Raw genomic sequence first — 66930 nt, forward strand, 5'->3', positions numbered from 1 at the left:
AGATCTCTATTATTTTAGTCACTTTTTAGGGTTTTGTAATTTTTATGGAATGTTACATTTAGTTAGAAAACAAGAATACAAACAGCAACACTCTTAACTATCCATTGGTGGACCTTATGCCTTTTGTAATAAGGTTTACGAACAGTCACTTAACAGTGTGGGCGATGGTACATCAAAGCCCTCCCGAGTGGTACAGTCGAGTTCATAAATATGTATACATTTCTTCACCATATAATCCATTGCAATAAGGTGAAAAACTGTATACGTATGAGGGTAATTTTATTTGAAGTTGTCCCCTTCACTTTTTTTGGGATTTGTGAATTTTTATTTTTTATGTTATTTCTACTCAAAATCACGCTCTTTCCATCCTAATAGGGGAAAAAAAGTGTACCAAGGTTTTTATTTCCATTCCGTTACCATTTTTCATACTTTGTATGGCGGTCATGGACTGGAAAGATCGAAAAATGTATGGAAATTTTGGGACGCTTTTATCTCGTATTAGGATCAAAAGAGCTCGCGATTCTGAGTAGAAATAACATAAAAAAAACCAAGTTTGTAAAAAAGGTGTAGGGGACAACTTTAAATAAAATGGCCCATGAACTGGAAATTATAAATTATAAATCATATGCATAATGAATTTAAGCTATGCCCCCAGATACTTAAAATTACTGTTTGATCCAATGGGGTCAGCCGGTCGAAGTATTTAGCAGATGGTGCCATCACATGCCCTGTCAATCCCTAGAATTGGGTCAATTATTTTTTTTAATGCCCTGGATGCCAGCCCTTTAAGCCAAATCTCATAGAAAAAGGTGCATGCTATGATGGCACCATCTATGCTAACCTTTGACAGTTGCATAGATGGCGCTCAACAGAAGGGTAAGCTTAGAACTAAGCCCTGCCCAGTGGCAGCACGAATGACAGCGCCTCCCCCGTAGTGCCCCACGCCACTCGCCTCGCCTGGAAGATGAGCGCCCACGAGATCAGCCCCACCGCCCACGCCAGGGCACCCAGGCCGCTCATTACCACATCTGGAAATGGAAAAAGATTTGGGCACAGTTGCACAATTAATCCCAGTCACTACACTGTTTTTTCAATAAAAATATAAGTTAGTAGAATTTTGTATTGTTCACTAAATGTAAATTTTCAACTTCTATACCAAGATGGTGGCAAATAAGCGAGCGGTCCACCTGTTAAGCAGCCACTGCAGCCTATGGGCATATTGGACAGGTGCAATTTGTTTTCAATAAATAAAATGAACACTTAAATAAATAATATTTCTTTTTTAGGGTTTAGTACCTAAAGGGTAAAAACGGGACCCTATTACTCCACTGACTCCACTGTCACGTCTGTCTGCCTGTCACCAGGCTATATCTCATGAACTGTGATAGCTAGGCAGTTGAAACTTTCACAGATGATGTATTTCTGTTGCCGCTATAACAACAAATACTAAAAACAGAATAAAATAAACATTTAAGTGGGGCACCCATACAACAAACGTGATTTTTTGCTCGATATTACGGAATGGTACGAAACTCTTCGCGCGCGAGTCCGACTCGCAAATGGCCGGTTTTTATTATTCTTTTTAACACATTCACTACCAGACAAAAAATGGCGCACTACCCCAGATACTGGTTGTCTATAGCTGCGTATAAAACAACCCGCGGCATCTGAGCAAAGTTCACGAGCGCCCACCAGGTGGGTTCCTGTCAGTGAATGTGTTAATGGGGTTTCGTGACACAGTGACAATCTCAATTTGTCAATAAGAACACTTACACCTCTTGATTTGCTTCTGCTCATCAAACGGCGGCTTCGTGAAGGCTTCCTTGAAGAACCAGACCGCGTTCACCGCCCACACGAACGGTAGGAATAAGCAACCCACTGAAAACATGGACGTTATGTTATACTGTGCGTCATATTTTTAAACAACTTATACCTATTTTTTGGACTATAAAGAGACTTAAACTGATAGAACAAGAAAAAAGGAACACGCGAAAGTAATTTAAAACACTTTTCTTGTGCAATGATGTGCTTAAATCACGTAAAAACGGCAAACGGGATTTCTGACAATGAAATGCTTGTTTCACATACCTTTGAAGTACCACCTGCATAATTGTAATTTCTTATCGTTAGGTAATCTTGTTATATCCATGTTTATTTTGGATTTAGTGAGTTTTATGAAATAAAATAGCTATTTATTGCAATAAACACTGCAGTTGCTATCAATAGTAAACTGACAGTGACATTTATGCATTTGTCATCAAGGGCTGTTTAAGCTACAGAAAAACGCGACAGATTAGAAAATGACAGAAAGTTTGAGTGGCTGATTGTTAACAAGAGGTACTCCCAAGCCAAGTCCACTTTGTTTGGGTAGAAAAAAAAACAAAGAAACAAATATGGCGTAGTGTTGTACGTCAAGTTATAAGATGTATTTTAGTATTTTTCTTAAATAAAAATGTATGAATCAAGTAAATTAGTGTTCCTTAATTTTATTTTTCTTTTAGTGACAGTGCACATATGTAAGTATCTGTTTGAGTTTTGTGCTTGACCAAAATTAGAACTTCAGGGATTCGTTACTTCAAGGTTTTTCACAGTTTTGTCGATTTTAATCAATTATTTGTAGCATTTAAGACCTTGGAGTGACACTGTACTACACCTAATTGCTGAAATTATTATCCAAACAATACCTTGTCCGATTATTCCTTATTTATCACAACCTCTACCATTAGTTTGTAGCATTAGAGCTTTACCTTAACATAATTTGGTTCTAACGGTATAATTTGTTTAATAAACAAGGTCCTTTCACTTCAAAAAGATCTTCGGCTCTCTATTCACTCAGAAGATTTATCTTATCTCAAGCAACGGCATCGATATAATTCATTACGACGTAAAATGTATGTTTTCAAAACAATTTACGTCTATTCTGGGAAAAACACATAGCCCTGTTATATATTATAGCCTCATAACAGCAAAAAAAATTAAGTATATTATAAACAATTTGCTACATAAAGTCCATACCAAAAGATTTTTCTTTTATTTTATTCGGGATGCTTACTGCCTAATATACATAGGTTCATAAACTTATCTGCTGAATGCAAATAACAAGCTTCCACATATATAATGCTAAATAACAAAAATATAAAGGTCTCGAAATAGCAAAATATTACACTGTATAGGTAAATAGTATTCAGGTTAGAAACTATGATCAATTGATCACAAACATCTTATATACCTACCTATCAAACGAAATCGAAATAACATATCTATAAATATCTATTGACCTAATTTTCTATTAGAGCAAAGGACTAGCAAGTCATATCTATTTATTTATGATATATATTGAGTATTTATTTATTTTATTTAGGTTATATTTATATATGTACGCTTTATTTTTATTTATTTAAGTATTTCTATTTATGTTTATATATATTATTTGTAGCAATGTGTATTCAAAACTTGCATTTCATTAATTTTAGTGATTGTACACTATTGTTTTTGTTTGTCATTCATCGTTACTTCTGTTTTGTTTTATTCGTTTCCTCAAAGGTTAATTGGAAGAGATCCCATACAGGGATAAGTTCGCCTTTGTTGTATTTAATTTACTCTGTAACTATGTTTCTCGTGTTTTTATTTCCATGTGCAATAAAGTATATACATACATACATACATACTAGCTGCAAAGTACATAGATTATAACCATACATCGGGGTTTTTGGTGCGGGAATGATTTCGTGTATTTATAACTTTGTTTATTGTAAAATAATTACCAAACTATGAATTAAACGTAGGTAGTAAGGTCCAAATGTGCTTAGAAATGTTAAATTAGTATCGTTTTTTACAGTTTTTACCTGTTATTTGGCTAGTTTAAAACATTCTCGCACCGAAAACCCCGATATTATAACATAGTTGTTTTATTTAACCAATTTTAAAACTATAGATACATGTATGATGTTTGTAACTCCCAAATTTGGGCAAGTGTTCAATGATATCATCACATTATTGCTTAAATATAATACATAGTCGGTCCATAAATTCTGTCACAAAGGTTTTTACTTAAAAATGTTTTAGATACATTTCCCTTCTTATTCACGTACATACATGGTTTAAAAGCTTATTCAATTTTATGATACATTATTTACTATATAATTCAACATAATTTATTGTCTCAGTAATCATATATTTAATATTTCTGTAAATAATCAATTGAGTTTTAATAATAATGTATGTATTTTTTAATTGTACAACGGGACTTAATCGTGTATCTAAGTTTTAAGATTTACCTCTGACGTTTCGAGGACGGCGTTGTCCCCGTGGTCTCAGAGAAGAGTCTTCTCCGAGACAACGGGGACAACGCTGTCCCGTTGTACAATTTAAAATGTGTAAAAATCGTGAAAGTTTAAATCAGTGTATGTATTTTGCTTTTTAAATTCTACTATAGTGTATAGCTAATTTGTAAGCGATTTGGTGCAACTGAATGTCTATTAAATAAACAATGGGCATATTATTTTATTAAAACCTTCGTATTACATTTTATCAGCCGATACCTTTGTGACAGGACTACGTGGGTATAAATTAGTTAGATCACTAATTACTGCACAAACAGGCTTATCTAGCTGTTAGTTACATGCATTAACTATTAAGCAGTAGTATAATTTTGTATTTGTAAATTATAAATAAATATTATAGGACATTCTTACACATATGGGGCATTATCTATGAAAAGGGACCTTATTGTCGATGGCGCTTACGCCGCACAGCGTCGCGCGGCATTGCATTTATATCGGAGCATCGTTAATAATAATAATGGCGTAAGCGCCATCGACAATAAGGTCCCTTTTCATAGATAACATCACATATTGAGTAAGTCCCACAGTAAGCTCAAGAAGGCTCGTGTTGTGGGACTTGTGGGTACTTAGACAACAATATATGTAATATACAAATATTACAAATACATAAGACTCAGGAACAAATATCTGTGCTCATCGCACAAATAAATGCCGTTACCGGGATTCAAAATCAGGACCGCGGCTTCACAGGCAGCGTCACTGCCCACTAGGCCAGACCAGTCGTCAAATTAATTATAATAATCAAAGGTCAAACAATCAAGTCATACGACTATTGTCTATTTTAAATTAATTTTAATTTTGTATTAACCAGAAACGTCTGCGAACGATGCTATTAAGCTTCGAAATAAATTGTTTACTTTCTTTGGATATCCTAATGGCAGTTATAAGGTTATAACAACCATTCTCCCAACACAATTTCTGAACAACATTAATTCTCCCCACAGGCCGTAGCGAACCGGCACAGCACCTATCTCTCCACAGCCCGGAGACCTTGATATCCGAGGCGGAATACCTCGAGGTCCTCATCAGGAGGGTCGGAGAAAACCTGACCCTGGTCTGTGAGATCAAGGGAGACCGGCAGCCGAGGTTGTACGTGTGGAACTATGTGGCTGCCAACGGGAGTTCTAGTCATAGGTAATCTTTAATATACAGACTCAGACAGACTTCGCATTGTACCTTGGCACAGAATAAATAATAGTACTAGGTACAGAAGATTACGCGTCTGTTACGACAGATATGACGGATCTATTCTTAAATAACCAGTCCTTTAATTTTACACTGTAGGTATTTATAAATACAGCAGAAATATTTTTGGATATGCAATTAATTTTTTATCATTACGGCTAATTTAGGATGGCCTTGAAAAGGTGTTTAGGGCCGGTTTGTTCGGGTCACACAATTTTGTTGTTTCTTTTTTTAAATTTTAATATGCATTTTTGGGTCATTCAACTTTATACCTGCTCGGGCTGGGCTCATCTGAGGTCCTACTGCGAAAAACGTAGACTGAATTTCGTTATCTGCCTCACTCTTCCGTATTCGTACGATCATAGAAAAAAAAATACATACGAGTGCTCACTCCATACATCAGTTTTAGTACCAAAAAGACTATTAGCATCTAGCATCGAGTAGCGGAACTATCAGTACTGCTACTTGACAATAGATGTAGCAGTACTGATAGTTCCGCTACTCGATGCTAGATGTAGACACTGAAATTAATAGTCTGAACTGATGTATGGAGTGAGCACTCTATGTATTTTTTTCTCTATGGTACGATAGAGAGGTAGATAACAAAATCTCGATTTTCGTTTCTCAAGGTAGGCCCTCTGCTTATTTGAGCTCCATACTTTTTAGGGTTCCGTACCCAAAGGGTAAAAACGGGAGTCTATTACTAAGACGCTGTCCGTCTGTCTGTCTGTCCGTTTGTCTGTTACCAGGCTGTAAGTCATGAACGGTGATAGCTGGACAGCAGAAATAATCACAGATGATGTATTTCATAATAACAAATAATAAATATTTAAGTGGGGCTTCATACAACAAACGTGATTTTTTTGCTGTTTATTGCGTAATGGTACGGAAAACCTTCGTGCGCGAGTCCGACTCGCACTTATCCGGGTTTTTTGTTTCATACCCGTAGTCACATCTTTTTTTTGTTTTGAAGTTTTCACTTATGTTGCTTTTTACTCTTTTTAACACGCTTTTATTAGGTCGACCTGTATGTAACTATGTAATGGAATCTTGCAAGTTAAATTTGATCCACTTCCCGGTTTCCGATTGAGCTGAAAGTTTGCATACACATGTAAGTCGGGTGACAATGCAATATTATGGTACCATCGAGCTGATCTGATGATGGAGACAGGAGGTGGCCATAGGAACTCTGTGATGAAACAACGCAACCTAATTGTGTTAGGGGTTTTTAGAATTGTCTCGATGAGTATTAGTTGTCTGTCGTAAGAAAAGTACAGTCAGCGATAAAAGCTTGTACCAAAAATGAAATTTTTGCCAAAAATTTATTAGAGATAAGACTGGCTGTTGATACCTAATTATATCTATTTGTGTACGTTCGTTCTTTATCGCTTTTCGGTAAAGGGAAACATCGTGAGGACACCATACTAATTCCAATAAGGCCTAGTTTTCCCTTTGAGTTGAAAGGTCAGATCTGATGGCAGTAGCTTTCTTAAAAACTAGTGCCTACGCCAATTCTTAGGATTCGTTTCCAAGACCCCATGCTCCCATAAGCCGGGCCAAACGTTAGGAAAAGGAGGTCAGATGTGCAAAAAATCTATCTATTAATCCCTTTTATTCTGAGTTAAAGTATGTCTCTTAACTCAGTGTGCCGCTTGGCAAAGGCCTTCTAGCTCTTTCCATTGGGGTCTGTCGTGGGCCACTCTTCTCCAGTTCGGGCCCGTTGTGAGTTTGACTTCATCCTCCCATCTTGTTCATTAAGATGGGTGCAATAAAGAATACTTATTTACTTGTGTCCATTGCAGGAATGTTACGGAGCTCCGTTTCCGTTAACTCGAAACTTCCGTTTGGTATTACACATCCGTTTCTGTTCCGGTTCCGTTACTTTTGAAACGGAAGTTATATCGGATGTCAATGATTAGCGCGGCAGCGGGACATGAGCGGTGTACATCAAAAACAAACAGGTTTATACCAGTCATTCGCTCATAGCCCCGCTTGCCACGTGCTGCAGTAATTAGATGTTCTGGTTTATCCGTGTTTTTGAATTTAAAGTACCTATTCGTATGTGTTGTGTAATGTATACCTACTGATAGTACTGGCTCAGGCTCCGGTTCTGGTTCCGGTTCCGATTCCGTTTCTGGTTCCGATAAACTAAATTTAAAACATCTGGTTCCGCTTTCGGTTCCGATAAAACCACATCCGTTACATCCCTGGTCCATTGTTGTGCAGGCGTTTCGCCATCGAACCCTCCGGGCCCACAGCCTCCAGCTCGCTCCTGCTGCCGGACCTGCAGGTGGAAGACAGCGGGCGCTACCTCTGCTCCTCGCCACCCTACAGCGTCACCAAGTTCGTGCTGGTGCAGCGGGCTGCAGGTGAGCAGTGTCAGGTGTATAGTGTTGCAGCCTCCCCCCGGCTGCTGCCGGACCTGCAGGTGGACAGCGGGCGCTACCTCTGCTCCTCGCCCCCCTACAGCGTCACCAAGTCCGTGCTGGTGCAGCGGGCTGCAGGTGAGCAGTGTCAGGTGTATAGTGTTGCAGCCTCCCCCCGGCTGCTGCCGGACCTGCAGCTGGACAGCGGGCGCTACCTCTGCTCCTCGCCCCCCTACAGCGTCACCAAGTCCGTGCTGGTGCAGCGGGCTGCAGGTGAGCAGTGTCAGGTGTATAGTGTTGCAGCCTCCCCCCGGCTGCTGCCGGACCTGCAGGTGGACAGCGGGCGCTACCTCTGCTCCTCGCCCCCCTACAGCGTCACCAAGTCCGTGCTGGTGCAGCGGGCTGCAGGTGAGCAGTGTCAGGTGTATAGTGTTGCAGCCTCCCCCCGGCTGCTGCCGGACCTGCAGGTGGACAGCGGGCGCTACCTCTGCTCCTCGCCCCCCTACAGCGTCACCAAGTCCGTGCTGGTGCAGCGGGCTGCAGGTGAGCAGTGTCAGGTGTATAGTGTTGCAGCCTCCCCCCGGCTGCTGCCGGACCTGCAGGTGGACAGCGGGCGCTACCTCTGCTCCTCGCCCCCCTACAGCGTCACCAAGTCCGTGCTGGTGCAGCGGGCTGCAGGTGAGCAGTGTCAGGTGTATAGTGTTGCAGCCTCCCCCCGGCTGCTGCCGGGCCTGCAGGTGGACAGCGGGCGCTACCTCTGCTCCTCGCCCCCCTACAGCGTCACCAAGTCCGTGCTGGTGCAGCGGGCTGCAGGTGAGCAGTGTCAGGTGTATAGTGTTGCAGCCTCCCCCCGGCTGCTGCCGGACCTGCAGGTGGACAGCGGGCGCTACCTCTGCTCCTCGCCCCCCTACAGCGTCACCAAGTCCGTGCTGGTGCAGCGGGCTGCAGGTGAGCAGTGTCAGGTGTATAGTGTTGCAGCCTCCCCCCGGCTGCTGCCGGGCCTGCAGGTGGACAGCGGGCGCTACCTCTGCTCCTCGCCCCCCTACAGCGTCACCAAGTCCGTGCTGGTGCAGCGGGCTGCAGGTGAGCAGTGTCAGGTGTATAGTGTTGCAGCCTCCCCCCGGCTGCTGCCGGACCTGCAGGTGGAAGACAGCGGGCGCTACCTCTGCTCCTCGCCCCCCTACAGCGTCACCAAGTCCGTGCTGGTGCAGCGGGCTGCAGGTGAGCAGTGTCAGGTGTATAGTGTTGCAGCCTCCCCCCGGCTGCTGCCGGACCTGCAGGTGGAAGACAGCGGGCGCTACCTCTGCTCCTCGCCCCCCTACAGCGTCACCAAGTCCGTGCTGGTGCAGCGGGCTGCAGATAAATACAGTTAGCTCTAGGTCTACCCGGGTTACCTAGAGTTAACATGGTTACCAGTACAATTTGACACTGGGTTACAGGTTTAACGGGTTAACCCCGGGTTAGTGGGATGGTGCAAGTGGCGCTTAGTGTCAAAACAAAAAACACCACTTTTTCAAATTATCCTTAGAGATGTAAAGGCTCTCCAAGAATTGAAATCCTATATCATGAAACGAAAACAAACATATGTCGAAGAGGGAGAGAATTAATTGTGTGGGGCTATTGATAGCGAGTGGTGGGCATGGTACCTCGATGTATTACTTCATAGCCAAAATAGTAGGTATGCACCAACGCATGAAATAAACATTCGGACTCATTAACCATACTAGTGCCTACTATATTTCAGTACTAAATAGTCAAAATAACTAAACGATCTTACGATGGAATCGGATTCAATTAAAATAAAAAGATCACATGAAATCGTTCAAATCTTTATTTAAGTCAAACTACACCGGCTCCAACCCTACACCGCTGACCCGAGAAGATTTAACCCGGCAACAAACTCGGCGGGACATATCTTTTCAAAACAACACATAGTTTCTTTATTTTTACAAAAGTAAGCTTCTAATGGCACATAAGAAATCAAAATAACACTTGGAATAAAACACTTAGCTACACGGTTAAAGAACGTGAGAATCTATAAGCTTTCAGAATAATCCTTCAGGTATAAGCCTTCAGGAACGTAGCGAATTAGGCACGAACTTGGCTAACGTCCGATCTCTAGCGCGGTCCGATCAAGAAGAAAGAAGCCAGTTCCAGCGGCGGAGCCAACTACTCCCGCCTCCAATTCAAGTTGGTAAACCTGCCTAACCAGTCTACCAACATAACGACAAAAATGCCCACTCGTGCCTACGTTCACTCAATATATGTACCTCTTGACGTTCCAAAGCCTTCTACCTGTCATCTTAGTTCAACAATACGCCAATAGATGGTGGCGTTATTCACTACGCAACTTTATTATTTCGTTACAAGCAAATAATACGTAGCCAAACATTGCTAATCGACTTTATACAGGCGTCTAACTATGAACTGTAACGCTGCAATATGTCCTTCTGGTGTCTCGCTCCGACACATATATCAATTAAAAAAACAAGAAGCTAGGTCGATTCGAGTGAGATTGTCCCATTATTTTCTTTTTTAATTCCAGGAAGCATAAACTGCGCGCGCGGTGCGTTTTCATGCGGCGACCGCTGCGTTTTACCGACGTATGTGTGCGACGGCCACCCCGACTGCAGACACGGGGAAGACGAAGCCCCGCCGATATGCCCGCCGTCAGTGTGTCAGCGTGAGTACATTACAGTACTGTAGTTCATGACCGGTGCGTGTTGCCGACGTCTGACTGCGGCGGCCACTCCGACTGTAGACTCGAGGATAAGTGGCCAAATACATATGTATTGGCCAAATACATATGTATTGGCCAAATACATATGTATTTGGCTACTTTGGCCTTCACTATCTATTTGATGTTGACTACCGTCACAATATTACTGTAAACAACTGATTGACAATATTTTATTTGTTTTCAGAGCCCGGAATGCTGAATTGTTCAACCGGGCGATGTATATCGGCGGCGGCGTGCTGCCCCACTCCCAACGCGGGCCCGCTCTGCCTGCAGCATAGCTGCTGCTCCGAACACGACCCGTACCGGACTGAAGGTCAGTAGTGACCTGTACAGGGCGATGTATATCGGCGGCGGCGTGCTGCCCCACTCCCAACGCGGGCCCGCTGTGCCTGCAGCATAGCTGCTGCTCCGAACACGACCCGTACCGGACTGAAGGTCAGTAGTGACCTGTACAGGGCGATGTATATCGGCGGCGGCGTGCTGTCCCACTCCCAACGCGGGCCCGCTGTGCCTGCAGCATAGCTGCTGCTCCGAACACGACCCGTACCGGACTGAAGGTCAGTAGTGACCTGTACAGGGCGATGTATATCGGCGGCGGCGTGCTGCCCCACTCCCTACGCGGGCCCGCTGTGCCTGCAGCATAGCTGCTGCTCCGAACACGACCCGTACCGGACTGAAGGTCAGTAGTGACCTGTACAGGGCGATGTATATCGGCGGCGGCGTGCTGCCCCACTCCCAACGCGGGCCCGCTGTGCCTGCAGCATAGCTGCTGCTCCGAACACGACCCGTACCGGACTGAAGGTCAGTAGTGACCTGTACAGGGCGATGTATATCGGCGGCGGCGTGCTGCCCCACTCCCAACGCGGGCCCGCTGTGCCTGCAGCATAGCTGCTGCTCCGAACACGACCCGTACCGGACTGAAGGTCAGTAGTGACCTGTACAGGGCGATGTATATCGGCGGCGGCGTGCTGTCCCACTCCCAACGCGGGCCCGCTGTGCCTGCAGCATAGCTGCTGCTCCGAACACGACCCGTACCGGACTGAAGGTCAGTAGTGACCTGTACAGGGCGATGTATATCGGCGGCGGCGTGCTGCCCCACTCCCTACGCGGGCCCGCTGTGCCTGCAGCATAGCTGCTGCTCCGAACACGACCCGTACCGGACTGAAGGTCAGTAGTGACCTGTACAGGGCGATGTATATCGGCGGCGGCGTGCTGCCCCACTCCCAACGCGGGCCCGCTGTGCCTGCAGCATAGCTGCTGCTCCGAACACGACCCGTACCGGACTGAAGGTCAGTAGTGACCTGTACAGGGCGATGTATATCGGCGGCGGCGTGCTGCCCCACTCCCAACGCGGGCCCGCTGTGCCTGCAGCATAGCTGCTGCTCCGAACACGACCCGTACCGGACTGAAGGTCAGTAGTGACCTGTACAGGGCGATGTATATCGGCGGCGGCGTGCTGCCCCACTCCCAACGCGGGCCCGCTGTGCCTGCAGCATAGCTGCTGCTCCGAACACGACCCGTACCGGACTGAAGGTATACACACACTGTATGTTTTATAGGCCATAGAGCAATATAAGTAAAGAAAGAGTGGTAACTCCATACATCAGTTTTCTTACCAAAACGCGAGTTATTTCGTAGTCGACATCTAGCGTCAAGTAGCGGACATTATCAGTTCTACTACTTGACAATAGATGTCGCGGCAAACAAAAACTGTAATGCTCGACAATTTTTAGCTAATATTATAACTGGAACTCTATTTTCAACTCCTTCTGCTTATAATATTAGTTCTAAATTGTTGATTACACACTTGAAAGCATAGAGAAAGATAGTAAGACAAGAGTGCTCACTCCATACATCAGTTCAGACTATTAATTTCAGTGTCTACATCTAGCATCGAGTAGCGGAACTATCAGTACTGCTACTTGACAATAGATGTAGCACCGACCGGAAAGTCTTATCTCAACAGCTACTCGATGCTAGATGCTAATAGTCTTTTTGGTACTAAAACTGATGTATGGAGTGAGCACTCTATGTATTTTTTTCTCTATGCTTGAAAGTGTATTACACACTTTTCGTGAGTCGCGACACACGTGACATCTAGTGTCAAGTAGCAGTACTTACAAATCCGCTACATGACTCTAGATGTCGACTACTAAAATAATAAGCGATTTGGTAAGGAAACTGATGTATGGAGTGAGCACTCTATGTTTACTTATTCTCTATGACCTCGGGAGCCCCAAGGCTCCGGTACGGGTATTCTGTGCACTTTTGACGAAGCTTTCACTATGGATTTGATTCGTGGATTGTTTAAAATTAATAAAGGTCGGTTGAACCAAACTGTTCGTATCGTTAAAAAGATTGCTAAATTTTTGTGTATGAAAAGTTTCATAGTAAAGCTTTGGATTCCTCCGAAAACGGTGCCGTCATATTACGGCCGCTATATAGCGTTGACTGACGTCACTAGAACGTTGTCTATGTAAACAAGATGGCGCGGTTTCCTAGACGGCGTTGATTGTCAACGTAACGTAAGATGACGGCCGTCATGACGGCGTCGATAGTTTCGTGAACGTTTTATTAGATAGCGGTGACGCCATTTTGAATAAATGACACGAGATTTGAATAAATGATTCCGTACTACGATTATTTTCCTCTTCTGATGATATTTCATCCTCCAAGTAAATTATAGATGGTCAAGCAAATCTTGTCAGTAGGAAAAGGCGCGAAATTCAAATTTTCTATGGGACGTTATGGTATCGCGCCTATATTTTTCAAATTTGCCGCTTTGACCTTGGTGGCTGACGGTGTGTTATGACGCCGTGGTACTTTCCACATGTCGCCACCGTAAAGACGGCCGCTATATGACGGCCGTCATATTACGGCACCGTTTTCGGAGGAATCCAAAGCTTAAGCGCCGGGGCGTTCCAGCTGACGTTGATCAGTCTATCAAATGTGGTTGATGCAACTGGCCCTTATTTATTAAATGGCACGTGTTTGTGGCAGGGTTCGTGGAGGTGGATTTCCCGGCGTCGTTCGAGGACAAGCACGCCCCCGACCAGTACGGGTTCATACAGTCCACCATATACACCGTCACAGGTATGACCATTACACTGTTACTTGCGCAACATACATATTTTTATTTGTGTATTTATTTTTATTAATTCAAAACAATATACATTGTTTTGCTGGCTATGGATGAGGTCTTGGTGGCTCAGATGGCAGAGCGCTGGAGTATCGATCCAGAGGCCGTGAGTTCAAGTCTCAACCAAGACAGTAATTTTTCCACTTTTAAATGTATTCTAAGCTTAATAGCATCGATCGCAGACGTTTCTGCTTGTTAAAAATTAAAAAATAATATACATTGTGTCGAATAGTAATACATGCATACAATTAGTACATACATTAACAACTAGGGACACATATATAGTTGGTCAAACCAATTTGTCAGTAAGAACCAGGAAAACTATACTTTTAGGTGCTAGTACTAGTGTAAGACGAAGATAGTATGATTCTCTCTGTCTATGTTTGAAATGAGACAGTCCTTCGACACACTATAGATAAGTTTTGCAATAGACAAATATGAAACATAGAGGGTGGAGGTAGCCTATCACATATATTTTTATAACTATATTTCCAAAGACAATATTATTTGGCGGGAAAACATTACCTTTACCGCTACACACTTTAAAAAGACGATTTACGAATATTTCATACAACATTTTCATTTCATACAAACTTTTAATAAATTTTTTATTAAGTAGATTTAAAAAGAAAGTACTTTGTGTTCCCGCCAAACATCGCATTGTCTATGAAAATATAGTTATTGCAAAAAAATCCGTCAGCGACATAACAATGTGCGTAATTCTTCGTGTTTTGAGTCCTTACTTTACTACCCACAACACTGTGTGAAATTGCCCTATAATATTAATTTAGATAATTTGGGGCATTATCTATGAAAAGGGACCTTATTGTCGATGGCGCTTACGCCGCACAGCGTCAGGCGGCAATGTATTTATATCGGACCATCGTTAATAATGGCGTAAGCGCCATCGACAATGAGGTCCCTTCTCATAGATAACGTCACATTTTTTTTGCAGCTTGCGCCCTGATATTTATGATAGCGGCGGTGTTGCTCGTGTCGGCTATTTGTAAAATGCATATGAAGCGCGCAGCACTGCGGAGCTATGCTCGGGCAGCGGCGCAGCGGAACTATATGACACACCCGGTATTTATTTTTTTATTTATTTTATTTACATGGAGAACCAACAGCTATAACTATGCTAATAACAACATCAATAGTGACACAGAGCCAATTGTAGGATCTCACATATAGCAACATGTTAATATTTAACATTAAGTTAAATAGCACGCACAATGTGGTATGTTACTTTAGTAGTTGGATGGATCAACTATTTCTTGTTGTTATTCTGTCCGGTCAGCCAAGAGACAATAGTAGCATAGTTTATTAGAAGACATTATACACCACCTTCGTCTGACACGCTTGGTAGACGACCCTCAATGGAAAGGGTTTATAAGTATCACAAAAAAGCGCATTTGGTGAATTTAAACGCCTAAAAATCAGGTTTTAAATAGTGACCCAGGAGAACGTAACCATGGCAACGAGCGACAAGAAAAAGTTGATTCACCCAGTTACAATGTCATTTTATGTTGTTTTTAATTTTTAGGGTTCCGTACCCAAAGGGTAAAAAACGGGACCCTATTACTAAGATTTCGCCGTCCGTCCGTCCGTCTGTCACCAGGCTGTATCTCATGAACCGCGTTAGCTGCGACAGTTGAAATTTTCACAAATGATGTATCTCTGTTGCCGCCAGGGATCGGATACCGGTATTTTTTGTATGGGAACGGAAACGGTATTTTTTCGTTCTTTGCTAATTACTTCATTTCTAATTGGGCAATCTAATAATACGAAGTCGTAACCTAAAAACACAACCGGGTCCTACATTTCGAGTATAAAATAATTCGAAAAATATGGTTACTTCTAAGTTTTTGCAAAAAACCGGTTCCGATCCCTGGTTGCCGCTATCTCGCCCATCAGTCTTACAGCAATGTTGTCATACAGTATTATGATCCTTAAATGTAACAGGACTGATTGGGCAGATAGAAAAATGTGAATTAAATTTCACGTTTTCTCCAAAGTAAATGTATGCAAAAGTTTTTATTAATTTGTGGCTTTTTAGTACATTATCGAAAGTTGACCCCTAGGAAACTATTGATACTGGATAGGAATGGAATCGATTGGCATACAAAAATAGCATGTGAAAAATAAAAGTTTTCATTTTCATACAAGTTGTATGGGAAAAATTTTCCTCGATCTGTGGCTTTTCTTGCCGGAAATTTTTTTTTGGTTCCATACAAGCTTTTGATCCTGAATACGAATGGGATCGATTGGCATCAAAAAAAAAGTTTGTCAAAAATGACGTTTTTCTCCCACCCTGTATGTTTTTCTCAAAATGTGTAAAAGCCAATCTTCATTAATTTGAAATCGAGGGAAGGTCTTCTAAGACCGTTTTCTCGTAGCAGCACGGGATCTGGTAGCTGCCCTCACTGACCCAAAAAGAAAATCCACCCTGTATAAGCTTGTGTTGTATGGTTGCGCAGCCGCCGCGCTACCCGCCGTGCTACGAGGCGTCGCGGCTGCTCGAGCAGGCCGCCGCGCCGCTGGACTCGCTCGACATGGCCACGCACGCCATCATGGTAACTATACTGTTACACTGACAGTCACTATACTGTTGTCACTATACAGTCACTACACTATACATGGTAACTATACTGTTACACTGACTATCAAATAGGTAACTACGGCCAAAGGGGCCAAATAAATATATGGTTTTGTACACATACTGGACTGGAAAGCACAATTGGAGAACGTTGCTAACCGGATAAATAAATATGTGTTTGCACTTAAACAACTCGGTAGAGTTACTGATACCAAAACGGCAATATCCTGCTATCATGCATACGTAGAGTCCGTTTTACGCTATGGCTTAATAATGTGGGGCAATAGCACCGATTTAAATAGAGCCTTTGTCGCACAAAAAAAAATGCATTCGTTAAACATGAAACCTACCACCTATCGCATGAACACCGATGTACCTGGTAATGTTTATTGCAAATAAAAGATTCTTATTCTGATTCATACTCATTTTAATAGCTATAACATAAACTTTAAACAAAAAATCATTAATTCACCCAAAATATATGTTTGCAAATTGACATCTTAGAAATAATAGCAGTGGAAGCGTGCTGGGCCCATAACCTATTAAAACAAACTAGTCGCGGCTGCTCGAGCAGGCCGCCGCTGGACTCGCTCGACATGGCCACGCACGCCATCATGTAATTATACTGTTACACTGACAGTCACTATCAAATAGGTATAGTTTGTAGCTTTCTAGTAGACCCCGAAGGCTTATCCTATTGTCTATTATTCAGTAAAACCGCACGTGCTACTTACCTACAAAAAAGGGTCCTAATTATTCTATTTAGCACCTGAGCGCGGGCTAGTCCGACGCTCAAAAAACCAGTGTAGGTGCGCTCTCCGATAACGCGCCTTTGTTACGCATCTCGATGACACATTTTAGACTGGTTCTGTAGCGTTCGACTCGCCGGCACTCAGTAACCGAAGTACCGATTTTTTATGCAGGTGGTTGTGGCACGTGGCACGAGCGGTTTTTCTTAACAATAGACAATAGGATTAGCTTTCGGGGTCCATTAGAAAGCTACAAACTATAACTACGGCCAAAGGGGCCAAACAAATATATGGTTTGGTACACATACTCATTTTAATGGCTATAACATAAACTTTAAACAAAAAATCATTAATTCACCCAAAATATATGTTTGCAAATTGACATCTTACAAATAATAGCAGTGGAAGCGTGCTGGGCCCATAACCTATTAAAACATGTTGACTATTTGCGACATACTGACATTTATTCAACGAGTAACGATACTTACAAGTTACACATATTGTGGATAGATGGCGCTACTAGTAAGTAACATACAGTGGAATCCGTTTATTATGACTCCGCCTATACTGACCAGCCGCTTACTATGACGTAATTACTGTGCGAAGTTTGGGTTTTATATAGAATGACCTAAAAATCCTATATTCATGAAATTATGTCCGGTTATACTGACACTTCACTGGTTTTCGTGGCCTTAAAACTCATTTCTTACAAAGGAATTCGAGATTAATTCGGAAAAATTAACAATAATAAGAAATTAATTCACTATGCATTATATGACATCCGCTTAGTATGACGTGTTTGTCATTTCCCTTCGATGTCATTATAAGCGGATTCTACTGTACATTTAAATTATTTTTTGATACTATGCCAATACAAATGTATGTTACGATGTATTTGGCTAATGTTGCCGTTATTATCTAGTTGACGCTGACCGTACAAGTACACATCGTAACCCGTCCTGCTATTTAAAAATCAATTTCATCGTCTTATCATATACCAGTTAAACGCGCTTTGCGGTAGCAAAAGTGTGGCAGTGCCACTCTCATATTTTCACAGGAATTCGACGTTTATGGTGCTACCATGCTATGCTATGATGCTACGAACATCCAAAAGTTGCCACTGAAATTTGAACCTAAATTGTAGAAAATAGAGTTGATTTTGCGTTGATTGAAAATTGTACGAAACAAAGCAAAAGCGACTCTGTTCCAATTGAACATGGTTTAAATTACATCGAACTGAATAGGTACTATAGTTCGTTTTTTTTAGCATTAGAACTTGAAAGAAGGTAAGCGATTTTGACATGTCTTTTAATTGAAAAACACTTTTTTAAAATTAATAACTATTACTTATGAAAGCAGAAGACTATAAAAGATCGTATTAGATTCATAATTGTTACATATTTACCGTAACTTATTTTTAAAATGTGTTTTTCAATTAAAATACACATCAAGATTGTTTACCCTAATGCTAAAAAAAAACGAAGTATATAGGTAGGACCTTAGGCCTTAGGAGGTTAAATTGGTCTGAGTCCGTTGTATTTATTCCAGCAAACCACTCCGGACCCGGTGCCGGACGATAACCCGGACCACGCCGGATTCGGGCTCTCTCGGCTCTCGTCTATATTCTCCTCACGATACAGACAGGTTAGTTAATGAAAGGGTTGAAACGGGGACGCTTCGTGCGCGCTTTCAGTATTATTTTTAGGGTTCCGTAACTCAAAAAGATAAAACGAAGTCCTTATAGGATCACTCGTGCGTCTGTCTGTCAGTCCTACCATTCCCCCCCCCCCCCCCCCTTTATCTCCGAAACTACTCGGTTTAAAATTTTGAAAGCGAGCTGCGTCCCCGTTCCGTAGCGGTGCGCGGCAACTACTTTAAATGAACCAAACTTTCATTTTATGGTAGTTATAAGACCTTTCCATAATGGGACATCTACTGAGCATGTTAGTAGAACATGGTGCAGCAGTTCTTCTAACAATCTATGCTACTATTGTCTCCTCGCTGATGGGACAGAATAACAACAAGAAATAGTTGATTGACCCACTTGTAGTGACGCGACGAAATCGCGGAGTGAGCCACGCCTGCTTATGTTTCTGGCAGATTCTATGTATGTATATATGTATATACTTTATTGCACATAGAAATAAAAACACGAGAAACATAGTTACAGAGTAAATTAAATACAACAAAGGCGAACTTATCCCTGTATGGGATCTCTTCCAGTTAACCTTTGAGGAAACGAATAAAACAAAACTGAAATTGAAAACAGAAGTAACGATGAATGACAAACAAAACAATAGTGTACAATCACTAAAGTTAATGAAATGCAAGTTTTGAATACACATTGTTACAAATAATATATATAAACAAACATAAATAGAAATTCTTAAATAAATAAAAATAAAGCGTACATATATAAATATAACCTAAATTAAATAAATAAATAAATAACATATATCATTAAACAAATAGATATGAGCTCGAACCAGAAAAGTAAAGGAAACTAAAGAAGTACTAATCGAGGAAAACCGAATTACTTATGTATCGGAAAGCCACGATTTTTCTCTAACCATTCATTCTAACCATTCTCTAACCATTTTTAAACATTCCACGGCCCAGGTGCCGACGAGCTGCGACGTGGAGATGACGACGGTCCGGCCGGCCTCGCTCAACAGCTCGCCGGCGCGGCGCCCGCGCCTGCGCGACTACCGCAGCCCCACCTACGACGACATCAACCAGGAGTACTTCCTCAACGCGGAGACGGGTTAGTAAAACATTGGCCACAGGGACGTGTAAAATGTCAGGATAGCCGGGTCGCAGATTGTAAATAATCTTTTTCTCTGAAATTTGTATAAAATGCAAATAAAATAGAAAAATACGAGTTAAATAGCTTGCTCGTCTACCGTAGCCCCACCTACGACGATATCGACCAGGAGTACTTCCTCAACGCGGAGACGGGTTAGTAAAATATTGGCCACAGGGACGTGTAAAATGTCAGGATAGCCGGGTCGCAGATTGAATATAATCTTTCTCTCTGACATTTATATAAAATGCACATAAAATAGAAAAATACGAGTTAAAATGCCTGCGTGACTACCGCAGCCCCACCTACGACGATATCGACCAGGAGTACTTCCTCAACGCGGAGACGGGTTAGTAAAATATTGGCCACAGGGACGTGTAAAATGTCAGGATAGCCGGGTCGCAGATTGAAAATAATCTTTCTCTCTGACATTTATATAAAATAATTTATTTAAAATACGAGTTAAATAGCCTGCTCGACTACCGCAGCCCCACCTACGACGATATCGACCAGGGGTACTTCCTCAACGCGGAGACGGGTTAGTAAAATATTGGCCACAGGGACGTGTAAAATGTCAGGATAGCCGGGTCGCAGATTGAAAATAATCTTTATCTCTGACATTTATATAAAATGCACATAAAATAGAAAAATACGAGTTAAAATGCCTGCGTGACTACCGCAGCCCCACCTACGACGACATCAACCAGGAGTACTTCCTCAACGCCGAGACGGGTTAGTAAAAAAAATGTCTACAGGGACGTGTAAAATGTCAGGATAGCCGGGTTGCAGAAAGAAAATAATCTTTCTCTCTGACATTTATAGTTTGTCAAACCAATTTGTCAGTAAATAAGAACCAAAAAAACGAGACATCCTTTTCTTTTGGATGCTAGTACTAGTGTAAGACAAATATAGTATGATTATCTCTGTCTATGTTTGAAATGAGACAGTCCTTTGACAAACTATATATATTCCTGTGCAAATAAAATAGAAAAATACGAGTTAAATAGCCTGCGCGACTACCGCAGCGCCACCTACGACGACATCAACCAGGAGTACTTCCTCAACGCGGAGACGGGTTAGTTAAATATTGGCCACAGGGACGTGTAAAGTATCAAGATGGCCGAACCAACTCGGCCATCCTGACATTTTACTTGCCCCTTTCAAACCTATGGACATGTAACAAAGTGTGAAAGCAAAGTATGTTTGAAATGAGAGGGGGAGAGAGACAGTAATCTTTCGTATGTTTTGTAATTTGTCCCTTATTCGTCCCAAGCGATTAAGGTTAATTCAACGACATTAATTAAATTAAGCTTCGAAATAAATTAAAAGTGGAAAAATTCACTGTCTTGGGTGGGACTTGAACCCACGACCACTGGATAAGAGATAAGAGTCCTACACTTCTTAAACGGCTACCAGAGTTCGAAATCATATTGGAACATCGCATCGCATCGTTCGCAACCGTTTCTGCTTAATACAAAATTAATTAATTAAATTATGTTCTCTAGAGCAACTATTCATATTTTATTGTACTTGAATTTTCAGGTAACTGCGGACGCGAACTCAACTACATGTCGCCAGTGGAGATGTACCGCAGCCGGCTCGACTTAGACCGCCGCCTCACACTCCAACTAGGTAATTTGATTGTTCTGTTCAGTGCATGCGTCCATAGACTACGGTGACCGCTTATCATCTGGCGGGCTATAATATGCGCGTTTACTGAACCGACGAGCTAAAAAAACCGGACAAGTGCGTGTCGGACTCGCCCATGAAGGGTTCAGTATTTAGGGGATTTATGACGTATTAAAAAAAACTACTTACTAGATCTCGTTCAAACCAATTTTCGGTGGAAGTTTGCATGGTAATGTCCATCATATTTTTTTTTTCATTTTATCATTCTCTTATTTTAGAAGTTACAGGGGTGGGGGGGGGACACATTTTACCACTTTGGAAGTGTCTCTCGCGCAAACTATTCAGTTTAGAAAAAAATTATATTAGAAACCTCAATATCATTTTTGAAGACCTATCCATAGATACCCCACACGTATCGGTTTAATGAAAAAAAAAATTTGAGTTTCAGTTCCAAGCAAACTCAAACTCAAAATATACTTTTCTCAAAAATGGACGGCAAAGTCGACGTTGCCGGTTAAAAAATAGGTCGCGAAGTGCGTAGTTTATGGTCATTCAAAAAATTAAAAAGTTAAAAACATTGCAGTCTCGATTTCGGGACTGCAATGTCGCATACAAATTCCATTATTTAACGAGTTCCAAACTTTTTAAAACTTCAAATGGCCATATCAAATGAAGGCATAGGTCCCTTAAACAGCCAAACAGATGATCAGCACTTATTATTATAAAGCCTATAACAGACTATCGCACCGCACCGCGACCTTGGAGCGTCGCACCCATAAGTGAGAGCGAGAAACAGATATCTCTTTCTCGCTCTCACTTATGGGTGCGACGCTCCAAGGTCGCGGTGCGGTGCGATAGTCTGTTACAGGCTTAATGTTGGTACCGCGACTATTTAGGTGTCTCAAATAGGTTTGCGTATTTTCAGCAGAAAAATACACTTCTTTTTTTTTAAAGGCGGCAAGCAAATTTTTTTTATGGTTGTATTTTTTCTGTGAAAATTAATGGAAAATTAGAACGATTGCTTCTGTAAGTTCTGTAAAATATTTCTATTTCTTGCACCATTTTTGAGAAAAGCACTATATATGACTCGGCTGGAAGGCTACTTGCTGGCTTCGGATTCAATTAAACGGACTCCCAAGGTCGTCCGTTTAAAACGAATCCTCAGCCTGCAAGTAGCTACTTCCGAACCTCGACAATAATGTACTATTATTCATGTAGGCCTAGCAACAAGCACTTATGAATCGTTAACATAAATATTATCTTAAGCTAATTATCACAGCAATTTATTGATGTTATTATATTATTATATGATGTAAGTATGGGGAACCACCAAAATTTATTGTTTTTTTTATTTTTGTGTGAAACTCTTAATGCGGTTCACAGAATACATCTACTTACCAAGTTTCAACATAGTTCTTATAGTTTCGGAAAAAAGTGGCTGTGACATACGGACGGACAGACAGACAGACATGACGAATCTATAAGGGTTCCGTTATTTGCCATTTGGCTACGGAACCCGAAAAAAACAATAATAAAATCACAATAAATACATTCCCGGAGTAGCATGCGTCCATAGGCAACAGCTTATTATCAGGCGGGCTATATACTTGTTTGCCACTGTTAAATCGAAGTGTTATGTTATTGTAATTTTAAGTCGTAAATGTTAACCCTTAAATGCATGATTTTTTTCTTTTTGCCCGAAATTAATATATGTATCACATAATTATTTGCCGTTTCTAAGAAAAATAGTAAAAAAATTATTTCATCGATTTTCACTGCGAAATCAGTGTTAAAAGTTGCATAGGCTAAATCATATTTTTGGAAATATATAGCTATTTAGTGTTGAGTCGCTCACTCGCGAGGCACCTCTTTTGTACCGCTCATTATGTTAAATTGTCGCAGTACTTCACACCGCAAAAATGTCTTACTTCACTCCTCCATTCATTTTACTCATTTACTCGCGCGCATCACATACACCTCTTGCCACACAAATCATTCACACACTTCAAATTTCAAAAAACTCTCATCCTTTCAAATTCACTCGCGGGCCTCGCGGGCCTAATAGCTTACACGCCCCTCACAACCAACTGAACCAACTCTCGCGCGAGGCGCGAGCCGCTAGGTGCTCGCCGGCTCACTGACACTCAAATTAAGAAACGAGTAACCGTCCACACTGTCAACTGCCGAACTACAAACCTTATTGCAATGGCAAAAGGTCCACCGAGAAATGCGTTGAGTTTGTACCATTCACCTCGTCACTGTGACATTGACATGAACACTTCAAATTCTTCTAGCCGGTTTAAACTCTCGCGCGAGCCACGAGACGAGCCGCGAGCCGCGCCACGAGACGAGAGTGTAAGCGGTGGGCTCGCGGCTCGTCTCGTGGCTCGCAAGCTCGTCGAACTAATATAATTTAAACACTAACGGCACGGCATAAGGTTTATAACCGAATGACAAGCCGAACGCGAGTGTAAACGGTGGACTCGCGTCTCGTGGCGCGGCTCGCGGCTCGTCTCGTAGCTCGCGCGAGAGTACTGGCTACTGGCTATTAAAAATCCTTTCAAAATGAAACAATGAATTAGGAATACCAAAAGAGGGAGTGAGACAGACACTTCAATATCACAGCTTCACCACCGAAAATACGTTAAAAATTAAACACGAAAGACAACAAGCGTAAGTGCTCATAAGTGCTGCACGCTTTCATACATCTTACGCCTTTTTGATCCTAACTCACTTGTCAAAATGGCCGAATGGCGCGGGGCGCGGGAAATCTAAGTCATCAGAACGAAGTTCGACATGTTGCTTCTCTGTCGCACTTGTAAATTCGTACGTAAGTGTGACAGGGCGGCAAGACGTCGAACGTGGTTCGCCTCTGACTGAGCATGCATGTGACGTGAGCATTTACGAAGCATGCTTAGAAACAGTAAAGGATTACTGAACAAAATATTATTTAAATTTTTGCAATATAATACGGTGAATACGGTCGGTGGTTAACACAAAATGTGACAATTTACGTTAGTGTAGTAATTAAATAGTAAGTATAATTTACTAAGTGTAATAAACATGTACTTTACGTAATGATTTGAATTTGTATTACTTTTTGTTACCGTTCTTCGTAAACAACGTTGAAATAAGTGGTATCCAGACAAGACAATTTTTCGCCAATCTGATGAAATTCTCCGATCGAATCAGCAGGTACGGACACATAAATGTCAATTTTCATAGACTGTTTCATAAGGGCTCTCCACACTCATGCGCGAATCGCGGTGCGAAGCCGCGAACGCGAGTGTGGCGTCGATTTCGCAGATTGTTCACGCCTTCGCGCATTGTTCCCCATTTTTTGTCGGTTTTTCGGCCCGCGTCAAAGGAGGCGCGAAGCGCGAACTAGCAAGACTCCACATTACTCACTATTTTGGCTCATCAGTTGCAAGATTAATATTAATTATATTATATAAAGCGTCTATAATTTACGGTTTTACAACAAAACAAAATGGAAAAATAGCCACAGCAAGTATGATGCCGTAGATAAATGACAGTTAAACTCGATCAGCTGATGCTTTTCCGCCATCTTGGCGCGAACCAAACTGCGAATTCACCGTGAAGTGTGCGAGTGTGGAGTCATAATTCAACGTCGTGATATGTTCGCTCTGCGAAGTCGCGCCGCGATTCACGCGCATAGTCTGGAGGGGGCTTAGGGAATGCAAATTTCCTGTTAGAGTCTGTTCGGAAAGAGAAGAGTCGTGGAATGTATTGAGCCCCATACATTCCACGACTCTTCTCTTTCCGCACAGACTCTATTCTATTTCTTCACTTGACAATCTCAACAATCACCATGAAGTAAGACTGAATTCGCAAGAAATAGTGCGAAATGAAACGCAATTTATAGGCAGCTGACACTGACAGTAGTGACAGTGACGGAACAAGTTTGCAACAAGATCTTCGTTTAGTTTATGAGTCCAATATGTTGTCTTATAGTGATAATACTAATATATATATATATATATACCGAAATATCTAAACCGGGACATTGTTTACACGATTAAATATACCTGTGGCTCGTGGCTCTACCTTACCTTGGTGTCTTTTGCATACGAAAATGTAGTAAAAAAGATTGCCGCCTGCGTTACCGGCGGCGCGAATGTGCTTTTATTTACTATCACATTACTGTTAAATGATCTGAAGTGGTAAGTTAGTTATTTTTATCTATAATGATATCTAATTAGAAGAAAATATGGAATTTGTTCTCCTTACTTTGCTAAAAAACAGTCGTGCAGTTTTAAGGCTACTATTCTTATTGAAATATATTATTATTAAACTGTAAATAATATCAAGTAGCAAGGATTGAAATTGAATTGAACAATCCATAAAACAGCTAAATTAGAACAAGTTTCATAAAAGCATCAAAGTTTCTATGTAGGATGTAGGTCACTAGGTCCTTGGTTTGATTCTTAGTTCTTAAATTGATCTGTCTTTCTTTTTCTTCACCTCGAGAATTGCATTCAAATTAAATATTTATGTGTAAAGGATAATAGGAGTATAATTATATTATATGGTTTGGCCCAGGACTGTCTCATACCAAATAGAGAGAATCATATATATCATACTGTCTATAACTCTATCTTTTCTAGTACTAGCATCCAAAAGAATGGGATGAGTATAACTTTCCTGGTTCTTACTGACTGACAAGTTGTGTTTGACTAAAAATTCGGTTTAACTAGTTTTTGTTGCCGATAACTCCGATAAGCTCTGAACTTATCGGAGAAAATAGCCGATGCCGATGCTGAAAATATGCAAATATGCCAGTACCTCACCTCATTTGAAGTAAGACATTGTAACACCTCATTTTTGAAAAAGAGGTACTCATACAAACTCATTTTAAATTGATGTCCTGCCCATCACTATAGCTATTAGCATAGAGAAAAAAATACATAGAGTGCTGACTCCATACATCAGTTCAGACTATTAATTTCAGTGTCTACATCTAGCATCGAGTAGCGGAACTATCAGTACTGCTACTTGACAATAGATGTAGCACCGACCGGAAAGTCTTATCTCAACAGCATAAGACTTTCCGGTCGGTGGCTACATCTATTGTCAAGTAGCAGTACTGATAGTTCCGCTACTCAATGCTAGATGTAGACACTGAAATTAATAGTCTGAACTGATGTATGGAGTGAGCACTCTTGTCTTACTTATTTCTCTATGGCTTTGTCGACATTTGGCAACACTACGCATTTAAGGGTTAATATATTTTCCGGTTGTAACAGGGCGGTTCCAGCTGTCGGTCCCGCGCTTCGGGCGCTCGCGGCCCGGCACGCCCGGCGTGGCCGAGATCAACATACACGACTTGGACTTCGTGCGCCACTCGGCCGACACCTACACGCTCAACGGACGCACCATCAGGTGGGCTACGATTAGGGCTTGCAAATATTCGAAACTTTCAGATATTCGAATATTCGACTTTTTCTGACGACGTATTCGAATAATTATTCGAATATTTTAAAAAATAAGAAAAGGAACGAGAAATCGATTTATTATCGTTTTATTCAAAAGCTTTTATCACATATTGCTAAAACTAAGGATATTTGGCAGAAATCCACTTAATTGACTAGATTTTATCATCCTACTATTTATAAGATGCCCACATTTATAAAAACAAGTAAAACGCCAAAATTAGACGTATTTAATATTTCTAGATAAAACTTATTATAAATGCGTCGTTGCGTGAAATAATATAACTTTAACCATCCAAACACCTAGGTATGTAAGATATTTTTTTCAGTAGGTAATTATTTTCCGATTTAAATTAACTTGTAATCACTCAGAGGAGTCAGAGGCCTGTAAAAAGGACTTTAATTTCATTGTATTTTGAATCTTTATTGACTTTATTTGTTTTGGCAAGTTATTACTCCTAATGGTCGGCTAATTATATAATATTGGAATATTTAAGGGAAAAAGTTAGTTGAGTACTGGGTTCGGGTTATTCGTCAGCTAATGGTGCATGGTTAGATTACCAAGTTGGGCAGGTTTGGTATGATTAAATGTGAGAATTGCGATAAGTGGCAAGGTTTAGACTTCAAAAATTCGCTTAACGTACGCTTGTACTGAATAAACAGAATGACCCTTTAACTTAAAACTTACGCACCGTAAAAATAACATACTTTTTGATTTCGTTTTCTTTTAAATTGAGTTAGGTTTCACGAAGTCTATCGAGAGGAATACAGTAAAAATATTATTTCCTTCGTATTTGGGTACCTGCCGTTCCTCATTCACTGTAAATACCCGTAAAACACACAGAAACTGTAACTACAGCGGATGACATAGATTTTTTTATAGTAATAAAAAATATTCGAATATTCGAAACCTGAGCGGCCGAATATTCGAATATCAAAACAGGTCGAATATTCGACAAATTCGAATATTCGAATATTCGAATTGCAAGCCCTAGCTACCAGGCGCGGCTGGCCTTAAGGAGCGCTTGTGCGGTGCACTCCCATATATAATCAAAATGTAATTATACCACCTATTTAATATATTACTATTTAAGATCTATCGTAAAAAACTCAATACCAATTAAATAATAACCTTTATTCATTATAAGTTTGTAGACAGCTCACCACTACCTACTCGGCGTAATTTCATAGAAATCAAAGGTAACGCGCGAAGCGGAGCGCTTTAGATTGCGCTCCTATGGAAAAAGATTTAGTACATTCGATCAATAGGACATTCAATAAGAGCGAAAGAGAAGTTTCGACACAGGTCCGCGCGTGAAACAGGACATTTTCTATGAGGGAACAGGCAAAATCGGTGCGGCGCTCCGAGCCCGGTTGACCTTGCGCGCGCATCCCGCGCGCCATGTTGATGTTGTTGTTGTCACTTGTTTCTAAACAGACCTTAGTCAATTTTAAAGGCGGGAATGCAATTTTGGCTTTTTTTTTTCATTATAAATAATGAAACAAGAGTTTAAACAGCTAAAGCACATAATTTGTTTGTTGTGAGGTGTTTAAAAATTAATGAATTAAACGTGAGAATGTGAAAAAGTTTACAAAATCGACTCGAGTTCAATTATGGACGACCTTGAACTTTCGTAACAATGTTAGTCAAAAACAAAAACTTATATATTTACTATTCAGATCAATATGCAAAAACACCGTGGTTGTGTTGTGTGAATGTGATAAAAGTAACTAGCTTATTATGTTTTTCGTGTTACTTAAAGGTCTTAAAGTATATGTTTTGTGTTTGGCTCGGGCGCGGGCGACGTGCGGTGAGTTTGTTTGGAGCGAAATAAGTAAGTAGGTGTGTTAACAATTTAGTACATCTTTCCATAAAATTTAAATAAAAACATTACATCCATTTGTAAAATGAACTGCAGTTGGCGTCTATCGGTCGTCAAGATATTCGTAATACCGAAAATCTATGAGAGAGATCTGGACGGAAACCGACATCTAGGTACTTTGCGACGGTTAATAAAATGTGTAGGTTTAGTTTTTGTTTTTTATTGTGAGTGAACACCCATAATACATAGCTACCAGCCGCCGCTGCTAGCTACGATATACAGTGAAACCTGGATAATTGCAATCTCAAGGGACCGGCAATTTTTTGTCAATTAACCAGGTTTTTCAATTAAGCAGGTCGTGCCAATTAACGAGGTTCAAAAAATCGTTGTGTCAATTATAGAGGTTGCGTTCTGACAAATTGCTTTTATGGAGGTGCAAATAACCATTGAAAGAAGATTTACAAGCTTACATTCTGGGTTTCTGGTCTATATATATTATGTAACTTGCACTTTTACACTACATTAATTACTACTTTATTTTCTTATAGTCATTTGGGTTTTAAAAAATCCCTTGAATTGTAGAAGAAAGTTTAATTGGAATGTCAAAAGCATACTATGTTTTTGATTTAATCAAAACTATTTCACCTACTACACTCTGTGATAGATAGCCAATAAACAAATTGACTTCCGGATGAAGATTTAAAATAAAATTATCATTGCTATTAAAATATTGTTTCTGCTCTCTACAAGTCTACATTCTTTCAATTACAGAGGTAATAAGTAAGACTTTTATTTTAATAATAGAGGTAATGAGAAGAGCTAAAATAACGGGTTTTTTTAGCACAGTGTCAATTACAGAGGCAAAATTCCGAAAAGCAATTAAATCTAAATTGCAATTATAGAGGTTCCAAAATTTCAATTATAGAGGCCTTTTGGTCTCAAGGGACCGGGACCGGACCTTTGGTTGCAATTATTGAGGTTTTGCATTTATCCAGGTGTCAATTAACCAGGTTTCTGTACATTATACCAGGGGTCTCCAAACCCCGGCCCGCGGGCAAAATCCGGCCCGCGAGGCGTTTCAATCCGGCCCGCGGACAGCTAACGCGGCAGCCCACGGTGGTCAACAGTGGGCCTTCGCCTTATGGCTCCTCTACACGATGGCCCAGCGCCGGCCACTCCAAGGGACGCATTTATGCGTTAGAGGGAGCAATAGGATATTGCTATCTCATTCTACCGCATGGCTGCGTGTAGAGGAGCCATTAGGATAACCGATTTTCCCGGCGCAAAAATAAAACCGATGGTGGCCCGCGTCAAAGTTTGTGGAAGTGCAATATGGCCCCCAGGACCCCAGGTAAAAAAGTTTGGAGATCCTTGCATTATACTATACCTGTCTGTACAGTTATCAAAGCCAAAATGGCTGTCAAAGCGGCCAAATTTATCAGAACGAAGGCTCGGAATAACGCCAGCCATTTTGAAAACAAATATGGATCCGTCGAAAATGTTCGTTTACGGTCTACGGATGTCATTGGGGCATATTTTCCCTGACACTGCGGGATTGCGTAATGCATCGCAATCATAATGTGTTTTTTAGTGTTTGGTTATATTTTTATAATATGTATGTTACTTTTTAAGGTATTTATGTATGGGCCACTAGTTGCCTGAAATAAAAGATAAAAGAAAGAAGAAAGATATTTAATCGTTGACATTAGTATAAAGAAGTCTGTGTTGTACGGAACAGGCTAATGTTTTCAAAATGACGTTTTTCCGAGTCGAGTTTGATCAGAACTCATCCTTAGTTCTATGGTAAAAAGGTGTATTACGATGCTTACGATATATTTAGCCACTTTGGCCGTTACTCTCTATCTGAGACTGACTGCACTAGAATTTATATATCGCTTTAATACTGATTCAGGTCATTTCAGGTTCGGTTCTTCCAAAAGTATATTTCATATCAGAAAAAAACTCAAGTGATCTGTCGAAAGCATTTGACTATGTTAATCAAGCAAATTTAGAAAGAAAATTTATTTGTTTGGTATGATAATGGTTCATTTAGCCTTGTCTAATTCTATCTTTCGGATAAACTACAGAATATAAATATTAGTGGTAATAATCAGCTAGGTCGCCCGCAGCAGCCCTTGGAGTACCTCAAGGTTCAAATCTGGGATCCTTTCCTTTTCTTTTCTCAAAAATAGCAAATAACAAATTGTAAGGCGGCACCGTAAACCTCATCGGAAATGACGAGAGATGACGCCTTTGAGATTGTGTAGTGTGGATACGCGGAAGGAAAAGAGTGAGATGTTAGCAATGGGACACTATAGGCTACATTCCTACTAGTCAAATCAGCTTCTTTTTTAGAACTGTCAAAACGATTTTCTAATATGGAATTTATATGAAAACGAATGTAGCGACGTCACGGTAAACTCACCTACTTTTTATATTTCAATCCGATTTATTAAATACAAAATTGTGTTTAAAAATAATTATCTGGTGCTTTATTTCGTGCACGGTTTGAAATAATTTATTTTAAGTAGAGGAAACATCCCTATTGGCAGGCGTGTCTCACTCCGTGATTTCGTCGCTTTGCTACAGGTAGATAAAAGTACATCCGTTCGGCCCCAATTTTGGGGAAAGCCATAAGCCGCGCGTGGCGCTGTCGCCACCTAGCGGCCATATCTGTACTGATCGTGACACGCGTTTTGTTAGAGAGTGCGTCTTCTGTACTTAGTACTATTATTTATTCTGTGCTATTGGCTAATAATACATTTGTGTAGACTCCTGGGCGCGAATTTCTCGACGTGCCCTCGGCCGCCGCCGTACACGTGGCGCAAGGCCGGCGGCCCGCCGCCAGACTACGTGCGCGCCGACACAGCCGACACCACCGCCGCCGCCGCCGACGCCGACGCCGATAACAACACCGAGATGCCGCCAAGGTACAATGTCTGCAAGCGATCTATATCTGAATCCTAAAGTCTTTTCTCCTGTCTTTGCATTCCCTAATATTGTTTGTCATAATGATCAGTTGTCCTAACACTAAAAACCCTAATTTTGGCTTCCCTAATTATTGATCGCTTATCCTAATGTTATTAAGCATATTTTCTTTTTTGCGAGGGTCGCAGTTCTAACCCTAACCTAACCCACTTTTGTGGCAGCAAGTTCTAAAACGTAACCATTTTTCAGAACCTTACATTATGTTAAATAATCGTTATGACAATTGATCGTTAGGGCATGTGAACATTAGGACAAACCAGTTAGGGCAAGTGACTTTAGGACAAACGTTGTTAGGAATTCAGAATGACACCCGTCTGCATGCCTTTCTTGTTTATGTACTATGCTGTGGCGTTAAATAAATGTATTTTCTTTCTTCTTTTTTTCTTTTTAATCAATCATATAATTTTGGACACTTTTAAAACACATTAATTTAATATAATCAGTAATCAGTTCTACTAGATTTCATTTATTTTAAATGTATGACTGATCATATTTTTATAGGGACTTAAAACATTATCTTATCCGATATTTTTTTGATAAACTTATTAATATCAATAGGTACGAAGACGTGAATAGCAACGAGGAACATATAGAACGAGTGACCGTCTCCCTCAACGCCATACGAGAGAGCGGCGAGAGTCTCAACTCCATACGAGAGAGCGGCGAGAGTCTCAACTCCACCGACAACGCGCTCGACAACGACAACATGAACTCCATCGCGCACATGCTCGCCACCGACAACATACCCGCCATCGATGACGTCAACGCCAACGAGATTGTCGGCGATTAGTTTAGTCGGTGGATTTTTGTCGGTGAACGTTTGAAGCTCTCGCCACCGACAACGTACGGCGCTCGTCGCAACGCCAACAAGTGTCGGCGATTAGTTTAGTCGGTGGATTTTTGTCGGTGTAAATTTGCAGCATTATAATAGATGCCGACAACGCGCTTTCAACGACGACAATCTTTGTTATGTGAAAGTTCGTAGTATTGTTTGTCAAAGACTGTTTTTGGTTTATCTCGTTTAGTTAGTCGGTGATCGTAAGGTTGACGATTTTTTTGGTCAATGAAAAGCGCAGATTTTTAGAGATTCGTTTTCACATGACAAATTTCCTATATTTTTTTTCCGTGTGCCATAGAACAAAAATCTGCCTTTTCAGAAATTAATTACAGTTACAATTTTTACGTCTTAAATTTGTAATTTGATATAAGTATGTAAACAACTAAAGAAATTTCTTGTGTGTAGATGTGGAATAGAATTTTGTCGACGACTAAACTGTTTGTCGGTGCCGACAAATCGCCGACTAAAGTATATTTCAAACTTTTTTCTTGCACTTCAAATCTTGCCTCTCCTAAATGTGTTGTACATAGCATAGTGCCTTAGTAACACAATAAACACAAAGTATATTTACGAAGTATAGTGTAAATAAAATTAATTATAAATTCTAACGCAACTCTGGAGAATAGACAATAACGGTACCGGTTTAAAAAGTTTCTGTTTTTTTTACCGGTTACTGAATACCGATTTTTATCCCTTAGTTATTTTTAATTCATATCCCAACTGATGCCTAGCTTTGCCAATAGTAATTTTATCTGCAGGAAAATGTGGTATTGCCATTTGATTTACAACGCCATTTTTTTAAATTAACTTGCCATATAAGAAGAAAAAGAATAACTTATAGCTAATACTGGTTTTATACCTTCTCCAGGGTTGCTATATAAATTAGTGGGAAATATAATAACTTGTCTATTTTTTACTCCAGTGCATTTAAACTCTTTATAATAGTTTAACTTTTGGAGTGCTTTGGGGTAATACCAAAATAGTTATTTACGATAGAAGTGCGGAAGAGGAAATTCGAAACGAGTGGCGATAAATTAAAACACGACCGAAGGGAGTGTTTTAAATCGACACGAGTTGCGAATTTCCTCTTTTTCGCACTTGTATCGAAAATATCTATTTAAAAATACTACACCAAAATATTAAAACCTACATTATACAATCTAATAATAATTTTAAAATCTAGTACATCCGGTGCTCTATTATGACAGCCTGTGCTATAATAAGCACATTACGTGACTACGTCGAAAATTTAAATGGCTAAAAAACTTCCTTCGGTCGTGTTTTACATTTCGCCACTCGTTGCGAATTTCCTTTTTTCGCACTTGCACTGCTACTTGACAATAGATGTAGCAGTACTGATAATTCCGCTACTCGATGCTAGATGTCGACACTGAAATTAATAGTATTTTTGGTACCAAAACTGATGTATGGAGTGAGCAATCTATGTATTTTTTTCTCTATGCCTATGGCCAGTAATTGACGACTATTTGACATCAGATATTTCTAGATTTTATTTCGTACGAAAATTATTCGGTATTACCCCAACGCACTTATATTGTTTGTTATCGCGCTGCCATGTTGGCATATTACCATTTTATTATTAATAACGTTAGTGATATTAATTTTAAATGAAATTTGTAAATATTTTATTTTATTTAGATATATTTTAATTTAGGCAGCTTGTTTTGAAGGAATTACACAGCGGCGCATGGAACGCACGGACGCAACGCACGGACAACCGTTTTAAATATAAGGGGTCATCCATTAATTATAGTTTGTAGCTTTCTAATAGACCCCGAAGGCTAATCCTATTGTCTATTGTTAAGAAAAACCGCTCGTGCCACGTGCCACAACCACCTGCATAAAAAATCGGTACTTCGGTTACCGAGTGCCGGCGAGTCGAACGCTACAGAACCAGTCTAAAACGTGTCATCGAGATGCGTAACAAAGGCGCGTTATCGGAGAGCGCACCTACACTGGTTTTTTGAGCGTCGGACTAGCCCGCGCTCAGGTGCCAAATAGAATAATTAGGACCCTTTTTTGCAGGTAAGTAGCACGTGCGGTTTTACTTAACAATAGACAATAGGATAAGCCTTCGGGCTCTACTAGAAAGCTACAAACTATACATCAAACGTTAAGGGGGAGGGGGGTCAAGTAAATGTGACATATTGTGACGTGGGGGAGGGGGGAGACACAAACTTTGTGACGTCACTTTAACTTCATCAGTAACCGAAAATTTATTTAAATTATTTTATTCGCTGTACATTTAAATAACATGTTTTTAAAACGATAACCGTTTTTATTCGTTTAATTTTCTTTCCTAAGCAGTTTTGGGTTATAAAATTACTAATATTTATATCGTCAAAAATATTTTGATAAAATATTAATAATACTTAGGTAATTACTTAATTCGATTTGGCGATTTCGCAGAAAAAATGGGGGGGGGGGGGGTCAAAAAACCTAGAAATTCGTGTGACGTAATTGATGGATGACCCCTAAAATGTACAGTCAACATCAAGTATGTAGTAACGCCTGAAGCGCCAAATATCCTCCCAAGGCCCTGCCATACAAACGAAACATCCAAAATTTGCCACTGAAATTTCAACCTAAATTGTAGGAAATAGAGTTGATTTTGTGTTGTTTGAAAATTTAACGAAACAAACCAAAAGCGACTCTGTTCCAATTGAACATGGTTTAAATTACACCGACCTGAATAGGTACTATAGGTAGGACCGTGGGCCTTAGGGGGATATATTGTGAGTATGGGGCTCTTCAAAAAAGGATACATGTTTTTAAAGGGTCGGAAACGCGCATGTAACATCCATGGAGTTGCGGGCGTCCATACGCTACGGCGATCCTTACTATCAGGCGGATCGTATGCTTGTTTGCCACCTAGATCGTATAAAAAAATACATCGCGACATATTTTAGCAACTTTGGCCGTCACTATCTATTCGAAGCTAATATTGACGTTACGAAACGAAATTTGTCGTCAACTGTACAAAGCGAATTAAAAAAACATATGGAGCCGTGCGCCGCAGTGGGATTTCATCTCGTTATATGAGTAATTTTAATGGTCAAATGGGGCATTCTCTATGAAAAGGGACCGTATTGTCGATGGCGCTTACGCCGCACAGCGTCGCGCGCGGCATTGTATATATATCGGAGCATCGTTAATAATGGCGTAAGCGCCATCGACAATAAGGTCCCTTTTCATAGATAACGTCACAAATACACAAATGTTCATTAAAGTAAATGTTTCATTAATAGCAGAGTTATTGGTTGAATTGACGTTTATCAAGTCATATATGTTTAACAAGTTATTTTTTTTATACTACGTCTGTGGCAAACAAGCATACGGCCTGCCTGATGGTAAGCGGTCACCGTAGCCTATGGACGCCTGCAACTCCAGAGGTGTCACATGCGCGTTGCCGACCCTAACAACCCTCGTTCAGCTCTAATCAATGTAACATTTAATTTAATGAATGTAGTATCATTGGTTGATGACTATTCTATGGGTCTCTATTGTTTCCCAAATAGTTTTAAGTCATAATGTATTGTTTGGCCGCATTTTTGTTAGTCATAATTCATTTGGTTCAGAAACGCGTCACTTTTCAGTATTGCCATAAAAGAAACCTAACCTAACCTATCTATAGGATAACCTTACAAAAATCCTGAAAAGTTAACGGTTTCAGTTTTATGACTAATGATAATATGAAAAACAATACATTATGACTTAAAACTTTATGGGAAACAACGGGACCCCTATTTTATGTATAGTTTTAAGATTAAAGATCTTTGTTTACTCCTAATAGCGGACACTGTTCTTTGTGAATTCGACACAAATTAGTAAAATTAGTATAAATTAAACGAAATACGTACTTAATAAGGTATTTTTAAAACATTTCTATGGCAGCCTAAACTCCGAGTCGTAATTAGATTCCAAAAAAAGTAAGACAATGTTGCCACTTTTTACTAGCGCGTCTTGTATTTATGTAAAAATAAGTAAATAAAAGTACTTTTTTAAATCGTAGGAGTAAAATTACCAATAAATAAATTATCTTAGCGTGTTTATTTATAAAAAGGAATTTACTATTTTACAATCATATTGCAGTGGCAACATTCTCTTACTTTTTTTGGAATCTAATTACGATCCGGAGTATAGCGCGGTGTGAGGACAGAAAACAAAGTTTACTTTAGAAATGATTTTTGGCAAAACTACGGTTAGTTGCAATGATAATTTGCCACGTTGCAAGTAAATTTCTGTATATAGTGGCCGTTTCATTGCTTTTCAGTGCTTTTTAGGGATCCGTAATCCGAGGCGGGAATCGAACCCGCGTCTTCTGTCTGTTAGAGATAGAAAACTGCAATTTTTTAGGGTTCCGTACCTCAAGAGGAAAAAAACGGAACCCTTATAGGATCACTCGTGCGTCTGTCCGCCTACTGGGTCCAAAATTTTGAAAAAAAAAAAACTCAATAAATAGTTCTTTACCCATAAAACAGGAAAACCTTTTAGAAATGTGCAGTCAAGCGTGAGTCGGACTTAATGTACGGGACCCTTGGAACGCGAGTCCGACTCGCACTTGGCCGGTTATTTTTTTGTGATGACCGTGTCTGAAATTTCACTAAGTAGTATTTATTATACGTAGATTTTGGTTTTTGTTCTCATACCGTGCGTATACGTATTAAATACATAAATCCGACCAAATAATGCTTTACGATTCGAGTAAATATATACTGACATAGGGTAATTCGCCAGTAACTGGCCACCCTAAACTAAAAAAAATGATTCTCATCGGCTTCCTCGCGTTGTCCCGGCATTTTGCCACGGCTCATGGGAGCCTGGGGTCCGCTTGGCAACTAATCCCAGTAATTGGCGTGGGCACTAGTTTTTACGAAAGCGACTGCCATCTGACCTTCCAACCCAGAGGGTAAACTAGGCCCGTATTGGGATTATTCCGGTTTCCTCACGATGTTTTCCTTCACCGAAAAGCGACTGGCAAATATCAAATGATAATTCGTACATAAGTTCCGAAAAACTCATTGGTACGAGCCGGGGTTCGAACCCGCGACCTCCGGATTGCAAGTCGCACGCTTTTACCGCTAGGCCACCAGCGCTTTTATAACTAAAAATGATTCTATTCACCTTTAAACAGAATTCAATTTAGTATAAAGCGGCCTTCAACTAGCCACTTTATACTAAAATGAATTCTGTTTAAGGTGAATAGAATAATTTTTAGTTTAGGGTGGCCAGTTACTAACAGATGGCCAGTTACTGGCGAATTACCCTACAAATTATGAGCCTACATCCGGTTCTTATATTTGAATTTTAGTTAAGTTTATTAAATATACGTGTTAAAATATGTGTAAATATTTAAGTCGATAATCAATACAAAATTGAACTATATTACATACCTATACAAAATTTAGCTACCTATATATTCTTATATATTTACATTATTTCCTGTTACTCATTAATTTTAAAGGAAATTACCATAATAGATTTGTTACAAAAAGTAACACAATATCAGGAGGAAAATGATGCATATATATGTTTTTCTTTCCGTAAAACCATGGTTTTAAATAATATATAATCAAATAGTATAATGATTAAACCCCAATTATAAAATATCCTTGAAAATTTCCACGTATTCTAAATATTAAATTCAATTATTTGAATCCGATATCTTGTTTTATAAGGGAGTAGAAATTTAAAGGCCGCATACACTACTTGATTTTTTCCGTCGCGATATCCCATGTTGTCTATTATAGTATAAAACAAAGTCGCTTCCCGCTGTTTGTCTGTCCCTATGTATGCTTAGATCTTTACAACTACGCAACGGATTTTGATGCGGTTTTTTTTTAATAGATAGTGATTTAAGGGGAAGGTTTATGTATAATTTGTTAACCCGTGCGACGCCGGGGCGGGTCGCTCAGTAGAGTTACCATTTGTGTCCGTGAGGGACAGGACATACGCAATGCGACGTAATTGAAAACATGTCTAAGTATACTTGGTCAAGCAAATCTTGTCAGTAGAAAAAGGCGGCAAATTAGAAAAATCGCGGGTTAGCGTTTGAATTGTTCTAAAATCGCGTGCCATTTATATCTTATCTGTGGAACTGTTTTGTTTACATTTCATCGTTGTTCGATGTACATTGCTGCTTTTTGTTCGTCTAGGGATACCATACTTCAGTTTGCTCTACATTGCTACTGACATATCCGGCTTGACAGACTATACATTGCTGACAACATACTAAAAATAGCCAACTTAAATTAGTCGGGTCCATTGTTGCCCACCAAACTTTGGTGGGAACCACATGTACCGTTTCCCAAAATAATATTTCGGATCCTAATAGATTAAAATAAATAATAAAATAAATATGAAAATGGAAATCATGTGAAACTATTTTCATACGACTTTTTCTATAACACATGAATTGTCTACTCTCTTAGATGTAAGTATAGGTAATTGTACATATACTATAGTTAATTCATATGTAGTTGTGTGGGTACGCGCTTACAGATATTGTACGGCACGATAAAACTATTGTCTCTTTCTAACGACTATTAATAAATTAGATTGCTTATTAATTTTGCAATAAGATGTCAACCCTAAATATTGATAGTTATAGTATTACATACCTGGGGAGGTGAATTCGTAAATGCTCCAGATCGCTGGTGTTTGTGGCCCGAACCGAAGGTGAGGGCCATAAATATGCGATCTGGGGCTTTACGAATTACCGCCCGTGGTTTGTATAAAGTTTTACGTCTTGCCTTGGCCAGGAAGTGAGATTTTCTTCTCGCGTAGCGGGAAATTAACAGCATTTGATATATAAGGGATGATAAGGGCGAGTTTCAGGCTGGGAGGCCGAAGGCCGACCCGGGTGGAAGGCCGAAGGCCCGGAGCCTTCACCCCGACTCCCAAGCGTGCAACCCCCAGTAATTTAAAGCGAGACCGAGGGCCGAGCTGCGCGAATGAAGTGTTTCCAAGCGTTCTACCAAGACCAAGTCTATATTCGGGACTGTTTTTAAAATTAAAAATTAAATAAAATTTATTCAAGACCAACAAAGGATCAATTTTGTTAGTGACACATTTTAATCCTACAACTAATGTTAGTAGGTACATACACACACTTATTAACCAACTAACTACATATTGACATATTTCTTTATTTATTTAAGCACATGTGGAGTGCACCACAGTGGTTGGTGGTGGTTTTAAGCGGTCATACAAATATTTTGAAAGCTGGCTTCCATACACCATCTCGATATATTTATTGAATCAACAGTTTTTCATCTAAATTTTTAAGTATTTTCGTTCAGTTACATACTATATACATACATCTATCTATCTAATACCTTTAAACGAGCAATTCTTGTTTATTTATTTATTTATATATATATTTCGGGGATCTCGGAAACGGCTCTAACGATTTCGATGAAATTTACTATATGGGGGTTTTCGGGGGCGAGAAATCTATCTAGCTTGGTCTTATCTCTAGGCAAACGTCCATTTTAGAGTTTTTATGTGTTTTTCGAGCAAAGCTCGGTCGCCCAGATATTATGTTGCAAACGCGTACCCGCTCCATGTTGCCAGTTCATAATTTAAGCTTTGGACCTGCAAGATGGCACGTTTTTAAAAAATCGAATTGATGTTAATAAAATATTATTATTAAAAACGCGACAAACGAACCGTTATACACTTTCTGATTATTTAAAATTATAAGAGAACATTGTAAGATATTTCTATTAGCTTTTTAACAAGGTAGTTCAGTTTACGTTTTTTTTTTAAGAATTGAGCCCACTTTCATTGACAATAGAGGCGTGCTCAGATATTTGTGAGCACCTTGGCCGCTCCGATATATCTGATGGCGTATATACCAAAACAGAAAAATACGGTACTTACGTCAATATTTATTTCAGCGAATTCGGGAAATAAATGAATAGAAAATATATTTAATTTCCATCAAATACTTATATTTGTAAAAAGCTCAAGCATTAAAATAACTTTTTTCTACTCGTCGACTGCAATGCTTGAATTAAGACTTCGTATACCAAAGTGAAATCGCATACTTTTTTCACTATGGGACCCCAACTCAACTATAATATTCATTTCGATACTGCTATTCATTCTTTGTTGACTCGTAGAAAAAGTATTGTATACAATAGTGATATAATCAAGCTTGTCAATCTCGTACCTTACTTAGGCAACTCAGCAAGCTTCGTTGCCTAAACACGGTACTCGACTGAAAAGCTCTCCATTATATCACGATTGTATAAAATACTAATTCCGTTAAAAACATTGATTTATAGCTAGTAGGTACTTAATTAGGTTTTTAAAATGAATTATTGATATTAATTCGATTTTTCCTCATTAGCAGCACCACACGAAATGAATGTCGATATTACTGTGTAATTGTTATATTCAATTTAATTGACGATATTAACGGTAGTGACATTATATCTGATTTTTTTAAATAAAGCGCATAGTTTTGTTAATCTCATGACTTGAAACCCTCGCAACGCTCAAGATTCCACTTTTTGTTTCACAAGGGGCCATCTGCCCCCCCCCCCCCCCTGGAGCTAAAATTTTACATATAATGCCTGCCCCTATGTGGCCTCTGCCCCCCCCCCCCCCCAGGCCTATCAACTCGCCACCCCCTAGTTCACTGGCTGGCTACGCCCTTGCAAGGGGCAAAGTTGTTGTTTATATTTTTCAGCTAATGAAGAATATTGTGAATCATTTCTACAAATTTCTGTATGGGGATATGTTTAGGTAGTTTATGCAAGCTAATGAGTAGTTTTGACTGTCCATTCAAATATTTGAGATACTCTGTATAATGTCACTCTCGTTAACATACTCGACTGTACATCGAGTGTAAAAATATGGGTGCACACAACATACTCAAAAATATGTCCCATAGTTCGTAATTCGCTGACATAGGTACGAGCTATGGGACATATTTTTGAGTACCTATGTTGTGTGCATCCATATTTTTACAATTAACCTTTTCGACGCTGTGTCAAACACAAAAGCTGTCACTCACACGCCACGTCACTGAAGTGTCAAAACTGAAGTTGAACTTTATGTATATGCACGTAGGTCGATTTTGCTCTGTGGTATGTGACTGATTAATCCGTCGTCGGCGTTGGAGCCACGGTGCGGATATATCGGTCATTGGCGTCCTAAAGGTTAAGGGCCCCACTGATTACCAGTCCGCCGGACGGTATCGGCCTGTCAGTTGTTCGGAACTGTCAACTTTTTGTTCTAACTGACAGGCCGATTTCGTCCGGCGGACTTTTAATCAGTGGGCCCCTTTTAATGTACGTGTACCTAACTGTAATGTTAGTTTAGAAACACTTGTGAATATTGACGGTAACAATAAATAACATATCATATCATTGTTGGATCTTTTAATTTTGCTGAATCCCTTTGTATAGGGTCAAGGAGGGAACAGGGGTACGGTAGAAAATAGCCCAGTAGGGGAAGTCCGGGTAAAGCGAACACCCCACAGGCAAAGCGAATTCGGGCTCCCAATTCTAAACTATTCGACTTTGTCGCACCACGCGCCTATATGATGTTCAGGATCCTTCGCTCTATGAGCGGCAAGCGTCATAGGGAGCGGTCGCTATGAGCGTCGTCGGTGACGAGTCAAAATGTGTTTTTAGTGCAAAATATTCGATTTTGAAAGGTAAGTTACATTGTATGTTATTTTGTCACAATAATTATCTCGAATTTTAATTCAAGATGCTTCTATTGCTTATTAAAGTATCTTCATTTTACAACGCATTTCTTTTAAAAAAATCCAACGGTTATTTTTTTTTAATTCTTAATTTCTTTAACTGACTGAATGGGCAAAGCGGATAGCGTGTTCACTTTGAATTTCTTAGGTAATTTTTTTTATGATAATATTTTTTTACAGATGGTATATAAATATCAAAAAAGATCGATAATGGCTCCTAAAGGTGTTCACTATGCCCGGACTTCCCCTACAGTGGCTCAAGCCATTTACGCGTAAGGGTCTCGCCAGATATAAAAGCCGATAGGAAAAAGTTTTATGTCTGCGCAATAGGGCATTTGACTGTATTTAAAATAAATAGTTTCACACCATGCATGAAATAAAGCACCAGAAGATTAATAGCGAAACGTAGACAGCAGTTATTTTTAGAGAATTTCTATTTTAAAGCCCGTATAAAACTATAAAGAGTAGGTAATTTGATTGTGACGTCACATGCTAGTGTTACATATAAATTCCTTAGTAGCAAAATCGTTTTGACAGTTTGAAAAAAACTGATTTGACTAGTAGTCAAATCAATACATAGTATAAAACAAAGTCGTCCCGCTGTCTGTCTGTCTGTATGCTTAGATCTTTAATTTAAAACTACGCAACGGATTTTGATGCGGTTTTTTTTAATAGATAGAGTACCGTGATTCAAGAGGAAGCTTTATGTATAATTTGTTAACCCGTGCGAAGCCGGGGCGGGTCGCTAGTATCCTATAAGAGCGAAAGAGCCGTTGACGCATCGGCAAGCGCCGGCCGGTAGAACGACGACTTTTTCGCTCTTATTGCGCAGACATAAAGCTTTTTCCAATTCCGCGTCGATATATGAGTAGACCCTTATGCGTAATGGCTGGCTGGCCCTACTCATCGCGGTGAATGGTGCTCCCTATGACACTAACAATATCGTAGGTACCTACATAACTTTTAAAGTTATTGATGGCATTACTTTCACGTAACACGGTCTTAAACTTTTTGACGGTATTAGTGTAGGTAAAAAAAAAATAGAATGCTCATCAGAAATGAATTTATTTACCCGATAAACGACGACAGAACTTGTATACATATAGGTAACACTTAATTATAGACAAAGTTACATTTACTTTAAAATCAAGATCTATCTTAACTACTACCGACGGTTACTTGCCAATGTGAATGCCATCCTCGCGTAATTTTTTGACTTCATTTGTTACTTTTGATAATGATTCAGATATCCTATTCAATTTAGCAAGTTTTTCTCTCAAAGAAAATTTAATGTTGTTTTTTAGCTTCAAGCTTTCCTTGATAAAGCCTTCTGTAGCTGTACAAGCTTTACAAGCCTGAGTGGAGACAGTCGGCGCTGCTGGTGTGTGGCGCGCCGCGTCGCACTCGCAGGCCGCTCGGGGCCTCGTGCATACGAGTATAGACTTACTAGGGCCTGACCACACCCTGTCGTCCACTGCCCCCTCAAGTCTAGCGCTCACCCGCACCTCATACTCAGTGTCCGGGTACGGGAGAGGTAACGCGAACTTGCACCAAACATCATCACAGCGCACAGACGTCGTGTCCGCCTGTCGCCAGTCATCTCTGAATGCAGGCAGCCGGAACTCCACTCTATACACACAAGTATCATAAGCGCTGTAGGGCCAGCTCGAATTGCCAACGGGCGGTATCCGCATATCTGCCCGGCCCCACTGCAGGACAGCTTCGTGTGAACTCGTTACTGATACGTCTAAGGTCCAAACTGTGTCTAGTTTTATAATCGAGTTAGTATTTACATTATATGTTCCATCGCGACAAAATATTATATGGCAAGTCATGAGTAATAATGATATATTTTGATTGACAGTAAACATATCATGGTGTTTTAACTGTATATTCTTTTTACACGTATTATTCAGCTCACCTGGTACACTGTCACAGAGCAGTGTCGCTTCTTTATTGTTGTCGTCGTGATCTATATAAAACAGGCTAAATGTAAACCTGTCAGTTGGATACTGCCATATACACTCCAGCATATTCCAGTCGTGTATAACGCACCGAAAATGTTCACACTACGGGTAATGGTCCACTGTGGTCCATACCCACATTGACACGTCGTCTTCTTCTCCATTAACCGTTGTTCCTTTACCCCAGCACCAATAACGCAGGTCCTCCTCCACGTGGGCCGCCCGTGTCCTGTACCTCGACGTTGTACTATTGATGATGTCCGTTATTAGCTGCTGTCCATCATAATCTTTAATCTGGAGAGCCACACCATCATGGCCACTTCAGAAAACCTCGTACTCCACGCCTAACGGTATGAAGTATTGATTCCATTCATCTAGATTATGTCCCTTTGACGGACATCCTGGGTTTGACCACAACTTTTAAAGATTCTTCGCAGCCAGTCCCAGTATCAATGCAACTATATTTATATCTACCTAAGTTTAGTTTGTACACCTTGAGTTCAAGGGTAGTCATATTAATCTCGATAGCTTGTTGAGGCTGGCCGTTTACTATCATCCCGATATTGCTTATATCCTCGCCGGAACAATGTATTACAAGTTTTTCTCCGTATGTTATCACATAAAAGTCTTCATAAAGGTCTTGCTTATGTATGTTAATGTTCATCTTCGGTGGCGCTTGGTCCCCCTTGCACGGGCGGGCGCGAACCCCGCCTGCACGCACGGCCCGCGCCGCGCTCAGCGCCAGCACGGAGAGCGCCAACATCACGGCACCAGCTGCAGTCTTCATCGCGCACACGAGACACGACTCAACAGCTCAGAGTTACAACAAACACTGCATTAGTGGACTGAGTTGACGTTCATTAATCTTTTTATCGCCAGGATACTAATTAAATATGTTAAATTCTTCAACTTCCTCCCATGGCTCATATTTCGCCACTTAATTAGCGCTCCCGCTTGTATGTGAGTGAGACATCACATACAAGAAAATATTATTGTTTCATTTGTATTTATCCTATATGCTGCCTGTTTTAGCGCTAATGGTATATCACCAGGGCCCCTATTCGACATGTGCAACTGTCAAATTTCGCGTCATTTGAAATTCAACTGTTGAAGTTCATTTGAAGTTCATCAAGTGCTGAAGTTCATTTGGTACAAACAATAATTTAACAAAAAACAACTTTGATTTATTATTACTTTAAGGTTTATAATGGTTTGGTTTGGTTGTCACCTAACTGTGGATTGCTAATGTCAAATTTTGACAAGTAATGATTCCAAATGTAGACTTGTTTCTCTATGACCTTCGGCTCCATCTTGGAGTTTTTGACGTGCGAAAGGGTAATTTATAGCAAAGAGTAAAACTTTTTTTTTTTCAGTACGTAAGTTTACATGATTAATGACATCTTGTGAGCGATAGACTAACGAATGCGCTGTAGGCGATGCGGCGGCGAGTAGTGGAACTTACGTGACAATTTCCATCAATCAAAAAGGGACTACATTGCTGATGGTCGATAAAGGCTATTAATAATTGAATTTTAACAGCAAGAATGCCTTATTGACAAGCGATCTTTTTGTTGAACCCACACCTACACGTCAAATAATGCTTGCTCCACACATTCTCCTATAAACGCGCAAAATTGTAAAAAAATGAAACAATTTACTCATCACCTCTCTCAACTCAAGCTGCCTATTTCTAAACCACGTTAATAAACCACAAGTTGTACCTTAACACATTTCGTAAACCACATATTCAGAAAAGTCCGTATTTTATTACTAAGTGGAACATGAATAGCTTGTATTACTTTTTTGGCATAAAAATAATCTAAATTAGTCAAAATATTTTGACTAAATATTGCGCTACTGCTACCTACTATATAGGTACCTACTACCTTAGTAACTTGGTAACTTTGTCAGTCACCAACTATTTTGATGCTATCTACAAAGAGCATCAAAATAGTTGGTGACTGACAGGTCAGGCTCCGGTCTTGGTAAGTAATATAGTCAAATACAGTAGGTCATAAGACCTAACATTACTACCAAGACCTAAAAGTACCTATTGTTTAATATATATCTACTCAGAGATGATTTTTAATTAAAGGAGATTAAATACATATATGTTATTCAACTACAAATACAAAAAATTGATCTATTTCAGTTTACACATTTTTTTTCGTTTAATTTTAATAAAACATTAAAGTTTTTAAGCATTCAACTTTATTTAATTTTCTTCACTTTATTATTTTCTGATATTTAGGTAGGTATGGTGTTTCAGGTTGGTAACAGGAAATAAGAAAACCACACCTCTCCAAAAACTCTGCTGGTGATTCACATCTGTAAGTTTAAACATGAAACATGATAAAAACACTTAAATTCAAAACTTAATGTCTGGGAGACCGAGTTTTGCTCTGGAAACATATAATAACCCAAAAATGCGCGTTTTCCCAGAGATAAAACCTAGCTAGATCGATTTTGCGCCCCCGTAAACCTCCATATAGCAAATTTCATCTAAATCCGTTTAGAGCCGTTCCCGAGATCCCCGAAATATATATATACATATAAATAAATAAATAAATATACAAGAATTGCTCGTTTAAAGGTATTAAAAACTTATAAATAAATTATTAGCCCTAAATCCTGGTAGTGAGTGTAGTGACCTACCAAGTGCGGTAGGGTGCCCTTCTGCAGGCTGGCCGCTTGCCCCGCTGGATAAGAATGCTGATCCGCATCATCAAAAGCATACAGATATAAAGCGCTTTGACAGCTCCTCATAGAAGCAACGCGCGCTAGGCCGTACGCCATAAATCTAAGCTAAAGTCTTAAATTCGAGATCATGAACATGAAATATTGTTCGCTATAATATTAAAATCATAGGTATTAGACCTATGATTTTACTATTATAGCGAAAAGTTAGCAGGAGACGGCCGTGCCGTGGTCGTGATAGGTACAGCATGCGTGGACCAGACAAGCAAACCCTGAATTATGTCCCTACCTATTTTACTATACCTTTGTTCACCATTATGTTCACCTATGTATATTTACTCTTCTTTCCAAGATAATCATCTTTTTCAAAATGTAACCCGTATAATCGGGCTGTATAATTGCCTCAATTTTTTTTACACAAAGTTGTATGTAATCTTAATTCGATAATTAATGATGTTTTACATATTTATCATATACTATTTTGCAAATTTTTCTTGGATATTACGTTGTTTATTTCGATTGACGTGTTTATTATTTTCGTTACTATGACAGCGTTTTTTTTTTCTTTTTTGGCATTTACTACAGTAGCCAGTATCATGTCGATATAAAAACACTTTAAAAATGGAAAGGTTGAGTCCTCAATACAGTGACATTATAACTCAAACAAGAACCATCCAAAGGGGGGTGGGGGAAATTTCGTTATCTGCCTCTCTATCACTCTTACATATACGAGCGAAATTTAATGGTGGCAGATAACGAAATTGGTTTCGCGGCAGGCCCTCTTTAAACAAACCGCCTTGATTCATCAATGTTATATTTATTAGGAACAAACGTTGACTGCCGACTGTCCTATATATTATACTACTCTTTGCTGCCCACTTCTAGCGCTGGCGGTACACCGCGAAAATCAGTATAATGCTGCAAATGGTGTTAAAGGTCTGAAAATCGGTACGATTGATCTTTAGGACATTTGAAACAATTTGACCCGAAGCGCCAACAAATAAAAAAAAACGAGAGGAGTTATGACGTCATGTTTTTTTGTATGAAATAAAAAAAAATGTTTAGAAACCTATCGTGTATGGTATTAAACGAAAGGGCTTTCTGAGCCAATGCTAAAAATATATCACATAGTTACATTTCAGTCATTTTGTTTAAATTATAATAAAAATAGTTTTCAAAACATACCAAGTTTGGGCTTCTCCAGATACAATACCATATTTTTTTTTTTGTAAAATATACCTCAAATTATCCCTAATATCCTCATATCTAACCCTAATAAAGCAATTTTGAAATTATTTACATTTAGGTTTTTTTTTTTAATTTTTCAATTTTACAAAGTGTAATAATAGCCCTGCCGAATTACTCAATACGAGTAATAATGTCATTCGGGTAAAATAAGAGTATTGAAACTTGCTTTTTCTACTCCCGTACTTTTATTTGTCATTTAAAGGGTCGTGCACACACCTTTAAACCCCTAACTTATAGTTATCAACACAAGTCTTTAGTCTATTCCCCAAAAAAATATTTGTGCATACACGCAGTATCTTTTTGGCACTTTTACGATACTTCGTGTAATCACCACTTACAAAATATTGTATGGAATACATTGTTTCCAACCTAATTTTAATTGTCATTTCTGACAGATGAGTAAACCATAGACATGTTTTGGTTAATGGTACGATTATTTTCATCTTTATAGGGCTGTATCTCCTAAACCGTGCGTCGTAGCACAAAAATAATCAAATTTTCGTTCCCCTTTGAAACTCCTAAGTAATATTTAGAAAACACGAAAAACAAAAAAAAAAAAAGAATTTTTTTTATAGGGTTGTATCTCCTAAACCGTGCGTCGTAGCGCAAAAATATTAAAATTTTCATTCCTCTGTAAGAAACCCTAATTAATATTAAAAAAAAAACACAAAAAAGACATAAAAAAAAAAAAACAAAAAAAAAAACTTTATAATGCTGTATCTCCTAAACCGTGCGTCGTAGCGCAAAAATAATCAAATTTTCGTTCCCCTTAAGAAACCCACGCACTGAACAACCTATCACATTAGGACATGAAACAATCATCATCATCCATTTTTATTATTATTTCATTGCATTTCAAAGTAAGTGCTTGGTCGTAGAAAAAGTATTGTATGCAACGTTGTTTAACCGAGTCAAAAAATACTAGTGGCGTCTTTATTAACAATTTTCGGTTGTTGTTTGTTGTTATTGTTACTCACGCCACTCGCCTTTTTTGACCTCTCTTAAACAACAGTTGCATAAAATACTATTACATGTTCCTTTGGTAATATCTAAGCTTTAAGTAAGAAAAAGTTCTGATGAGTGGGGGGTGGAGAACTCGGGAAAGGGGGGACGTTAAAGTTGAGTTTTTTCGGTTAATTCTTTCTTAATTATTACAAAGACAATTTTTACTACGACTTATAGATTCCGAGATATAAGCGACTTTCTGAAAAAAACCGTTATATATTAATTTTATGCTTTCTTTTTAAATATTTAATTGAGAGATTCATAGATCACACTATGTAAAATTGAAAAATAAAAAAAACCTAAATGTATATAATTTCAAAATTGCTTTATTAGGGTTAGATATGAGGATAGTAGGTATAAGATTAGAGGTATATTTTACAAAAAAAAATTTACCGTATTGTATCTGGAGAAACCCAAACTTAATTGGTATGTTTTGAAAATTATTTATATTATAATTAAAAAAAAATACTGAAATGTAATGATGTGATATATGTTTGGAATCGGCTCAGAAAGCCCTTTCGTTTAATACCAAACACGATAAGTTTTTAAACAATATTTTTTTATTCCTTACAAAAAAAGATGACGTCATAACTCCTCTCGTTTTTTTTTTATGTGTTGGTGCTTCGGGTCAAATTGTTTCAAATGTTCTACAGATCAATCGTACCGATTTTCATACCTTTAACATCATTTGCAGCATTTTACTGAATTTCTCGGTGTACCGCCAGCGCTATATAGGTATACTTGGTCAACCAGATCTTGACAGTAGAAAAAGGCGGCAATTTTGAAAACTGTAGGCGCGAAGGGATATCGTCCCATGGAAGATTTGAATTTCGTGCCTTTTTTTACTGACAAGATTTGGTTGACCAGCTATATACATATTATACTACTCTTTGCCTACGCCTTTGTTTTAAACTTTTTTTAACAAGTTTTCACAGACAATTAATAATTTGACATAGACACATCAAGGCGGTTTGTTTACAAAGGGGCCTATCGGGAAGTGCGAAAATCGAAACTCAGCTATTTGCCTCTTTATCGCTCGAATATGCAAGAGTAATAGAGAGGTTAGATAACAAAATTTCTAATTTCTGACTGTATTTTTCTTTAAATATTTTCAAATATAATTAAGTTGCGTTATTTTATCACAAAGTTAAAAAGACTTAAAAGACCACTGTCTGTATCATCACCATCAGATCAGCTCGATGGTAACCATAAAAATATTGTATTGTCACCCATATTACATATTATGTACTTATGTAAATTTTCAGCTTCATTGAACACCCGAGAAGTGGGTCAAATCTAGACACGCGGTAGCGTGTCCAGCCAAGTTCAAAGAAAAAGGAACTGGCGACGCAGCAACCGTGTGTAATATTACACGAACCATTTCGAGCTACTTTTGACCCCTTCACAACTTGAAACCTACTTAACCTACACACATGAAATTTGGCACATGTATTCAAGTCCCTTAGCTTGTTCAAAATACACTATTTCATAAACATAGCTCAAACAGTTATTGATAAATTAACCTTTAAAAACCGGCATTTTTGTGACTGACTGACATATAGATCAAAAACCTAACCCACTTCCAGGTGACCTAGAAACTTAAAATTTGGCATCAAGGTAGACTATTAGGTGTATATAGAAGGAAACATTTGAAAATTGGAAATGATTGATATTTCGATGGAAAAAAAAAATTAATACTTATAGACCAAAAACCTAACCCACTTCTAGATGACTTAGAAACTTGATATTTGGCATCAAGGTAGACTATTAGGTGAATATAGAGGGAAAAATCTGAAAACTGGAAATTATTGATATATCGATGGAAAAAAAAATACTTATAGACCAAAAACCTAACTCACTTCTAGATTACTTAGAAACTTGATATTTGGAATGAAAGTATAAGGCGTATACAAAAGAAAAAATGTGAAACTGAAACTTTTTGACAATTAACCGCGCGTTAGCGAGGGTCTCCTTTTCAGCTTAGGCAAACTGCTTTCATGATGAATACTATAGTAATTTCTGTACAAAAAGTAATGATATCCCAACAAAAACATAAATGTGAAATGAGAGCCAAGTTCAATATTGAGAATATGTGTCGTTGTTAACTCGCCGACAAAAGAATTGAGATCTATATGGGTGCCAAGTTCTGTGCTGTGTAGAAAATCCTGAAATTATAAAGGATTTGTCTTGGCTAGTTTTTACGTATAGGCATATAGGTAATGGGTCTCTATTGTTTCCCAAATAGTTTTAAACCATAATGTATTGTTTGCTCGAATTTTCGTTAGTCATAATTCATTTGGTTCAGAAACGCGTCACTTTTCAGGATTGCCATAAAACAAATCTAACCTAACCTAACCTATCTATAGGATAACCTAACTAAAATCTTGAAATGTTAACGGTTTCAGTTTTATGAGTAATGATAATATGACAAACAATACATTATGACTTAAAACTTTATGGGAAACAACGGGACCCCATGAAAACGTCCTTATTGAAGCATAAGGACCCTTAATTTATGGAAAGCCACATATAACAACCAATTCGAGGCTACTAGGTGGCAAAATACGACTCAATACGAGTAGGTAGGTCAAATACACGAGAGTAAGGATTTATATTTGGCCAAATATTCTTGTGACAAAGTTATTCTTCCTCGCGTTATCTCGATTTTGCCACGGATCATGAGAACCTATTGTTCGCTTGACAATTAATCCCAAGGATTGGCGTAGGCACTAGTTTTTCCGAAAGCAACTGCCATCTGACCTTCCAACCCAGAGGGTAAACTAGGCCTTATTGGGATCTGTTAGGCTGTTAAAGTTTAAAGTTACCTACTCGTAAGTCTCGTAACACAACATATAAGTTTCACATAACAAAATTACTTACATATATATATATATATATATATATATATATATATATATATATTATGTACCTAAATATATTACTTTTCTAAAAAAAAGGACTGAAATCTAGCGCTGCGAAGAAACGGTATTTTTGTTCGGCTTTTTTGTTGCTATTTTGGCATATGGATACATGGTAGAAGAAGTAAGTATGGAATCCTCCTCCGTTTTGCGTGGTCCGACGCACCTGGCCGGGTTTTCGCGATTTTCCGTCAATGTCTGTCAATACCTTATTTCTTACGAACACCTAAAATAATAAGTTTAAAATTAATCTCAATGTCTCCAGTTTGCTGTTCATTCAAACTGACAAAATCCAAATTTCTGAGGCAATATACGACCGCTGTCTTATATAAGCCATTAAAATTCATCATGAATAACCCCACGTTGCGTTGTTATAAATTTAATTAAATAAATAATTATTGTATTTAATTTATAACAACTAATTAGGCATAGCGTCCAATTTAGAATATGACACAGGCACTAGTTCTTACGAATTTTACCTTAATTTATTAATCAAAGGACCTGAGGTAAAAGTGAGAAGAGGTTAATAAGCAGATGCACCAGCTAGTCGCCGACGCTCCGCTTCCCCCGGGATTAGCCCTTAAGCCTGCACCTAACAGACTGGCTCATAGGGGGCTATGAGCTTGCTGTTGCGTCAATTTTCATTTTTAGAAAAAAAACTAGGCTACTAACTACTAACAACACAATAAATGCTTATTTTGCCGCATTCTTCACTATCTCTCCCTATTTCACTGCCATCTAACCCAGAGGACAAAAATATAGCTTATTGTGGCTACTGGCTACTCCGTCTTCCTCATGACTCATGATATTTTACTTCACCATAAAGTAATTGGTGTAATATCAAATGATATTTTTCACACAAGTTACAAGAAGTTCATTGCTAAGAGCCGGGGTTAGGACCCACGACGATTGGTTTAAAATTTAAACTTTATATATAATTTGTTACCTAGTAATTATACTAAATCTGTTTTCTTTTTGACATTTAGTGGTATATGTATTGCTGTATGTTTATTGTCAAGTTTTTTTTAATTCTGGACAATTGTCATATATTCGTTTTCATGATAGATCTACACCAACGCAACTGCATGTCATGTTCTTGCGGTTTATTTTTATAACGCCAAGATCGAAATTTGACTGTTAACTCCATCTTGCGTCGAGTAGGGGAATCAAAAAACTATAGAAAATAGAAATGCAGTTTACTCTATGCCATAGAATCCCCTTTTAAATGTCATAAATCCAAACATGGCGGCCATACCAATAGACAACCAAGTCTAGCGATGAAATGATTTGTTTACATGAGATTCACTGACAGGTGACACACTTTACCTATTCGACAACCCATGATTGTTCAGATTCAAATGAACTTCAACATGCGACGTCAAAAGTGGCATGTCGAATAAGGCCCCAGTGTGACCGCAGACCACAATAACTGATTAAAATGTATTTGTCGCCCGGTTTTTAATTAATATCAAACTGAAAAGGAAAACATGTTGTTATTGCGCACTTGGGAACAATATTAGGTAATATAGATATAATTTAACTGTTTTTATATTTAGGGTAAATCGTCAATTACTGGCGAAATTACTGAAAATTAATTATATTCACCTGTAAACAGAATTCATTTAAGTGTAAAGGCCCATTTACATGGTGAGAGTTTCTCGCCTCGACCATACGATTATCGTAGCACGAGAAAAAATATAGAATCATGTAAACTAAAGGCTAGTTATTGAAGGGTGACCAGTTATTGACACCTTATACTAAAAATCGGCCAAGTGCGAGTCGGACTCGCGCACGGAGGGTTCCGCACCATCAACAAAAAATAGAGCAAAACAAGCAAAAAACGGTCACCCATCCAAGTACTGACCCCGCCCGACGTTGCTTAACTTCGGTCAAAAATCACGTTTGTTGTATGGGAAATCTTAAATCTTTATTTTATTCTGTTTTTAGTATTTGTTGATATAGCGGCAACAGAAATACATCATCTGTGAAAATTTCAACTGTCTAGCTATCACGGTTCGTGAGATACAGCCTGGTGACAGACGGACGGACGGATGGACAGCGGAGTCTTAGTAATAGGGTTCCGTTTTTACCCTTTGGGTACGGAACCTATGGTGCTTTAGAGTCGCCCCACGAGAGCACGTGACGCCATATTTGAACTCGGCACGTATTCTTAAAATGTCACTACGCAGAGAATTGCATCTTTCATCTCTGTTGTTTGGTGTTTTTAAAACGTCTAAACCAGAGTATCTGTTTAATAAGTTTACATTTCGCGGTAGCAGGTCAAGCTTGTATGGAATCAGATCGGTTTGCAATGATTTGTTACTGTCTCGTTGTCACTTTGCCGTTTTCAAAGGTAGCTTTAAATACTCAGCAACAAAATGCTGGAATAACATACCGCCACCTATCAAAAACTTAAATACAATTGGTACTTTTAAATTAAAACTCAAACAACAACTTCTGGAATTTCAAAGCACGCTACCTCCTGGTACTAGAGTAAAACCGTCGTATCTGTAGTGGTCGAAATCGTACTTATGCGCCGTTCAACTTTGTTAATCTCAGTACCTACTTATAGTAAAATTATTACATTCATGTTATTTATTTCCTCAATATATACTTTATTACCCAAGTATTTATCTTCTATCTATCTTCACATATGTCATATTATCATATAGTATAATCTTATAAATACATACACAAACATAAACATATATATATATACATACCTATATTATTTTCTACACAAACTAAAATAGTCTTAGCCGTAGAGTTTCCGACAAACAGCAAGCAAATTCGTATTGTACGAAGGGTCGGCCTGAAAACCAGCGTTGTAGTAGGTAAGCTGCAACACATGCTGAGGTTCGCTCCTTTTTAGCATCATAATTTAAAAAAACTTATATCTACATGTAAACAAATTAATTTGTGCCTATTTAAGTTTAATTCTAAGGCTTGTAATATTTTGTAGCATTGCCTGTAAACATTTTTCAATGTGGTGTTAAATAAAAATTTTCTATGTCTATGTCTTCTATGTCTATGTCTATGAACCCTAAAAATGAATTCTGTTTATAGGTGAATAGAGTTAATTTTTAGTACAAGGTGACGACTTACCCTACTAGCTGTTGCCGCGGCTCTGCGTGCGAGGGATGTCTGTGTGACTTCCCTTGTAGGGAGCTGGTTAAAAATAGAAAATGTGCAACCCTAACTGGTAATCATTGAAATCGGGTTAGCAATTTAGCCATGAAAGGTTAACTGGGTGAATCAACTTTTTCTTGTCGCTCGTTACCATGGTTACGTTCTCCTGGGTCACTCTTTAAAACCTGATTTTTAGGCATTTAAATTCACCAAACATTTTTTGTGATACTTATGAACCCTTTCCATTGAGGGTCGTCTACCAAGCGTGTCAGAAGGAGGTGGTGTACAATGTCTTCTAACAAACTATGCTACTATTGTCTCTTGGCTGACCAGAAATAGTTGATCCACCCAACTATACCAGGCGTGTCTCACTCCGCGATCTCGTCGCTTTGCTACAGGTAGCTAAAAATACATCCATTCGGCCCCAATTTTGGGGAAAGCCATAAGCCGCGCGTGGCGCTGTCTGTGCTGATCGTAACAGACGCGTTTTGTTAGAGAGTGAGTCTTCTGTACTTAGTACTATTATTTATTCTGTGACTATACAGACAGAAATGCAAGCGACGCCGCGAGCTGAGCTAGTTCAAAATGAAACAACAACAAACATTTTGGAACTGGAATATTTATTAAAATATTATTTACAAGGTATTCAAAGTTTCATAACTACACTTATGGCAAACTATTGACCTAGTATCTATGACAGTAAGGTACATTATTGCTTGGCCGGGGCGAAGACAATAAGTTGAAAAACGCACATTCTCATCTCGCCTCCGAACGTACCTTGATCATATGTGGCTTTCCATCTCAGAAGGGTCCTTAGGATCCATGTGAACAAAAGACCTTTAAATCAGAATTTCAGATACAAATGACCTTAATACACATGAAGCGTAAGGACCCTTTTGTACTGGAAAGCCACATATAATATAACTTATATAATACATAAAATCAGAACCGCATAGTCTAGTTATTTACAAAGCATTCATTTATTATTAAAATACCTAAATATTTATTTTAATAAACTATATTTGGAATAAATTATTTTATTTAAACATCATATACAAAGTGCATACTATATACATTGGTGGAGTGAACATAAATTAATGTATACCTACGTATATTCAAAAACAAATCAAAAATTATTAATTCGATAGAAAAAATACGTAGGAAAGACTGGAGTAATCAATTCAATTATGTAAAAAATTCTCTAATAAATGTATTACTATTTGTGACGTTCAACGACGAAAGGTACCTTATGGCTGTCGGCACCTACGTCATTATTGGCCGCGCCCCGATACTGGGTGGTACGCGACGCAAGCGCCGACCGCCATAGGGTACCTTTCGACGTTGAAAGTCACATTTGATGTTAGAGTCTGTGCGGAAAGAGAAGTCTTAGATTAGAACCAGGGATGTTGCGAACATCCGCATCCGCATCCGCAACCGCGGAACTTCCGCATTATTTTCAACATCCGCATCCGCACAAAATCGATGCGGAGCTTAATGCGGATGCGGATGTCGAACAAGTCGGTACAGGAACGTCTTAGCGGCGGCGTAAGTGCTAAGTAATTTCGTCATTACCTATAACGAAATCGTCTAGATCCAGAAAAGTCGGCCAAGTTACTGTTTATTAAATGTAACGCACCTATATTCTTGCTCAAATACTAAACGTTTCGTTTTTTTTTAATAAAAAAAATACTAAAAATGTAATATTTGACGTTTTCTAAGTACCTAATCTTGACATCCGCATCCGCATCCGCGGATGTGAGCCTTTAAATATCCGCATCCGCATCCGCTTCCGCGGATGTCAAAAAATCTGCATCCGCAACATCCCTGATTAGAACATACATTTCACGACTCTTCTCTTTCCGCGCAGACTACACATCATCTACCTCGCGTTGTCCCGGCATTTAGCCACGGCTCATGGGAGCCTGGGGTCCGCTTGGCAACTAATCCCAGTAATTGGCGTGGGCACTAGTTTTTACGAAAGCGACTGCCATCTGACCTTCCAACCCAGAGGGTAAACTAGGCCCGTATTGGGATTAGTCCGGTTTCCTCACGATGTTTTCCTTCACCGAAAAGCGACTGGTAAATATCAAATGATATTTCGTACATGAGTTCCGAAAAACTCATTGGTACGAGCCGGGGTTGAACCCGCGACCTCCGGATTGCAAGTCGCACGCTCTTACCGCTAGGCCACCAGACTACACAATTGAATAAATTACATTCCTTAAGTTTTCACTGTAGACTGGCGCCTGTGTCATTCGTAATCTCAGTACAATTTATACTAATCCAAAAATGGGGCATTATCTATGAAAAGGGACCTTACTGTCGATGGCGCTTACGCCGCACAGCGTCGCGCGGCATTGCATTTATATCGGAGCATCGTTAATAATGGCGTAAGCGCCATCGACAACAAGGTCCCTTTTCATAGATAACGTCACAAATATAGAGGATCCGGAGCCTACTTGTTTAATGTAAACCAAAGATAAATTGAAATAGAGGCGGATTGTCAAAGTAAATTATGTAGGCACAGTAAATTTACTGCCATCTTTCGACAAAAGATTAAAACTGTTAGAACGCCATTTGACTTTGATCCTTATTCTTTCACTGATATGTGTCAATTTGTCAAATGTCATAAATTAACGCCATCTAGGTACTCGAGACTAGGCCATAGAGAAATAAATACATAGATTGCTCACTGCATACATCAGATTTAGCATAGAGAAAAAAATACATAGAGTGCTCACCAAAAAGACTATTAGCATCTAGCATCGAGTAGCGGAACTATCAGTACTGCTACTTGACAATAGATGTAGCACCGACCGGAAAGTCTTATGCTGTTGAGATAAGACTTTCCGGTCGGTGCTACATCTATTGTCAAGTAGCAGCACTGATAGTTCCGCTACTCGATGCTAGATGTAGACACTGAAATTAATAGTCTAACTGATGTATGGAGTGAGCACTCTTGTCTTACTATATTTCTCTATGGTAAAACGTAATATTAGGTACAATATTAGTTCACTTCCACTTTATTATGCTAGCAAAAATCTTAGATAATGTCCGATGGCAAAATGCATTTTTTGAAGACCAGAGCAACGCCCATTGTAAATTAAAGTAAAACTGATATTGATTTAACTTTTAGGGTTCCGTACCCAAAGGGTAAAAACGGGACCCTATTACTAAGACTACGCTGTCCGTCCGTCCGTCTGTCACCAGGCTGTATCTCACGAACCGTGATAGCTAGACAGTTGAAATTTTCACAGATGATGTATTTCTGTTGCCGCTATAACAACAAATACTAAAAACAGAATAAAATAAAGATTTAAGTGGGGCGCCCATACAACAAACGTGATTTTTGACCGAAGTTAAGCAACGTCGGGCGGGGTCAGTACTTGGATGGGTGACCGTTTTTTTTGCTCTATTTTTTGTTGATGGTGCGGAACCCTCCGTGCGCGAGTCCGACTCGCACTTGGCCGGTATTTATAATGTCTTCCGATTAATTTACAATAAGCGTTACTCTCGCTACTCCACAACACATCATTTTCGTAAAAACTCTAATAGATATCAAGTTGTTCGCAATGTAGGAATCAAATTCACTTGGAATGCAAAATATAGGAAATATCTTTTTACTAAGTATAGGAATTTCGAGTCGAATATTATTATGTCGGATTCCCATTCGAGCGGTCCCGCTCAAATACTTAGGTCATACTGAAAATTCCTGGACTGGCCACTTAGAAAAAATAAGTTTTCTCATATATCAGAATCCAGAAACTTTCAGTATCACCCACGTACCTCAAGACTACTGGGGTCGTCATCAGATCATCTCGATCATTATATTGTATTTTCTCCCAACGTACATATGTTGCTAAGCGGGCGAGGTGTTCAAAATGACCTTGACACGCTCTTATTCACTTAACAATAAAGTCGGGTCAAGATCTTTTTGAACACCTCGCCCGCTCGGGACTGTTGTGTGAAGTTTCAGCTCAATCGAATAATGGGAAGTGGGTCTAATTTAGCTTGCAAGATTTGACCCGAACATACATGTACATACAGGATGTAAAAAATAGTGGGGATCCGAACAGGCAGGTTAGGTATCGGGTTCCGATAAAATTTATTAAATTGCAAAATATGGCTTTTGTAGTCCCATAGATTTTTTTTTCTTTTACTTTTTACTAATCAAATAACTTTTTCAAAAAAAAAAAAACAGAACACGACACCGATTGTGCCCTGTATAGTTCAGTCATTATAGATTTTGACCTGTGAATAATCAGTTCTTGGATTTTTTTTTCGTAGGTCCCTCGGGTGGGTCACTGGGAGTGTAAATTCAAAAACTAGACTGAATCAGGCTCTTGTGTATATTCGAAAAACGGTTTGAATAACTCGGCCATTTCTGATTTTACAGTAAAACCGTGAGGACAAAAAAAGTAGGAAATTTGATTCTCTACAAGTTTGGTCCTCACAATTTTTCTTCTAGGATCGATATTTTAAAAATCCAAGAACTGATTATTCACGGGTAGGGTCGGTTTTTTGCTTGGAGGATACAACTAAACGGAGTAGCCATTAACAGGCTTTCCCCTCTGTCCAAAATAGGCGGCCAACGGTCATACACAATGTATGGACTGACGTTTATCTGACATGGCTATTTTTACGTTACGCATACATTTGACGTTCCCCTCCCCCGCAAAAATCGGCAGACTGTTTTGTACAGAAAATTACAAACATGGCGTCTCCGTTTGATTATATCCTCCAAGGTTTTTTGGATATAATGACTGGGCTAGTAACGGATTTCCCCTTTTTTGTGACACCCTGTATATTGCAAGTTAAGTAAAGTTTTGATGTTCAGACCGTGAGACTGGTGATGAGCTGCTGGCACAGCTTCCCATACTCCCTCTGGTCTCCGGAGATCCTCCTCATCTTCAGGCCCTTTTTCTCCATGGCCTTGTTTTCGCACAGCACCAGCTCTATCTGAATACCCCCAGAGTACTCCAGATTCAAGCCGGTCAGAGTATCATCGTGGCTCTGAGTCTCCACGAATATATTCTGCGGTGGTACTCTGGAGTTTATCGTGTCTTTCAGCAACTCTACTATACTTTGCGAATCTAACTTTGAACATACGGTTGACAGCATTACTTCGTAAGATTCCTGTATACATGAGACTTTTTGAGGACTTAATAGTATGGGTATCTTTTCATCCGGCCGGCATATGTCCGTTAAACGTAGATCCATGGTAGATTTCTGTAGTTTGTCTATTTCCTCGCCTTCAACGCATTTTTCTAACCTATCCCTGGGGTAAAACTCCTCCTGGACATCCCCTAAAACACCCTGATTTGAAAAGGACGATCTCGGCGTTTCGCCTTTTTCGGAAAAGCTGCCTCGGCCGAAGTCGCTTTTTTCCGAAAAAGACGATCGTGTGAAATCCCCTCGCTCGGAAAAGCTACCCCTATCCGAGAAGGAGAATGACTCCCTGTGTTCAGAGAAACTGCCGCGATTTTCGCTAAAACCTGAGCTAATAGAGACTATATTTGAGTAAATTGACTGAATATTCTGCTCGCAATTCGGAGAAGTGTTAGCAGAGTCGTTGCTTAAAGAGTCATCGCTGAAACCTAAACTCTTTTCACTGTTTCTTCTGCTCTTATCCTGGTCTTTTGGACTCTGCATTTCCGTATCCTTTTCCTCGACAGCCTCCGTTTCCTGGCTGACTTTTCTGCCGATACCTTTGGTTATTGAGGGTTCTAGGTCAGAGGGTTCTGATATGACGAATTGCGGGAGGGGGTATTTGGTGTTTTCCAGGCTATCCATGCTGTCTTCTGATGAGGAGGCTACTAGGGTGATCTCGGAGCCGAGGCAATCGGTCAGGCTGATCTGAGGATGCGTGGACACGTAGTGCTGGAACTGCTGGAGATTGCGGTTCATCGCCTGATAGACAGACAGATATACACTTTATTCAAGTACTACTTGCTTGCTTATAGCATAGAGAAATATAGTAAGACAAGAGTGCTCACTCCATACATCAGTTCAGACTATTAATTTCAGTGTCTACATCTAACATCGAGTAGCGGAACTATCAGTACTGCTACTTGACAATAGATGTAGCACCGACCGGAAAGTCTTATGTTGATGAGCAGTACTGATAGTTCCGCTACTCGATGCTAGATGTAGACACTGAAATTAATAGTCTTTTTGGTACCAAAACTGATGTATGGAGTGAGCACTCTTGTCTTACTACATTTCTCTATGGTGACACAAACAATGGGGTTGGCAACTGTTAAATAGCGTTTTGAGGAATTAATTCCCAGCAAGCTGGAAATCGTTTAAATTTTCCTAACTTTGTGTAATCCGAGTTTGTTCCGTCCCAGGAGGTGTGCATAAATTTTGGGAGCTATAGGAGACACATTTTCCTTGGATTGCCAAACCACTCGATGTAGAAGGAACCCACCATCAATTACAATGGCACTACCAGAAACGTTTGGTGGATCAGACTACGAATTCATATTAAGGTACCTTTTGGATCCTCAGATACGTATAAATGTTCATCATGATTAGAGCAAATTTTCCGTCGGAGGTACCGATATCGATCTAAAAGCAAAAAACTGAAAAAGAGCATTAATGTATGCCTACTGTGATCGAGCAAACTCGGATTACGCGCATTTAGGACCAAATTAAGGTTAATACGATTTCCAGCTTTCTGGGAATTAATTCTTCGAAAAACTCTTAATTTGTTTGGCTCAATACATATTTTTGATATTGTTAATTTAATCGTGGGTTACATGTTATGGTGTAGAACTATAGACGTACATAGGTGTGTACCTGCGTGTAGCCGAGCTGCGGGCAGCCGTTGTGTATCTCCTCCTGTATCATGTCGAGCGGCGAGCCGGGGTTCGAGATCGGGCTGTTGTTCAGCGACCTGGGACACATTTTTTACTATTTCATTTCATTTATTCACTTCAATCAATCAGCACTTACAGATAAACCTTACGTGCTAATTGGCATTACATTACTTAGTGTCTAACATGCATTAACTGCAATATATACAATAAAATACAATCGGATTAAATCAAAACTTAAATTATATGTACAATACCGAATAATTATGGAATTAGGAACAATATTAATGTCAAAATCGTCTAAATAAAATAATGATAATAATTTAAATGATATGTACCTATATAAGAAGATCAAAATCAAATAAAATAAATATTACTATTTTCATTTTTAAAAATATGTCACAATTTACTCTAATAGGATTGATATTAAATTCATTTATACATAATAAATAGGCACATAACTGATTTAATTTACCTAATAAAATATACATTACACATTTACACTACACCAGCCATACTCTAAGTGTGTTCCGCGGAACCCTAGGGTTCCGAGACACCCCTGCAGGGGTTCCGCAATAATTTAGAACACTATGCTTTAGTCGCCTCGAAAAATTTTACTATGCCGCCACCGTATTGTAGGGTTCCATCAAGTATTTCGCTTTCCAAAAGGGTTCCGTCAAAAAAAAGATTGAGAACCGCTGCACTACACACCTAACTGACAGAAAATACATTTTTAGGATTAATAGTAGAGATGCCACGAATATTCGGCAACTATTCGGTAATCGGCCACTTTGCCGAATATTTGGTATTCGGCCGAATGTTGCCTACTATTCGGCCGAATGTTGCCTACTATTCGGCCGAATATCGTTTATCTGTTGCACCTACTTAAAAAGAAAAATTGCACAATAAAAATAGCCAAAAACTATGTAGGTATATTTAGAATGTGTTCTTTGAAAATTGGTAAATACGAAGACCCTTTTTTGAGCATGTGTTGATTAAAAAACATTTTAGTTTTATCATGAGTCTGTTTTGTTTGACTGTTTTGTTTTTGTTAGAGTGGTCATGATCCTCGTTCCGGGTCGTTCCTCATGCAATTGTCCATCGCGGTTCAGCGTGGCAACGCGGCGAGCGTGATGGGCTCCTTTGCGTCTGGAGGGGCGCGGGGCGAGTTTGGTGGGTAGGTTACTTGTTAGTTGTTAGTTTAGATTAATATTTAGTAGTAGTGTTTAGTTTTAAGAGTAGGTACCTTGATTTTAATGTAATTTTTTCTTTGAATTATGATCTTATATCTTGGTAATTTTAATAACAAAACTTCCGTGAGACACAGACATATTAAATATATTAAAAACGCAAGCTTTTGTTTGACTCTATTCATTAATGCTGTTCAACAAAAATATATCTTAGCTAACGCCATGTAACGTTGAGCTTTGTTAGCGATCAGTTTTCATAATAATAGTGACTCAAAATGTTCGCATGTCATGCCGAATATTCGGTATTCGGCCGTAGAGGGGCCGAATATTCGGTATTTGGCCAAAACCACTATTCGGGGCATCTCTAATTAATAGTCAAGTACAAAATAGTTCTATACCTATAGATGACCTATTAGAAATGTGCAGTCAAGCGTGAGTCGAACTTAATGACGTAGTTTTTGATCCGAGCCCCTCTACGGGTTTTTAAAGACGTTCACCTTACGTTTCACGTCAAAATACATCGTTAAAAATTGGGTAATGTACGGAATCCTCGGAACGCGAGTCCGACTCGCACTTGACTGGCTTTTGTTACACCATTGACTTATATATTAGTTCGTAAAGACGGGCCTTACGGGCACTAAGAATGGTGCTAGTTCAGCGGTGTCACTCCCAAATCGAGCTAATCGTGCGAGCAATGCGAACTCATCAACCAATCGCGTTGTGGCGTTAGACTGCACAATTGGCCCGAATTCGTGCGTGTCACCGCTGAACTAGCACCATTCTTAGTGCCCGTAAGGCCCGTCTTTATAATATAAGTCAATGTGATACACGCTTTTTATCATAGAGAAAAAAGTACATAGAGTGCTCACTCCATACATCAGTTTTAGTAGCAAAAAGACTATTAGCATCTAGCATCGAGTAGCGGAACTACCAGTACTGCTACTTGACAATAGATGTAGCACCGACCGGAAAGTCTTATGCTGTTGAGATTAGACTTTCCGGTCGGTGCTACATCTATTGTCAAGTAGCAGTACTGATAGTTCCGCTACAGATGTAGACACTGAAATTAATAGTCTGAACTGATGTATGGAGTGAGCACTCTTGTCTTACTTATTTCTCTATGCTTTTATAGACAAACTGTGCTTTGTCGTGCCGCAGGTCCGGGACGAATTAGAAACCAGGGATGTTGCGAACATCCGCATCCGCATCCGCGGAACTTCCGCATTATTTTCAACATCCGCATCTGCATCCGCATCCGCATAAAATCGATGCGGAGCTTATGCGGATGCGGATGTCGAACAAGTCGGTACAGGAAGGTCTTAGCGGCGGCGTAAGTGCTAGGTAATTTCGTCATTACCTATAACGAAATCGTCTAGATCCAGAAAAGTCGGCCAAGTTACTGTTTATTAAATATAACGCACCTATATTCTTGCTCAAATACTAAACGTTTCGTTTTTTTTAAATAAAAAAATACTAAAAATGTAATATTTGACGTTTTCTAAGTACCTAATCTTGACATCCGCATCCGCATCCGCGGATGTGAGCCTTTAAATATCCGCATCCGCATCCGCGGATGTCAAAAAATCTGCATCCGCAACATCCCTGTTAGAAACGCAAATAGTAGTAGATCGTTTGAAAACAAACTAAAGGCAAAGTTAATTACGGATGCACTATACGCTGTAAATGATTTCTTTCAGCTATCTGGAACCACCTGATTACTTGCCAAAGCCCAATATTAATATAAGGTATAGTGAGAATATACCACCAAATAATTTAATTATAAGTTGTTAATGTAAGATTGTTATTTATTTATTTTAGATTTAAAGTTGTTAATGTAATATTTTTATTTATTTATTTTAGATTTAAATTTAGATTTAATTTTGACTACATGTGATAGAAATAAGTCATACCTAATTACTGTTAATCTTCTTGATAATTAAAATATTTTTTTTTTAATTAGATAGACATTAATAATTAAAAATAGATTATAATTTGCTTGATGCTTAATTTGAATTTGTTGTAATGGAAATAATGTATTGACATGTAAAATACTTCTATTTTATCAATAAAAGTTTGATTGATTGATGGGGGGGTAGTCAGCTGTGGAGGTACCTGTGCACGGGGTGTAGCGCATGCAGGCTAGGGTGCACATGCCCTGTGTCCATGTCAGCGCTCTGCCGCAGGTCCAGTGGCGTCGCGGTCGCCTGAGGGGTCCCTGTGGACATACACGCGCAAATCCATCATTTTGAACATTGTAATTGGGCTTTTTCTAAAATAAATCTCAGCTAAAATAAGCTCAGAAAAAAGTATCAGCGTGGCTCAGTTCCCTTACGTATGAGGATATAGAGGATCTCATGAGAGTACACTAAGACACACTAAGACAGCACCTAAAGTCTCAAAATTGCACTTGCATCACCTGTAAGCCTCAGACTAAAGTAAATTAATTATACATATCTTAAGTTTCACCTTGTCCTATTTTAAGATTAATGTAACTAGTTTAAGAGCCAACAGGAGTGGTCATTTCTCCATACAAACGTACTCGACTGTTTCCTCCGTGGGTTTTGAAGCTAGAGCAATGATTTTTTCAACACAGATTAATATTGTCAATATCTGTGTCGGACCGTTTTGCTTTTTTTGATATTTTTGTTTTTTAAGGCGCTAGAGCCCTTCAAAAATGGCCAAAATGGCCTAATTTACTATGCCGCAATGAGAAGCGTGGTATTCAAAACTGATATCAATTAGCCAAAAAAGCAAAACGGTCCGACACAGATAATTTTATAATCATTTAGATTTCCAAATTTGGTTACGATTGGTTAAGTTTTGGAGGAGGAAACAGTCGAGTACGAAACCTCGATTTTTGAGATTTTTACGCAGGATTTTTCGCCTTGTCCTTATCGCACTAGTTTCAGGAGCCGCTTCCGTTAGCGAGACGGGTATATTTACCTAAAATATTTAAATCTCAGCTCCTGTTGGCTCTTAATTAAATGTATAGTGTCTTATTGGAATTTGGCAAAAATCAATTCATTGATAATTCGTAGCTGAATTGGTTACCTACATGACAGGCTAAGCCTAGAGTAGGAACCGGTACAACCATGATTGTAATTGCTTTAAATGTACATAATTGTCTTTTAGTTTTAAGACCAGTTAATCTATGTTTCTTCCTAAATCCTTTGTGTACAATAAATATTTTTTACTTTTTACTTTACTTTTTTTAAATATCGAAAACCCGATTCTTTCAAATCTGGACATTCTTGGGCTCATTCTACTCAGAATCGACAGCACTCTCCATCATACCATTAAAAAAAGATGTCCCAAAATGTCCATTCCATTACGTCACGTTTTTAGTATGAGAAAAATGTTCACTTGTATGTAACGTGACGTAGTGGAATGTACAATTTTCATACAAAATTTTGGGACAACTTTTTTTATCAACAGGATTGAATATGCTAGTGATTCTGAGTTGAAAGAACCCAAAAACACCAGGATCTGGGAGAATCGGGTTTTCAATATTTATTTTAGAAAACGCCCAAATATGTTTTTGAACAAATTCACAAACAGATTTACAAC

The 66930-nt window shown here is 39.2% G+C and overlaps 3 protein-coding genes across 3 annotated transcripts in view; 1 reads left to right on the forward strand and 2 right to left on the reverse strand.

Moving 5' to 3' along the window:
* Positions 1-869: 869 nt before the first annotated feature.
* On the reverse strand, positions 870-2249 carry LOC134660496 (gamma-secretase subunit pen-2). The gene is made up of 3 exons (XM_063516266.1): positions 2089-2249; positions 1774-1878; positions 870-1028 (listed from the first exon to the last, which is right to left on the reverse strand). The coding sequence occupies exons 1-3, from the start codon at positions 2147-2149 to the stop codon at positions 889-891; spliced, it is 306 nt and encodes a 101-aa protein (XP_063372336.1). The 5' UTR covers positions 2150-2249; the 3' UTR covers positions 870-888.
* A 130-nt stretch (positions 2250-2379) lies between these two features.
* LOC134660382 (uncharacterized) lies at positions 2380-32655 on the forward strand. The gene is made up of 14 exons (XM_063516115.1): positions 2380-2516; positions 5288-5477; positions 7755-7897; positions 10440-10577; positions 10819-10947; positions 13635-13727; positions 14729-14856; positions 16251-16357; positions 18648-18762; positions 19738-19882; positions 21464-21553; positions 26818-26953; positions 31598-31756; positions 32373-32655. The coding sequence occupies exons 1-14, from the start codon at positions 2453-2455 to the stop codon at positions 32602-32604; spliced, it is 1869 nt and encodes a 622-aa protein (XP_063372185.1). The 5' UTR covers positions 2380-2452; the 3' UTR covers positions 32605-32655.
* A 27526-nt stretch (positions 32656-60181) lies between these two features.
* LOC134660383 (serine/threonine-protein kinase par-1) overlaps positions 60182-66930 on the reverse strand; it is a 67668-nt gene continuing 60919 nt past the window's right edge. Inside the window, exons 23-25 of the mRNA XM_063516116.1 lie at positions 65476-65578; positions 62145-62253; positions 60182-61244 (exon numbers count right to left, since the gene is read on the reverse strand). Coding sequence (XP_063372186.1) covers positions 60189-61244; positions 62145-62253; positions 65476-65578 — 1268 coding nt within the window. The 3' untranslated portion in view covers positions 60182-60188. The remainder of the gene's footprint in view (positions 61245-62144; positions 62254-65475; positions 65579-66930) is intronic.

This window comes from Cydia amplana, chromosome 27 (assembly GCF_948474715.1).
Source record: "Cydia amplana chromosome 27, ilCydAmpl1.1, whole genome shotgun sequence".
In the NCBI taxonomy this organism is placed as follows: domain Eukaryota; kingdom Metazoa; phylum Arthropoda; class Insecta; order Lepidoptera; family Tortricidae; genus Cydia; species Cydia amplana.

Coding starts and splice junctions, on each gene's coding strand:
- LOC134660382 (XM_063516115.1), top strand. CDS start 2,453: ATGTATGAATCAAGTAAATTAGTGTTCCTTAATTTTATTTTTCTTTTA. Junction 14,857..16,250: donor GGAACTATATGACACACCCG/GTATTTATTTTT, acceptor ATGGTTGCGCAG/CCGCCGCGCTACCCGCCGTG. Junction 18,763..19,737: donor TCTCCTCACGATACAGACAG/GTTAGTTAATGA, acceptor TCCACGGCCCAG/GTGCCGACGAGCTGCGACGT.
- LOC134660496 (XM_063516266.1), bottom strand. CDS start 2,149: ATGGATATAACAAGATTACCTAACGATAAGAAATTACAATTATGCAGG. Junction 1,879..2,088: donor ATGCAGGTGGTACTTCAAAG/GTATGTGAAACA, acceptor CCATGTTTTCAG/TGGGTTGCTTATTCCTACCG. Junction 1,029..1,773: donor GCAGAAGCAAATCAAGAGGT/GTAAGTGTTCTT, acceptor TTCCATTTCCAG/ATGTGGTAATGAGCGGCCTG.